This window comes from Miscanthus floridulus, chromosome 19 (genome assembly GCF_019320115.1).
Source record: "Miscanthus floridulus cultivar M001 chromosome 19, ASM1932011v1, whole genome shotgun sequence".
Classification (NCBI taxonomy): Eukaryota; Viridiplantae; Streptophyta; class Magnoliopsida; order Poales; family Poaceae; genus Miscanthus; species Miscanthus floridulus.
In genome coordinates, this window is record NC_089598.1 from 39615133 (window position 1) to 39687221 (window position 72089).

General features: G+C 43.7%; 1 protein-coding gene and 1 pseudogene across 1 annotated transcript; one reads left to right on the top strand and one right to left on the bottom strand.

Annotated features, from left to right (window-relative positions):
* Positions 1–39799: 39799 nt before the first annotated feature.
* On the bottom strand, positions 39800–44744 carry LOC136529196 (pentatricopeptide repeat-containing protein At3g61520, mitochondrial-like; annotated as a pseudogene).
* Positions 44745–46562: 1818 nt separating this feature from the next.
* On the top strand, positions 46563–47857 carry LOC136528303 (tuliposide A-converting enzyme b3, amyloplastic-like). The gene has a single exon (XM_066521248.1). It carries the CDS (start codon positions 46652–46654, stop codon positions 47627–47629), a length of 978 nt encoding a protein of 325 aa, XP_066377345.1. The 5' UTR covers positions 46563–46651; the 3' UTR covers positions 47630–47857.
* Positions 47858–72089: the final 24232 nt, after the last annotated feature.

The following is a 72089-nucleotide window of genomic DNA, read 5'->3' on the forward strand; positions in this document are numbered from 1 at the left end:
CTCCAGGCGACACTCAGTCAACTTACGTCTCAGAATTACCCTTTCTTGATTTACTCGATATAACTCCATGGTGGTGTTGCGTAACTCATCTCTAATCTCCTTGGCCTTGGTGATCCATCCTGAAAATTATTTTTGTTGGTCTTCATAGATAGTGTCAAGTGCATGCACGTATCTGACATTGAATACTTCCGTATACTCTAGTGTCTAGGGGCTAATTTTTCCCAAATCCTAAACCTTCTCACGCCACGTGGGAGTGGTCTAGTTCGGCATAAGAAAGAATCTAGCCGGAGTGTGCTCAATATCTTCTTGAAATATCTGACAAACTCTGCAAGAGCCTAGTGTGCTGCTTCCTAGGCTGTGTCATAATATTCTCTTCCATACACTATGATATACCGATTCTAGAATGTGGGGCATGATGGATGCTTTGGAATATGCAGGTGTACTTCACACTTGAGTACACCCTCCTCGTCGTACTCACGACAGTAGTACATGGGAGGCTCAGTGTAACCCAAGCACTGGAGTGTCTCCCATAGGAGTGGGGGAAATCCTCCAATGGTCAAGCAGTCCGAACATTCCCATTCGTCATCCATTGCTGCAAAACTTTCACCACATGGGTTAGAAACATTTTGCAACACAAATGAGAAGCGACAATAGGAAAAGTTCATTCATCATATTATTATTAAGCATGGCGTTAGTATTCCTACTATAACTACCATTATTTTATGTGTTCCAACCTAGGGCTTCATCCTATGGTCAAGCTCGGCTCTGATACCATTTTGTCGGCCCCTCATTTCTGAGATTCCTAGGAGCATTTGTACTTGCGCCAGGATCACGCACAAGTATGCACAAAATCAACAGAAATGGCACACAAGTATAAATAAAAGGTTCCGAGCTTTATTAATATCCAAAATAGGGTTCTACAATAGTGGCCCAAAGGGCATGGTCATAGGCTTCCATAACTAGCGAAATACTACTGTCATGGGGTGGCATTTATTTATGGTGGTCTCTAGTAGATGGTATTAAACAGCGTAGCAATAACCTATTCCACGGGCAAGCTTGAGCGTGGTCGAAACCCTAACTTCGATGTCATCTTCCTATGATTGGACTCTTCGCATAACACCTACTCTTCATGGTGCGCTTCCTTGTCGTATCCTTCGTCTTCCTTGGTGCCGATGTCTGTGAGTCAACAACGGGTGAGTACTTATGTACCCAGCAAGTGTGCTTCCTTGTCGTAGCCTTGGTCTTCCTCAGTGCCGAAGTCTGTGAGTCAACAACGGGTGAGTACTTACATACTCAGCAAGCCTAACCATAGGGTGAAAAATAGAGGTGTGGTGGTGATTATAATTAAGGGTTGGGTCCTAGAGGAGCATTACCATTCCAACTAGTCTCTGGGTTAGTATCCAGTTACGTTACCAGTTTCATTACACATAAAAGTAAGGCTAATCATAGTATCACATCCTAGCATCTGCCCACTCCAAGGACGTGGCTATTCAAACTGGTTTAAGTGACTCTGCAGAGGTGTACAAATTTCTCGACATGATAGGTACAATCCCTTCCATGATTAGTGGTCAAAATAGGCCTAACGAGACCCCGTACCCGCTTGGGTGCTACCCAAGACTTCCATATAAAACACACTAAACTCGGGAGGATACCTAATCGTCCCATATCATAATCTCGGATGATACCCATCATCCATCCATATAATCTCGAATGATACCACATCATCCCAACATAACAGTGCCAATCATACCAAATCATCAAAATAAACAATAATAATATGGGCTCGAACGCGGCTAAGGTCAAGGGGCTTAACGTAGAGGATCACATAGCAACCACGCCAACCGGACCACGGAAGATACACATCCGTGTTAGTTCTTGATAGTCTGCTGCCAATACCGGCCTCCTAGTAGAAATTATACTTCTATCTAACGAGGTGTGACATCAAGTCTACCCATATAGACATGTGGTTGTACGTAACATCGCACTAGTCGAGAGGGACTAGGAACCGGTCCTTAAGTGACCGAGGCAAGCATCTCCCCCATGAACCCTATCCACGTGTCCCTGCCAAGATAACTTATCCCACATAAGTTATCCCCACTCGCCCCTTGTCGGGGTTTAGTTTCAGGTTTACCAATTTTAAGTTCCATTAATTATTATCCCTAAGTTCATCTATATTGTGGAGCTCATAAAATAACAAGATAACCATTTATCTTAATTCAACAATAATCATTTCATAATAACCGAGCTCATTTTCTAGGATAATAATCAATCTAGTTATTCATTTTGTGACAATTAAAGCAAGGTGGTAGAGGGGGGAGCTAGGACTTGCCTTCGCTATTGCCTACTTCCAGCACGTTCTTGTGGTCGGGGTCTTCGCTCTCCTGGTAGTCACCATCGTATGTTGATGGAGCTATCGAATAAGACTACTTGTTGGTAGTTTTTAACGCACATAGAATAATTCGCAAGCGCATGGATACCGATGTAGCACTTCATCGGAAAGTGTTCCAAAATATCAAACTCAAGGAAACATGTGTGAGAATAACTAAGTCTAACTTAACCCAGAGTTGCAACAAGACTCAAGATAATAGGAGTATAAAGGAGATCGCTAAGGTCTTCTAGTTCTAACTTCGGCAAGCTATGTCTTCTATTGTTCAATCTAGGGATATTACTAAGGAAAACACCAATAGAGTGTGTTTCTTATAGTAAATAGGTCCATCTCAGCCTACAAACGGGAGGTGGACTACAAATGATTCAACAACGCTATAAGAGTCACTCTCGCAAGCTACCACCAATCTAGAATATAGGGTACATCCATGAGTAATCGAGTCTAGGCACCACGCTTATACTATGAATACTACTTTAACCCAGGAGCTACTAGGATTAAAGTACTCAAAAGAGTCGCAAACCTGAAGAACAATATAAACAAGATTGCTTACTTGAATTAGAAGTTGATTACCAGAGAAATCTCAGAAGCAAGCTCAAGAAGAACTTGATTTCGCCAGGGTACAAGCCGTAGAGTGAGCATCGATAGGCCAGCACTTCCTCCAAACTCTTCCTTCACACTCTCTCACTCTATTTCTAATACAAGACAAGATCCTAACTTTGAGGACTAATCTTCTCTTGATTGCTAACTCTAATCCTAGTGAAGTTATGAATTAGGGTTTCTGGCTCTCAGAACTTAGGACCATTGCCTTAGGAGGGGGATGCAGGCAGGTATTGTAACACCTCTGGTGTTACGAGCTCGTTTAGCACCAAGATTTAGGCCTAAGAAAATTTCTAAAACGATTTTCTTAGATTTTAAAATTTAACTTATATTTAAAAGTGTCACTTTTGGTGAAGTATAATGAACAACGGGTTAATTAGTTCCTAGATGTTTTATTTCTACAAGTTAGTATGACGTATGACTAGTGGATAAAAATGTCTGATAGCAAATAAAAGGGTGAATGGCTTATTTATTTGATTAAGCATGAAAAATAAATTTTATAAACAAAAATACGATGCGACTGGTATATAGTACTTAAGTAAAATTCGGAACATGATTTTTGGGTGCATTTAAAATACCGAGTAGCCGTTTTTCCGTTACCGCCGTCTGCACGTAGACAAAGCCGAGTATCATCAATACGCAAGGCTGTTGTGACATCGTCGTTGGTGATCGTGGCGTCTTTCGGTATTTTAATTCACCTACTGGCCGCCTAGCCTTGGGCTCTACGATGATGGCGACTTTTCCCTGCCACGTCGAATCCATTCATGTCCCTGTGCATGCGTAGGTGTGCCCTGCTGGCCACACTGTGCCACGTGCGCCCTACACCATGCCCTGTCCTCGATGTCGCCGTGGCCCGCTACCGCTGCTGCCTCGCACGCCCGTGTCCTCTCTTCCTCTCCCTTTATTTTTTCTGCCACCGAGAGGAGGCGCCTCTGCTCCATGCACTCGAGCCGCCTCGCCAGCCTCCGCACCCTCGCTACCTCTGCACGCGCAGCGCGCCCAGGCCCCCGCCGTGGCTCCTCCTATTTCTCGGTGCGCTGTGGCCGTCCGTCGTCGCACCACGCCACTGCCCCATCCATCGTGCGCCCCACGGACCGCGTTGGACCTGCTGTTCCATGGCCATCACTGCCGTTGCCTGAGCCCACATCACCGGTTCGTCCGCGCCCCACCGTGGCCGACCATCTCTTCCGTTCGGGTCCGGCACGCTGCTCCCTGCTCCCTGCTTCCTGCTACCTCACGCGAGCATCCGCCTGACTGCACCGTAGTCACCCAACCACTGCATGCGAGCGCACGTGCCCATTGGTCCCGTGCTGCGTCCGCTGCTCCTCCCTAGAGCAACCGCCGTGGTAGCGCCCACGTCACCTTGTCCTGCTCCTCGCGCCCCGTCCACGCCGGTGCTGGCCCTCCCTTGTGCGAGCCCCCATGGTCCACGCCGGTGCTGGCCCTCCCCTGCGCGAGCCCCCGTGTGCCCACCCGGGCTGCCTCACCGTTGGACCTTCGCCGGTCCTGCCTTTTCCCCCACGCCGCCGCTCGCCTCCCGTTCACCGAAGACGCGCATGGCTCCGCTTCATCTGCTCCTTCCCCGGTCTCGCTGCACCCCGTAGCGCCGTTGTCGTCGCCCGCCTGGCCGGCGTCGCTGCATCCGTCGTGCCCACCACCGCAGCTCATGTAGGCGGGCTACTAGGGCTGGCTCGGGTCTTGCCACGGCTAGCCTGAGGCCACGTGGGTTCTGGTGCAACTCGCCGGTAGCCTTTCCGCTGTCGTCGCGCCTCCCCCGGTCAGGATTGGTCGCCGGCCGATGCTTCTCTGCCCTGTGCTCTGTTTTTGGAGAGGAAGAGAAAGGTGAGAAATGAGAATAGAATAAATACAGGGTTCTGATTGCTAAATACGTGACTCATATGAATAGTACAAGCTGGATTGATGGTTAGCTTCGAGAAAGCGTAGGGTCCTTTTTGCATATTCGCCAGGTCTATTGAGCAGGCCACGCTGGTCCGGTCGGCTGCCGTCGCGTTAGGCTGTGCTCGCCATCCGCGTGGGCCGCCGGCCACCTCTGTGACCGCGCGCGTGCCCCGCCCGCGCCTGGGCCGTTCGCCCTGCGTTGGGTCGCCGCCTGCCCCGTTGGGCTGGCCGGTTGCCACCCGCGCCTGGGCCGCTCGCACCTGCGCTCGCTCCCGCCCACCTAGGCTGCCTCGCCGCTAGACCAGGCCGAACGGACCGCTAGGCCGGTTGATGGCCGTTGGCCTTTAGTTTCTAAAACATCTAGCTAATTTAGTTTTAGCAATAAACTTGTAAAATCAATGTAAATTTGTGTAGTTGTCCAAAAATTATGAAACTAATTTTGTTAGGTTCCTAAAATCATGATCTATCCATTAGCATAATTTGTTCATCTAGTTTTAAAATATTTCTCTAATTATTTTAAAATGATAATATTGTTAAAATGGGAACTTGTGGGAATTTTTGTGAGAAAATGGTGATAGTATTGGCTCTAAAAATTTTACAGTAAATTTCTAATATTATTAGCTACTCACTGTAATTTTTGTAGCTCTAGAATAATTAGTTTGCTAGATAGATAATGACGCCATATTTCGAATAAAGATTAAATCGATAGAATAGAATAAAGTAACAACTTGGGTTTGTATAACTAAAACAATTGTTGGAAAATAATGTCTTATTCGACAACATGGATATGTAGCCTAAGTACGGTCGTCGTTAGAACTAGCTCGTTGGCTTGAGTGGCGTCAATCGTATTTTACAAGTCACGGTTGCAATTGATTAATCACGTCTTTGCATTGCATCGCATGGCATATCATAATAGGGACGTCGATGGATCGCGGAGTCATCGGGAGTTGCTGGAGAAATGGTGTCCTTGGAGATCGTGTCGCCATGATGGAAAGCTAACTTTTGATTAAATCTTACCCAGGCAAGCCCCGGTGCATAACCCACAAGCCAGATAGCCTTGCATATCCTTGGAGTCTTTTCTTTCCTCCTACCGGGTAAGTCTTGTTGAGTACAATTGAGTACTCAGGGTTTTATTTCCCCCTGTTGCAGGTGATAGGTGGATGCTAGAGCTGACTCTTGTGTGTAGATTCCTTCTGGTGGGTTTAGAGAGGATTTTCTTTACACTGCGATCATAGTCTCTATTTATAACTCTTATGAAATGTTTTATAAATGAAAGTTCTATAATCTGTTGACATAGTTTATATATTAATGCTTTATCATGTCATGAATAGATATTTATTTCTGCTGTAATTCTGATCATATGTTTATGTTACGTTGTTAAATTAAATTGTTTATAACTCTGATAATATGATTACATTCCACTATTATAACAATAAATATTATACTCTGATGTTGTATTAAAAGTGATGTAAGAAATAGTTAAGAATGATGTAATCTTTATTCTCTCATTTGTGATCCTGATGAAAAAATGTGGATTTTCGGGTTCTCCCCTAGGGTGTGCCCGACGGGACCGCGTAATTTAGTGTGCTCCTTCGAGTGCTTAGTGTATAAGGGAAGACGAGCACTCCTGGGAGGCATTAGGTTAGGCGGTTCTGCCATAGGTATATATAGGGGGGGTACATCAATCTTGGACCCTCAGGTCAAACCGACTTAAAAGAATAGTGTAGATGTGATCTTTGAGGCGGTGGAGAACCAACATAGCAAGGAGAGGCGGACTGTTGACATTCCTTACTGTTGCTACTAAGAACAGAGTTGAATCTAGTCCCCGGCAACGGCGCCAGAAATGAATGTTGGTATTTATTAACTTGTCACTTGTTTTAAGTAGCCGCCTATTGCTTACCTATATCTCCTAACATTACTTTACTAGGTTGCCATCCCTAGTGATGATGCCAGAGATGCTTATTGGTAATACCTAGCATTACTACTAGAATAATACTAAGCAGTTCTTTATTAATTTATATGACTAGGAAGAATAGATATGAATATATATATATATATGTGAAAGGAATCTACAAGCGTACAGATAATTATACCATCATAGCACTTCACCTGGGAGTATTCCAGGTATCGTTATTTATATTTTTACCACAGGGAAGGTCTAGCACAGACATGTATTGATAACTTATAGTGTTGATGGATAAATAAACCATAACCAATGTTCTACTCATAATAGGGGTAAGTAATAGGATAAGCTATATGATAACTATTGACTAATAATAATGATAAATCACGCATAGTACTCCTTTCTATGGAATTAGCATGGTCAGGTAGAATATTAGAGGAATAATTCCTAAGTTATTCTTAATTACAAGTCAAAGCATACATTGATTAGTGCAATTATACCTAGTAGTCATTGCTAAGATCATCTTCATATCTACACATAAGGGATATTACTAAGGAAGATTAAGAACAGAGCTTGTTCTTCCTTCGTAATCGGACCCTATGTGCACCTATATTCGGGGAGTGGACTACAAAGGACTCAACGGGAGTGTCACATCCGCGATCTACCACATGAGCTAGAATATAGTGTGCATCCGTAGGTAAACAACGTATAAGCACCATGCTTACACAATGCCAACCACTCACCCATGGTACCTTAGAGTGAGTGCTATACGAACTTATGCATGAACAAGATTATCTAACTATACTAAGCATATAATCAAGGTAGACGATGACTATTATAATGAAGAACATGAATAAGATGAATACTAATATTGTCATAACAATTGTATCTAGCATATAAAAATAATGGAGGTACAAAAGAGAGGGGGTACAAAGATTATACCAAACCATGCTCTTGACAAGATCAGGAATCCAAGTGAAGCCTGCTTGCCTCCTTCTAGACCTAGCCTAACTAGCTATGCCCTAGAATATGGTGGAGCTCTGAGGATGATTAGAGTTTCTGTCTTCTCAAATGACTTGATGACTGGAGTTATGCCTGGGGGTGGCAGGGGCTGATATATATAGGCCAGAGCGTCCAACGTGAGCCCTTGGATCAAATCGACTTAAAGGACGTCGTAGATGCAACATAGGAGGCAGTGGAGAACCAACATTCGAAGGAGGGACTGACATGTCGGCCTAGGGGGGCCAGTAGCCTATAGGTGGGGCCAACTGGCCCCACCTGGCAGTCTTTGCCTTAGCGCGGAGACATCTCGAGTCTTCCAAAGTCTTTTGGTGTCCGTTTCACTGTGGATAAGCGTGATTAAATTTGACAAGTAGGTCCACCTTGATGGTTTTCTGGATAAACCCTACAGAAAATATAGATTCACCAAAACTCATAGAATTTATTAGTTTAAACCCCTAAACCTTTGTTGGTGATTATATTTATGCCCTCATACATGTTATATTGATGGTTCATAATGGTAGTTAACTACCATCAACACTGACATGTGGGGCCCACTAGCCGGTAATCCTACAGGTGTGGCCGACTGGCCCCACATGTCAGTGACATGTGGCCTGCTATTGTGGAGTACCCTCTGGAGTCTTCTAGCTTCTTCCCGTGTTAGTACCATCACTGATTAACATGATTTCCTTTGACGAATAGGTCCTCCTTGATGGTTTTCTAATTAAATCCTGTTGAAAACACAGATTCACCAAAACTCGTGGAATTTGATAGTTTAAACCCCTAAGTCTATGTTGGTGATACATTTTAGTCATTTATGCAAGGTTTATTGATGGTTTATGATTGACATTAACTACCGTCAATAAACTCCCCCACACTTAGGCTTTTACTCATCCTCGATAAAAGGATGGATTACTTAAGACATAACCTTGGGACAAGACATCAACATAAAACTATTTCCAATCATGCATGTACCGTGGGATTCAAAGTGTCTACCATGAAATTTTGGGCGGTTGGAGAATAGAACGGCTTGAAACAGATCACCATCTTCCTTCAGTCAAGTCAATTGAAGAAACATTTTAAGATTTTTAAAAACAAAACATAGCCTACCATCTCCTTTTTGTGGCACTCTCAAATCACTCGGTACATGTAGTATTTGTGGATCCTCACCAAGGCATAGACAACTTTGCCTCCTGTTTACCTACTTCTAAAAAGCTTATGTGGAGCTCAGGTAGGGATAAATATGAAAACATACTTGCATTGCATATATTGTAAAGTGAAAATAAGGATCCCAGAAGAAAAATGTCATACTCTTAGATCACGATGTGCATGTGCATGGATATGTATATATGGTGGCTAACATAATTCTATTATGCTCCTTGAAACATATCTCTCTTCCTGAAATTTGAAAAAACTTTTTACAAAAGAGCAGGGGCTATCTTTCTTCTTCTTTTCGTGGCGGGCATCTAAGTACCCATTGTTTTCAATATCTTGGACACTTGTCCATTTTTTTCAATACTTTTCTTTTCCTTTTTGCATAGCCTATGCCTCTTTTCTGCAATTGGAAACTTTCAAGAGAGATATTTATAAGAAATTGGAGCATTTATTTGGTGAAATCCTATCAAGCATCTTTTTGTGTCTATTTCCAGTGTAGGAGTAGAACATTTTTGGGTGGATGGAAAACATGTTTTTGCATACTCCCAGTGTAGGAGCAGCAGATATATGTGGAGTATACGTGATCTTGATCTTGAAAGCATGATCAGTTTATCAATAAGGGTCACAAGGTTTGACCAAACTCAATACTATGACAAGTAGTATATGTAGAAGGTTTTCCTAGTCTATCATATTTGGCTTTGGTAGGACATTGCTTTACCACAAAGGAGAGGTGTACCTATTTATTATTTTTTTAGAGTTTTGAAATAAAATTCGCCAATGGCAAGACATCAAGAATCAGGTTCTCATTATTCTACTATATCTCATTCCACAACAGCTTAAGTAACATGGGGTCCCTAATAAAACGTTCCCAACAATAGCAAGACTTCCAAGAAAAGTATCATGTGAATCTATCCTTTAGTTATGACTGAAATAATCTTTTCTTATATTTTAAAGTTGTTTTATCAAAGGATTTTTAATTTGGTTTGAAACAAAAAGATAAACATGTGAAAATATATCATATGGGACGCAAACCTAACCATGGACAAAGCATGAGGTGAGGTGGTGATGGGCTGGGCTAGCCGGCCCATAGGGTTGACCGGGCGGCCTGCCACGGAGCCCATTTTAGTCTAACTTTGATGTGCGTGGTTCTTGTTTCGATGCTTTCTGAATTTTGTGATATTCGTGATCGGAACTTGTTTTGTTGTCGTAGTGTGCTTCCCCCACACTTGTTTCCTATTTACCTTTATGCACAACATATGGAGACAAACACATATACCAAAAAAATAGAGAGCAGATAATAACAATAAGATTTCATTGATATCAAAAGGCACTTTTATTACAATCCAACCTAGACAAACTAGCTATCACAAACTTTAACAAACCAAACAATTGAGCTAAGCAAACGACCTAAATAATCGACCTAAACGTGCCTTATTGATCAATGACCTAACTCTCAATCTTGGTACTTTTCCTTATTGACAACATAGCGATGGAGGATAGCGAGCTCGTATTCTTGATCTAAGCGATGGATGTGCTCTTTATCTATCATATGCTGCAACACATGGGTAAACTCAGTAAGGTTCTTGATCTTGTCATGCAACAATGCAATGGTCATTCAATGGCACTTCTCATCATTCTCTAGAGCGAAAGGTGGCACCCTCTTCTTCTCCTTCGACGGCACAACCTCAACTTGCTTCGGTGCAGCACAAACACCATCTATGGTCACACGAGGCATGACCGACTTGTATTTAACATAAGTGACATCCCTAAACTTGTTGGTCTTCATCCTTGTTAGCATTTCATTTGGCTTGGGCAGAAGGAGGTTGATCTCCTTAGGCACCTTGATCAGCTTCGGCGCCTCCAACTAGCATGGCTTGTCTTGAAGAAGTAGACACGACGGTGGCGGAGAGATCACCGGACGACGGATGGCTTGGGCGAAGTAGGATTGGTTATAGGAGACGGGAGCTATTTCTCATGGAAGAATTATGCTCAGTGTTAGAGCGTCAGGCTTGTTGTTAAGGTCAACTCCATAGGGGACGATCTCTCTATCAGCCATTGGAACTTGAGAGGAGGAAAGCTTGGTTGCTACTAGAGATGGAAGGCTTGTTGGAATGGCTATGGAGGCAGGCAAGAGCTTGTTTATATAGGGGGGAGAATCAGGCAGTAGGGGTCAAGATCTATCCATTAGGGGACTCGTAATGAGGAAAAACCGAATGGCTTGGAAAACGGGAGATTTCTGCAAGAAAACTCTGGAAGGTTCGTGAGCCAATTGAGCGGAGATAGGGCGGCTGACATGTGGGCCGGCCGGCCTATAGGTGGGGTTGGCCAGTGCCACCTCACGGGGTTCTTTCGCATGATGGTTTCTAATGCCTAACTAATCCCAAAGAATATGCTACCGCGTTACGAATCGTCATCAGGAGGGCAGAGATAAATATCTATGGCAAAACAATAAAATCTACCTCATCCAAATCCTTAGGTGGTTTTTCAGGTTCTCGAATGATCTTGAGACGATGACCATTTACCTTGAATAACGTACCTTCATCATTTTGAAGTGTTACCGCTCCATGTGACGAGGTGCTTATAACCTTGAATGGTCCTTCCCATTTGCTCTGAAGTTTTCCGTGCCCGAATAATTTCACCCGAATTAAAAAGTAATACCTTATCTCCCAGGGCAAACTCCTTCTTCTTGATCCTCTTATCATGCCATCTCTTGGTTCTCTCCTTGTATATCTTAGCATTGTGATATGCTTTTTCACGCCATTCATCAAGCTCAGAGAGTTGCATCTTCCTCCTGGTTTCCTGTAGCTTCCAAGTCCATGTTCTATCGTTTGATGGCCTAGTGAGCCTTGAATTCTAGCTCAACAGGTAGATGACAGGTCTTCTTGTAGATGAGTTGATAGGGTGACATTCCAAGTGGTGTTTTATAGGCCATTCTATAAGCCCATAACGCATCGAGTAGTTGTTCTTTCCATGCAGTCCCCATCTCATTGACTGTCTTCTGCAGAATATTCTTGATTTGTTTGTTCGATGTTTCTTCTTGGCCATATGTTTGAGGGTGATATGGAGTAGCGACGTTGTGATGGATCCCATGTTTCAACAAGTACTGTGAAAGTTTTTATCAATGAAGTGAGTGCCTCCATCACCAATCACCATTCTCGGAACTCAGAAATGTGGAAATATTATTTCTTCAAACATCTTCTTGGAGTTCTTTGCATCAACAGCTCTACATGGCATGGCTTCAACCCACTTGAAGACATAGTCAACTGCCACCAAGATGTACTCATAGTTCTTTGATTTTGGAAATGGTCCCATGTAGTCGATACCCCCGACATCAAAGAGCTCAATCTAGAGGTTATTGGAGAGTGGCATGGCATCTCTTGAATTGATATTCCCATGTGTTGGTGTATTTAAACGCACATAGAATAATCTGCAAGCACACAGATACCGATGTAGCACTTTATCAGAAAGTATTCTAGAATATCAAACTCAAGGAAATGTGTGTGAGAATAACTAAGTTTAACTTAACACGGAGTAGCAACAAGACTTGAGATAACAGGAGTATAAAGGAGATCGCTAAGGTCTTCTAGTTCTAACTTCGGTAAGCTATGTCTTCTATTGTTCAATTCTGGGGATATTACTAAGGAAAACACAGGCAAAGTGTGTTTCCTATAGTAACAAGGTCCTACTCGACCTACAAACGGGAGGTGGACTACAAAGGATTCAACGAGGCTATAAGAGTCACCCTCGTGAGCTACCATCGATCCAGAATATAGGGTACATCCATGAGTAACCGAGTCTAAGCACCATGCTTACACTATGAATATTACTCTAATCCAAGAGCGACAGGGATTAAAGTACTCAAAAAGAGTTACAAACTTAAAGAACAATATAAACACGTTACTTACTTGAATTAGAAGTTGATTACCAGAGAAATCTTAGAAGCAAGCTCAAGAAGAACTTGATTCTACCAGGGTACAAGCCGTAGAGAGAGCACCGATAGGCTGGCACTTCCTCCAAACTCTTCCCTCATAGTCTATCTCTCTGTTTCTAATATAGGACTAGATCCTAACTCGGAGGACTAATCTTCTCTTGATTGCTAGCTCTAATCCTAATGGAGAGGATATGAATTGTAGCTTCTAGTTTCTAGGGTTTTAGGATATGCCTGGAGGACGGGGTACAGGTAGGTATATATAGGGGTCTTCAATCATCCTGGACCCTCGGATCAAACTGACTTAAAAGAACAGCGTAGATGTGATCCTTGAGGCAGTGGAGAACTAACGTAACGAGGAGAGCATGATAGGGAGGGTTCATAGGCTGGCCGGCCTATAGGTGGGGCTGGCTAGCCCCACATGTCAGAGGCATAGGCTCTGCTTCAGTGGAGTACCCTCTGGAGTCTTCTAAAGTCTTCCCATGTCAGTACCGTCATGGATTAATGTGATTTCATTTGACGAATAGGTCCTCCTTAATGGTTTTCTGATTAAATCCTGCTGAAAACATAGATTCACCAAAACTCATGGAAATTGTTAGTTTAAACCCCTAAGTCTATGTTGGTGATCCAGTTTAGTCATTTATGCAAGGTATATTGACGGTTTATGATTGGCATTTAACTACTATCAACACCGTGCCTTTGACATGATCCACACCTCTGGATGAAGTCCCTCGTGTCTTCATACATGGTTGGCCAAAAGAATCCACTTTGCTAGATCTTTGTGTGAGTGTGGAATGCACCATAATGCCCTCCATATGGTGATGAGTGGCATCGTTCGATGATTTTGATGCCTTCTTCTGCTGGTACACACCTCCTGAGTAGGCCATCAGAACAGACTCTAAAGAGGTACGGCTCATCCCATATGTTGAGACAACTTTCGTAGATGAGCTTCCTTTTGTTCTCCCCTGGTGGTACATAACTTGCATCCATAAAATTGATAATATTTGTGTACCAAGGGTAGGATTTTGTGATCTTAAAGAGCATGTCATCCCAAATTGAATCGGCATTCTGGACAAGTGATCGGCAATAGAATTTTTTACTCTCTTTTTATCTTTTATTTCTAAGTCAATTCTTGGAGTAACAAAATCCATCTTATAAGTCTAGGTTTAGCATATTTCTTAGTGAGCAGGTATTTCAAAGCAGCATGTAAGTATAAACAACTACCTTAGCTCCTACTAAGTAAGATCTAAACTTGTCAATAGCAAAAACAACAGCCAGGAGTTCTTTTTCAGTTGTGGCATAATTAAATTGAGGTCATGTCAGAGTTTTTCTAGCATAAGCAATTGCATGATGCTTCTTATCTTTTGTTTGACCTAAAACTACCCTCACAGTGTAATCACTAGCATCACACATGATTTCAAAAGGTAAAGACCAATCAGGAGGTTGAATGATTGGTGCAAAGATGAGTGCTTTCTTAAGAATTTCAAAAGATTTCAAGCATGCATCATCAAATTCAAGGGGAACATCCTTAGCCAAAACATTTGTAAGTGGTCTAGCAATATGTGAAAAATCTTTTATAAAGCGACGGTAAAACCCTGCATGGCCAAGAAAACTGTCAATCCCTCTGATATTTATAGGAGTATGTAACTGTTCAATTATTTTAATTTTAGCTCTATCTACCTCAATCCCACGTTCGGACACTAAGTGTCCAAGCACTATGCCTTCTCTAACCATAAAATGACATTTTTCCCAATTAAGGATCAAGTGCTTTTCTTCACATCATTGCAAAACCTTATCTAAGTTTTCAAGACAATCATCAAAAGTTTTTCCATAAACAAAAAAATCATCCATAAAAACTTCCATGATTTCTTCAATCATATCAGAAAATATAGACATCATGCATCTTTGAAAATAAGCTGAAGCATTACATAGTCCAAAAGACATTCTACGATAAGCATAAGTTCCATATGGATATGTAAAAGTGGTTTTGCTTTGGTCATCTAGATGGATCGGTATCTGGTGATAACCTGAATACCCACCAAGGAAACAAAAGAAAGAGTGATTTACCAGTCGCTCCAACATTTCATCAATGAGGTGCAATGGAAAATGATCTTTCCTTGTTGCCTTGTTAAGTTTTCGATAGTCAATACACATCCACCATCCAGTGATGGTTCTTTAAGGGATTAGTTTATTCTTTTTATTTTTTAACAACAGTCATGCCTCCCTTTTTACACACAACTTGGACAGGGCTTACCCACTCACTATATGGGACGGGATAGATGATCCTAGCATGCAAGAGTTTTAAAACCTCTTTCTTAACAACCTCTCTCATTGCATTATTAAGCCTATGTTGAGGCTCCCTTGAAGGTATAGAGTCAGGATCTGTAGGTATGCAATGGGTGCAAAGAGCAGGGCTTATTCCTTTAAGGTCTTGGAGTGAGTAGCCAATAGCAGAGCAATGCTTTTCTAAGATAGTTAGCAAGCGGAGGGATTCTTCCTGAGAGAGTTTATCACTTATAATCATAGGAGAATCCTAATCATTATTGAGAAAAGCATATCTAAGACCAGAAGGCAGGGGGTTAAGCTCAATGGCGGGCATAGGTGGTTCTAGCAATTCTTCTAGGGGTTTAGGCTCTATGGAATTTTCGTCCTCTTCGATGAAGAACTAGGCATCATCTTCAAGGTTGGATTCGATCAAGTCATCAAGAGATGCAACCTTAACCTCTTCCATTGGGTCTTCCTCGAGAATTGGCTTAGTCTCAGCATTTAGAGAATGAGTAATGGGTATAGAAAGTTTAAAGTTTTTCACAAGGCTTATTTTCAACTTCCATGTTTGTCCTTCTTGAATAAGTCTTTCAATTGGTTGTCCTACCAACAGGTCGAACTCCATGATATCAAAGATATAGAAGCTCAAATGCACCATGGTTCCTTTTACCTGGATAGGGAGAACATAAAGTATCCCCAAACTTGGGTGAATGTGTCATGAAATACCTTTCAACAACTTCATTGTTGGGGTTAATGGCATGTGTTTCAATAATATCATGAGCAAAAGATGCAGACATGATATTAACACCCACAACTGGATTATAAAGAGCATTAAAAGAAGCTTTATTAATTTGTCAACAAATAGAAATAGAAGGTGAATCTAGATGAATCACATTAGAGAAAAGCTTTGATTCTTCTAACCATTCATTGCTTATAATAGACACTAGCTCTTTTGTAGTCTTTTTAAAAAAAGCTTCCTTAGAAGGGTCTAAGATTTCTTCATGGGATGATGATTTCATAGGCTTCTGTGGTCTCCTCATACTATGATAATTCGAGGTGTTTCCGTATTCCAGCATAAAATCCAAAATTGGAGTTTCCTCCTTTTCTAGTGGTTCGGGATTTGGGATAGGTGAAGTTTATGGCGGGTTTGGCAAAAGTTCTAGTTCAGCTATCTAGGATTCCTCCTCTAGCGGATTCTCTTCTACTTCTTCAAGGGTGTTCTCTAAAACTTTAGTAAGAATGCTTCTCCTAGAATTGGCGAACACATGCAAGAATGAACCTCCTGAAGCTGTATCAAGATACTTCAAGGTTTCCCTATCAAGAACCATATAAAAGTGTTGAAGAAGAATGGGGTCTTGAATGGAAAGGTCAGGGCCAGTATTAATGAGAGCATTAAAGCGCTCCCATGACATGCCTAGAGATTCTTTTTCTTTTTGTTTAAAAGATAGAACCTCTGAACGAAAGCTAACTACTCTAGAGATGGGAAAGAAATTCAAGCAAAAACTAGAGCATAAGGCTTCCCAATCTCATTGCCTACTCCCTATGGTTAGCTTGTACCAACATTTAGCTCTTCCTTTCAAAGAGAAAGGAAAAACCTTCCATCATAAGGTTTCATCTGACATGCTTGCAATGCGTAGGCATGCTCAGGTTTGCTCAAACTCATTTAGGTGGAAGTATGGATTTTCATCATCTTCACTCGAAAAAGATTTATCCTAGACCATGTTGATTAAACATGGGCGTAGCTCATAGCCAGGTGTTAGGATAGGCTTTGAAGATTTTGGTGGCACTAGGCATGCGCTCGTAGGTGCAGCGTATTGATGGATAGGAGTGGATTCCCAATCCATAGTGAAAAGAAAAGAAAAGTAAAAGATAAAAGAATAATGATACAAGGTTAAGCTAGGTTCAAAGTTAACACAACAACCATTTCCCTAGCAACGGCGCCAGAAATGCTTGTTGGTATATTTAAACGCACACAGAATAAATCGCAAGTGCACGAATATCGATGTAGCACTTCACCGAAAAGTATTCTAGAATAACGAACTCAAGGAAACATGTGTGAGAATAACTAAGTCTAACTTAACCTGAAGTAGCAACAAGACTTAAGATAATAGAAGTATAAAGGAGATCACTAAGGTCTTCTAGTTCTAACTTCAGTAAGCTATGTCTTCTATTGTTCAAACTAGGGATATTACTAAGGAAAACATAGGCAGAGTGTGTTTCCTATAGTAAACAGGTCCTGCTCAGCCTACAAACGGGAGGTGGACTATAAAAGATTCAACGAGGCTATAAGACTCACCCTCGTGAGCTACCACCGATCTAGAATATACGGTACATCCACGAGTAACCGAGTCTAAGGACCACGCTTACACTATGAATACTACTTTAACCCAGGAGCTACAAGGATTAAAGTACTCAAAAGAGTCACAAACCTGAAGAATAATATAAACAAGATTGCTTACTTGAATTAGAAGTTGATTACCAGAGAAATCTCAGAAGCAAGCTCAAGAAGAACTTGATTCCACCAGGGTACAAGGCGTAGAGTGAGCACCGATAGGCCGGCACTTCCTCCAAACTCTTCCCTCACATTCTATCTCTCTATTTCTAATACAAGACTAGATCCTAACTTTGAGGACTAATCTTCTCTTGATTGCTAACTCTGATCCTAGTGAAGATATGAATTAGGGTTTTTGGCTCTCAGAACTCAGGACCATTGCCTCCGAAGAGGATGCAGGCAAGTATATATAGGGGGGTACATCAATCCTGGACCCTTAGATCAACCCGACTTAAAAAAACAGCGTAGATGTGATCATTGAGGCGGTGGAGAACCAACGTAGCAAGGAGGGGCTGACATGTGGGGCCCACTGACCGGCCAGCCCCATAGGTTAGTGACACATGGCCTGCTTCGAGGAGTACCCTCTAGAGTCTTCTAGATTCTTCCCATGTCAGTACCGTCGTGGATTAACATGATTTCCTTTGACAAATAGGTCCTCCTTGATGGTTTTCTAATTAAATCATGTTGAAAACACAGATTCACCAAAACTCATAGAATTTGTCAGTTTAAACCCCTAAGTCTATGTTGGTGATTCATTTTAGTCATTTATGCAAGGTTTATTGACGGTTTATGATTGACATTAACTACCGTCAATACTACCGCCGAACACAAAATAAAAGAGGAAAAGCAAACATAGAACAATATGGCGGTACCAGGATGAATACATAGAGCTAGATTTTAGATAAATTTTAGAAGTGGTTTCACGTAAAAAGGAGCTTGGATGCGAAAGTTGTGTATTTTAGAAGTTTATTCTATAGCTAATTATCTAGATGGAATTTTACATGTATTTTCTGGTGCATGAAAATGGGTGCAAGCTATATGATTAAATTCCCTAATGCATCTAGTTTATTTACCATTTTTTTGAGAATTTTTCTAAGCTAGAAAAATAGGTTTATAGCCTTCTGTGTACACTGACAGGGTATACCTAGCGTTTTCCTATGTGCACCCAATGCTTTGTGTAGCATGTGTGTGTGTGACAGGTGGGGCCAGCCAGCCACATCAGCAGGGGGACGACGGCAGCGGCGTTAGGGCCACGGGGCCACGTGACAGAGAGAGGGGAGAGGGAAGGGAGGTGATGGACAGGGACGCCCATTCGAGGGAACAGCGTTACCGCCCGGTCCCACATGACAGTGGGAGAAAAAAAGGGAGGAGGGGAATGACGATGGATGGGACGGCCACGCTAGTGATGGAACAGGGGAGGAAGGTGCCAAGCTCGCCGGATAGGGGTTCGCTAGCGATGTCAGGCCTCGAGGATGATAGATGAGTGCTGGACGATGCTCGGGAGACCACGTCATAGTCGGTGGTGTCATCGTCGATGACAGCGGGTTCCTGAGGTGGCGGTGGTGGCTCACCGAAACTTTCGCGGTGGCGGCGTGCAGTGGACTCGGCCTTAGGGGCCATTACCAAAACAACTATCTATGTGTATGTGGGTGTGGGTGTGTGGCGAGTGTAATGGTGGTGATGTAGTGCCCAGCCGAGCCATGGACGATGACGACCGTCGACCACGGTGGCTCGACAGACGTGGTGCACGATGGCAGCGCTACACAGGGCTATAGATGAACAACTAGCTACAGCAGAAGATAGAGGAGGAGTTCAAGGACTCACCTACCAACCCAATCGACCAATGGCACAGCAGTGGAGGAGGAAGAGGGAGACGGCTCCAATGGCACCGACGACCCCCAATTTGGGGGAAGTCAGAGTATAGCAAGGATGGAGAGGAGGGAGAAGTGGAGGGGGGAGATGGGGTGTTCCCGCCCATGTTGGAGCTAGTGGTGGAGAGGGCGAGGCTAGAGCGGCACTGGCCAGGCCTATTTATAGGCCAGCCATGTCAGTTCCAGCGGCGAGATATTTCTCACCTACCGAGCTCACCCGTGGCGCACGCATGTGCCTATTCCGCTAGGTCGGTTCGCCATAGTGTAGGCTTGCACACGCGTGTGGCCGAGAGAGCTCGGGCTCATCCATGGTGGTACGGTGGGTGTGTTCGCCGCCGCATGTCAAGGGAGTTGCAGTGAGGGAGAGAAAGGAGAGGAGAGAGGTGGAGTGGGGCGAAGGTAGGGTTAGAAAAGATCGTGAGAGTGTCCTGGTGCTCTTTACTTCGCTGGGGCGAGGCGGTGGCGGTGGGGCTAGGCAGCTTAGGCAGCGATGCGGTATTTGCGTCGTTGGCCCGAGGTAGATGACGGGCCTAACGGCTAGGTCCCACACGCCAGTGAGAAAGAGGGAGAAGGGAGAGGAGGCGGGTGCAGGTTTGTGCCGAGGTGTGGCAGCAGGCTGGCCCAGCGTGGGAGAGGGAGGGAGAGGGGAAGAGGAGGAGAGGAGATGGGTTGTTGCTGCTGTTGTGGGCTGAGAGGAGGGGAAATGAGCCTAGTGCTCATTTCTCATTTCTATTTCCTTTTTCTTTTTCCATATTTCCTATACTAGGTTTGAATGCATTTTAAATTCAAATTTGAATATGAATGCATGCAGATATGTTCAACAAGCAAGCAAACCCTCAAGCACACAATTCTACACATGTAATTTTATTTCTATGTTGGCCTATCTATATTACTACCTAGGTTAATTAATCATATATGTTGGTTCCTAAGCAAAGTTTTAAAAAGTTCAAATTTTTAGTGTTTTTTAAACTAGGTCAAAATTTAGGGTGTTACAGCTTAGCTGCTTGCTAAGGTGGGTGTGGGCTAGGAGGAAACCGAACTCGTTAGTGAGGTAGCTATAGGAGGAGAAAACGAGAGGGAGAATATGGGAGGGGATGGCATTGGGACAGATATGGTGAATGAGCTCAATGCCATCGATGAATGTCAAGAGGTTGAGTAGGAGACAAGAGATAACGGGTTGCTCGCGGGAGGGGGTAGACTAGAAAGAGAGATGGGAGAGGGAGACTGAGGAGAGAGGATGCAGGGTAAAAGGAAACCAAAAAATGAATGTATACCCAGTTACAAATGGGCCTATGTGAAGCATGGGTAACCAGACCAATATGGTGGGGTATGATGATAAAATAGCGCTATAAATTATTTGTGGTGGTCATTGGAAAGGTATTAGATATTGTAAGGGGTATAATACTAGGTTTTATAGTTCAATGGATTGTGTAGTCAACCCTGGATATTTTAGAGGGTTGTGTAGACTTTTTCTCCTATTGTTTGATGACTTATAACCATGTTATCATTCACGTAATATACCACGTCAGCAAGACTACCTTCAAAACCACCCTACATAATTTTAATACTTTAAGGGGTAAAAATATATGGTTTTCTAATTAAGTGTGAGGGTAAAGTAGGCGAACACCAATAGTTGAGGAGATTAAATAGACATTTTCCTAACTAATACGATGCTAATATAAGAGCAAATGCATTCCTGGAATACCCAAATGGATGATGAAATCCATTACCTTGTGCCCTGAGCCCTCAGGCCTTGGCATTGCGCCGTCTGGCTACGATCTCCTCCCCTTTCGGCCATCGTGCCCCTCCCTTAGGCTATTGGCAGGCTATCCGGCCTAGCCTGACACGATTAAATCCTACCTTGTGCCTTGTTGGGCCAGGAGCTAAGCCCATGGGTTGGCACAACATTGCCCGATTCATTTCCCATGCCATGCTAGGCCCATCATAATTGGGCCGTGCCTAAGCAGACCCAGGCCAGATCGTCTGTTTTTCCATCTATACATTTAAGTACTTGCAAGTGTTCAACGATGACCCAAAAAATATTTTAATAGATAGTCTTTGGCAAAGTTACACATAGAAGTTAAATAAGTAAGCCTTGGCAAAATTATACTAGCAAACCGCAAATATGCCCATATGTTACACAATTGCTTGTTATGCCTTAATCTACATGATTTGCGGCTTAGATGACGTGTCATCTATTCTAACATATTTGGGAATTAGACTCTATATCGTTGCTAGAGTTGCTATGTTATAACTCGTATACAAGTTTAAAATGATTAAAATATTCAAATTTGTAGTTGACAGCTTTTTCATTTGAATTCATCTATGGATGGAAAATTACGTTTGAATTTCTTACATTAGAAATTCAAATTTTTCAAATGACCTCGAATGGAGGAAATAACCAAAACAAAAATTATAGATCTTAAAAATTTATGCAAATTTGTAGTTGACAACTTTTTCATTTAAATTCAGTTATGCATGGAAAATTACGTTTGAATTTCTTACATTTGAAACTCAAATTTTTCAAACAACCTCGGATGAAGAAACAACCAAAACCAAAGTTATAGATCTCGAAAAGTTATAAAACTTTATAGTTGACAACTTTTTTATTTAAATTCATTTAGAGTCAAATAGTGTTAAAATTCCACCAGAGCAAATAGTGTTTTAAAACCAGAGGACATAGCGACCGTTGGTCTACACTAGCCGCCTCCACTGCTCAATAAATTTCAGTTATTATATCAAAGAATTATATGCATAGCATAACTTTTTACAAAATAGAGTGTTTACAATAATACTTTCAATATTTATGACATACTATTTTGGTCATATAAATTAATATTTACCTAAATTATTGTTATGGGCATTAATATACTTTGAAATGGATTGCCTATATATTAGTTATTAAAGGAATAACTTTTTATCACTAAAACATATAAATATATTATTTTATTTATACTCATGTATGCATGTATACTTGATCTGGATGATGTTATAACATATATGTTTACTTTAATTTAGTTTTTTATATATTAAATAGTGGTAAGAGTGGCTACTTTAGAAACATATACAGGCATAATTAGTTGCTATTTATATTTTCTTTCATAGGTGATGTTGGTAATTTAAATGTACACTTGAGGGTATTTGTTACTTCATTTTTAATAATGGCATAAATATGCAATTTAAATTCAAATTAAAGGGTTATTTAGATTATCTATCATAATGGTAAGGCAGGTAATTAATTTAGATCCAAATCTAGATTATGTTTTATAATGGATGAGGTGGATAATTTAGATGTAGATTTAGGGGTTAGTTTATGTTCAATGGCATAATGGGTAATTTTTTGAAAAATAGAATTGGTGCAATGGATATTGTTATGATCGGTGATTAGAGTCTATTGAACTAGAAGCATACCCACGCGTTGCTACGGGAATTGCGGATTAGGGATTACATGGTATGATAACGTGTTCAACAAAATGCTTACGTGTCTTGCTAACGTGGACATTACAGTTGCATGTCCTAGTGAATTTTAATTGTATGTGATAGTGCATTGCCTAGTTGGATAGCTTGCATGTTGAGATAAATAGCTAGTGGGGTTTTGCTTAATGGATTTTAATAGTATGTGATAGTGTATTGCCTAGTTGGACAGCTTGCATGTTGAGATAAATAGCTAGTAGAATTTTGCTTTATAAGAGTATAAGATAAGATAAGATTGATAATTTCAGATCTTTCTGATTTTCTTGAATAACAATATTCTTCTTTTTTCGTGCATCTTTTGGAGATTAATGTTGAGGGTTCATTGAAAGCCTATATTGATAGTAAGATATTTGTGTAACAAAGTGGTTTACCATGTAAGATGTTTACTAAGAAAGAGAGCCATCAAAGAAACATTCCTAACTGCACGAGATATTTGCAGGTAGAAGGATACAGCTTGTACATTGACCTGATAAAAAAAAGGCTTGTATGTTGATGGTTTATAACCTTTCTCTGATATTAAGGGCATGTAAAATTGTGTTCCCTCCATAGTTTCAAGAAAGTATGTTTTTGCTATGTTTTATGCATGTATCTTCATGTCCAAATTGCTAACCCTCACTAGCAGATTTCTCTATGGCCACATCACGTAGGGCCAGCTTCGATCTCTGCCCCCTTCGTCAATGCAATAATGCCTCTCTGCCTCTTTTCCTTCCCAATGGTGTAACTACATCTGCCGATTCTCCTCCCTATCATGTCAAATTTCCTCTACTTCTACGGCCCACAATCTTGCTACAAATCCATCTAAAGACACACACTAAGGCAAACTGCTTGAGCCGTTGCCACCATCACATTTTAATCAAGCAAATAAACATACATTCACAAACTTCTACACAAGTGTTGCATGATTGCATCATGAAACCATCGAGGATCCGAGCAAGGATCTCTTTTAGAATTTTCATTGTTACTAAGGAGGACTATTATATTGAATTGGTGTTTCTCCAATGCAAGATTGAAATTTTGTGGTTATGTTTGACACCCATATATGTGTGTTAGATTTACATTTATGTTGTCAAGATGACTTAATAATTCTTGTAGTACATTTTTAATCCCTTCTACCCTTATTGTGGCTCTCTCTGTCTCACACACACACTCTCTCTCTCTCTCACACACACACTCACGCGCACACACACTCACTATTGCGTAAAAGAAGTTTTATGGTTAAAAACATTTTTTATGGGTAGTTCTTGAAACTGATACTATGCAACTGATTGTGAAGATGCAGACTTTGTAGAGACCGAGCTGCAACCGCACCTAGAAATGCAAAGCTAATTACCCCCTCCAAATGAATTTATAAGGGCGGCTTGTTTATATGAACCGTCTTCAGAGATATTTAAATTTCCTCTGCGTCGTATTTGTATTTTCCATTCTCGTGCCAATTTTTACGTATATATTTACCATATGTGCATATCGTGATCCACTATTTTACCATTTTGAATTCACTATACAGTATACGCAATGGTTATAAAAGTGCGACATGCATTACTAATTGAAGTATTTTACCATTTTACATCGTGCCCGTCGACAGCGAGGCGCCTGTACACTACGTCAAAAAGCATTTGTAGGGGCGGTTGTAGACCATTTGTAGGGGCGGTTTGCCCAGCCGCCCCTATGCAAGGGTCTCTACAAATCATGCATTTGTAGGGGCGATTCTCAGGCCGCCCCTACAAATCGATTTGTAGAGGCGGCTAGTGTTTCCAGCCGCCCCTATAAATATATTTGTAGGGGCGGCTCTTATTACCAGCCGCCCCTACAAATAGATTTGTAGGGGCGGCTGTAGTACCAGCCGGGCGGTTCAATCTAGAACCGCCCCTACAGTACATTTTCCCGCAAAAAAAAATCAAATTTTCAATTCAAAATCACTTTGCCGAACGTCCCACAACAACATTCCGAATAGCGTTCGCGTTGCCGAACGCCCCGCGACCAACGTTCCGAACCGCGTTCGCGTTGCCGAACGCCCCGTGACCAACGTTCGCGTTGCCGAACACCCCACGACCGCGACTACAAGCATAAGAGTATTCTATAAACTACAATTACAAGTCCAATTCACATGAATATATACAATCCATCATTAAATATACAAATTCCATACACATTGTTATCAACGTCCTAGAGCTAGCCTTTCAATCTCACGAAGGTGTTGGTACTGAGGATTTGTACCTAAGTCAGACTCTCGGTCATGGTAGGCGCCTCTGACGTGTACAATCTGGTCCAATGTGAAGTTGCAAAGGTCGCCGACGAGCTCTAAGAGTTGGTCATCCTTGTATGGGTCTCGTTTCATTCCTTTCTCTTCTCTCCACTACAAGAAAACAAGTTTCAATTTAGTATTTCATACCATTTACGAAGTTTTTATACTACGGGTGAAGAGGTTCAAACTTACCCTTAAGGGGTGTCTCCTGTAGGCACCGGTGTTACCCATCATAGAACATATATAGTATCCACAATGTACACTCCCAGGCTTCTGCTTGGGGCACTGTGTGTTTTGCATATGAAAATGTTAAGTAATGCTTTTGACAGCCATGTAACGGAGTACTGAAGAAGTAAGTTACACTTACCGCACATAGTGTTTTTATAGCCAGCTTTTCCTTCCTTGCTGGATCATGCCTTCCATGATGATTAGTGACATAGAACCTAAATGCCCTGTTCGAATTATTTTAGCAAATACAACTTGTTAGTATCCAAAAGTGAACGTTACAAGTATGTATACAAACATATAAGCTAATGAGGATTGTCGATATGTATACGTCTTGAGAATCGATATGAAGTCTTTGTATGTCACCGTGTCCTTATCTAATGAATCAAAGACCCATGCCATGCTCCTCCCGATCGCATTACGGAATCGTCCTCTTAATTCCTTCGGCTCAAGGATCTCCCCTGCTGGCCCAACCTCCGTTATCACATAGCAAGCCTTATCTGGATATAGATTTCCTTTTCTATCCCCTCGTTTCCTCTTAGGCTTGGTAGTCGTGGTTGTGTCTTGAGTTTGTAGAGCAGAGGCATCGTGATCCATCTCTGTGGTTGTTGCCTCTGCTCTCCTTTCCTCTACTCCGTCTTGTCCAGCGAGATGTCGCGGACGTCGACGTCGTCTTTTCTGAGTTTCAGGAGGGACCTGTATATAGGATAGGTCAAAGTGTTAGCAGAGGTAACACAGCCAAAGCTTTAGCAAAATTTACAAGCTAAGGCTTCTTCCCTACCTCCTCGTTCGGGTCAAAATCCTTATCCAAATCTTCCTTCGTTGGCCTCCTTCTTGCTTCAGGTGGGAAAGGATCCTCGGGACTTTCATATCCCTCTTCTGACTCATCATCCTCTTCTTCTTCGCCTTCAGCAGCCTCTCCTTCGGGGCCTTCCTCCTCGTCACACTCCTCCTGAGTAAGCATCACTTCTAGATCCTTTTCTACCTCATTATCGAACTGTTCCTGAGTAAGCTGGTCCTCTAGTGCTTGCTCCTCAAGGGTTGGCTGCTCATCATGCTCGAGGCATCGAGCTGCACGGTCTGTTGTCCGCGACATTATTTCGCACTTTGTTCTAAAAGATGCAAGAAAGTGTGCTTTAGGTACGCGAGAAGGTATAAGAAATCAAAAAGGTCTATAAACCAAAGTAGTCCTATAAAACAACAATATAAAAAAAACGAGAAGTAGCAGTGGTAGAGGCCTCAGAAACATGTCAATCATCATCTGATCTTGAACTTGGAGCATCAAGGCATCATAACAGAGAAGAGAGGAGAAGGTAATGTAGGGGCGGCTGCTAATGATGCCAAGTTCCTCACAAGTTCTTGATCATCAGCTCATATTCCATATAATGTATGGACTTAGACAATTTCATCATCGGCAAAACAAAGGAGAGGAGAGGGGAGATTTGGCAAAAAAAAAGCAACAGCTGCTTAACAAACATAGAGAGGAAAAGGTGTAAAAACAAGCAGCTGCTGCTTCCCAAACATAGAGGATAGGAAAATTAGCTAAAAAATAGTTGACTGCTGCCACATGGTTGGAAGACCCCTGTAGATCAAAATCTGGTAATTTAGATGTGGTAAATAATGGATTAGAGTAGATGAGGAGTAATAGTAGATAGAGTAATAGTAGAGGAGTAGAGTAGAGGAGTAGAGAAGTGTAGCAGCCAGTAGTTAAGAGAAACAGCCACTTAGATACAGTAGTAGTCGTAGATAGAGTAGTAGAAGTGAGCCACTTAGTAGCAGCCACTTAGTAGTATAGGGAAGTGAGTAGAGTAGCAGCCAGCAGCTAGGGAAGAGAGTAGAGTAGCAGCCAACTAGTAGTAGTAGGAGTAGCTAGCAGTAGAAGTAGAGTAGTAGTAGTAGAGGAGTAGTAGGATAGTAGTATAGCAAGAGCCACTTAGTAGTATAGAAGTAGCAGCCAGCAGTTGAGCCAAGTTGAGCCAGCAGCTAGAGAGGACTTTGTCTATCAACCAGATTTTCACATTTCAGTTACCAGCTTAAGAATCAAGGAAGCACAACCATGGTCTCATGGCATAACAAACAAATGGAACAAATAAATCAATAAAATAGCCATGTTCTGAAAAACTGAAATAACAGAACAAACAAGACCCTATCCAAGCAGGTCCTTCAACGAAATCAAATGGAGACAGAGGTACAAGATTGCCCTACTGTTAGCACAGTCAACACACACAGCCACATCAAAAATGGAAATGAATGAAACTGAATAAAAAAAGACTACTAAAACTAAACCACTAATAACTATAAGCTAATGGAAACATTTCAATAAAATCTACAAGACCAACTTAAGAGATAACACAAAGACTACATTAAAAAAATAGTGGCATGACCACACACACAGCAACAAATATCATAAGCGGAACATGTTTCTAACCAATGAATGTAAATTGAGCAAGTAGACAGTTGTACAAGATTGCCCTACTGTTAGTAGTTAACTAGAGGGTTCACATCAACATATGAAATATTTATGAGCAGAAATCGAAGACAACAGTGGCGGATCCAGAAACGAGGTAAGAGAGGGGCTGGATAAACGAAAGCTAAAAATATTACTAGCCCTAAACTAAACTAAATGGTATGACACAATTAAAAGACAATGAACACACAAATAATAGTACCAATTCAAAATGCTAAAGAAACATCTAAAACAAGTTTGCGAGTAAAAAGATACCAGAAGAAAAGATATGGCTAAAAGATCATATTACATCTGCATAATTTAAAGAGTCTCACGCCCAAATTGAGATTAAAAATTTTAAGTGTTATAGTAATTCACACAAACAAGATTCAAATAAAATTTTCCATCCTAGACTCCTGTGACATGCAATGCAATTGGGATTATAATTTAGAAAGCAACAATTGGCAATTTTCCATCCTAGTCAGTTACTGGCTTGTTGCCATCTGCAGCCATGGAGGGAGGGAAGGTAGAGGCCGTGATGGCCGAGGGCCGAGGAGCACTGACGTACTCTACATATTCTCGTGCTATGGTGCGGTACAACGGATTGCCCTTGGCCCTTGCCCCAGTGGCTCAACCCTGGTCGCTCGATGCTAGCCTTACAAGGAGAGAAAGGAAGCAGAGGAAGTTTAGCAGGAAACTGGGAGAAAAAACAGGGCAAGAACAGATAAATCAGTTGGAGGTTTGTTTCTCATTTCAGGCATGAATCCTTCAAACCAAATACAACGGCTCGTAAATGTTGTCACCGGCTCATAAATCTACAGTTGTAAATTTAGTGTGGTAGCAAGTTTGCCCTTCAGTTTTACTACTCCATCTGAGAAGAGCAGTCTTGTCTTAATTTATGTGTGTGTGCATGCCAGAATGGTAGTATTTGGTAGAGTTATGGACACTGACAGCTAGCTTTAGGAGGTCCAATATAAATATGTATTGCAAGTGCCGATGCATATAGGTCCAATCTGTATTTTAAGTGCCGATGCATATACATGCAAATCAACAACCTGCTACATGCCTATCCATCTTACCCATTGTTAGTTTAAAACGGATTAAATGGTCACATATGGTTTACTGTAACTATTATTTAGACTATAAATGGTTATTTAAACGGACTAAACAGAATAAATGGCTGATTAAACGGATATGGTAAGCTACATTGTAGCATCTACACTGCGTATAAACAGGCTAAATGGCTGTTTAGTCGAACAATGATCTTAGCAAACATGCAAGTTCAACATGCACGATTTGTGAAATAGATTTAAACAGGCTAAATGGTTGTGTAGTTGAACAATGATCTAGCTGATGTGTTGGTCATTCCAAAAGAAACGCTTCTTGCTATCAGTATTGTTTTGCATTGCACTGAGAGCAGTAGACTAATTTTATTTGGTCCTATAACACTTAGCAAGGGGGGACTCACCTCGGGGAGCCACCGGTCGTCCTCGGCGTCAGTGAGCACGAAGCTGGCGGAACCACTGGCACCGTCCTCGAGCTCGCGCACGAGGCCCTGTAGCGAGGCGCACAGGCGGCAGCGCGGGGAGTAGAACTCCAGCACGGGGGCGGGCCGGCGTCGGGGGCCGGGCGCGGGACGCCGGGGGTCGGCCGGCACGCGGGGGAGGGCACCGGGGGCCGAGCGCGGGACGCCGGGGGTCGGCGCGTGGGGGCGGGCGCCGGGGGCCGGGTGCGGGACGTCGAGCGCCGGGCGCCGGGGGCGGGCACGGGCGCGGGACCGGGGGCGGGCGAGGGCACGGGGGTGGGCACGGGACTAGCGGCGGAAACCCTAGGCGCGCGGGCAGCCTGACGGCGTCGGTGGAAGAAGACAGCGCCCAGACTGACTCCCGTGCATCGGTTCTCCTATTTATACTCCCTCCTATTTGTAGGGGCGATTCCTGATCTAGCCGCCCCTACAAATCCATTTGTAGGGGCGGTTCCTGATCTAGCCGCCCCTACAAATGCATTTTGAATAACAAGTTTGACTCTAGTATTATGAACTCTAAATGACTTCAAATTGAAAAGTTTTGAATACCAAGTTTGTTAAACGAATCAATATCTACAATTGTTGTTTTGGTCAACTTTCCATTTGAGAAAGTTTGGACGGTTCAAATTTGTGATTTTTAAATTTCAACGCCTACAAACTAGTTTTCGGAACCCTAGGTTATCTCAAATTGAAAAGTTTTGAATACCAAGTTTGTTCAGCTCATCAAGATCTACAATACTTATATAGTCCATTTTTTCATTTGAGAAAGTTTGAACAAAATGTAGTTCAAATTTCACAAGTGTGTGACATAGTTTCAGAAAGTCTATATGAGATTCAAGAATTTGTGACTAGTGTTTGATAAAACTTTCTCAAATGCGAAAATGAGCTATGTAACAATTGTAGATCTTGCTGAGATGATCAAACTTGGTATTCAGAGTTTTTTCATCTGAGGTCATGTAGTGTCTCATTTGAGCAAGTTTGACCAAGTCAAATTTGGTCAAATGAAAAAACAACACTTTGACTCTAGTATTATGAACTCTAAATGACTTCAAATTGAAAAGTTTTAAATACCAAGTTTGTTAAACGAATCAATATCTACAATTGTTGTTTTGGTCAACTTTCCATTTGAGAAAGTTTGGATGGTTCAAATTTGTGATTTTTAAATTTTAACGTCTACAAACTAGTTTTCGGAACCCTAGGTTATCTTAAATTGAAAAGTTTTTAATACCAAGTTTGTTCAGCTCATCAAGATCTACAATACTTATATAGTCCATTTTTTTATTTGAGAAAGTTTGAACAAAATGTAGTTCAAATTTCACAAGTGTGTGACATAGTTTCAGAAAGTCTATATGAGATTCAAGAATTTGTGACTACTGTTTGATAAAACTTTCTCAAATGCGAAAATGAGCTATGTAACAATTGTAGATCTTGCTGAGATGATCAAACTTGGTATTCAGAGTTTTTTCATCTGAGGTCATGTAGTGTCTCATTTGAGCAAGTTTGACCAAGTCAAATTTGGTCAAATGAAAAAACAACACTTTGACTATAGTATTATGAACTCTAAATGACTTCAAATTGAAAAGTTTTGAATACCAAGTTTGTTAAACGAATCAATATCTACAATTGTTGTTTTGGTCAACTTTCCATTTGAGAAAGTTTGGATGGTTCAAATTTGTGATTTTTAAATTTCAACGCCTACAAACTAGTTTTCGGAACCCTAGGTTATCTCAAATTGAAAAGTTTTGAATACCAAGTTTGTTCAGCTCATCAAGATCTACAATACTTATATAGTCCATTTTTTCATTTGAGAAAGTTTGAACAAAATGTAGTTCAAATTTCACAAGTGTGTGACATAGTTTCAAAAAGTCTATATGAGATTCAAGAATTTGTGAGTAGTGTTTGATAAAACTTTCTCAAATGTGAAAATGAGCTATGTAATAATTGTAGATCTTGCTGAGATGATCAAACTTGGTATTCAGAGTTTTTTCATCTGAGGTCATGTAGTGTCTCATTTGAGCAAGTTTGACCAAGTCAAATTTGGTCAAATGAAAAAACAACACTTTGACTCTAGTATTATGAACTCTAAATGACTTCTGGATGTTGCAATAGAGTGGATGTTCAAATAGAGTCATCTGGATATTGCAAAGGGTAGTCTCACACACATGCATAAAATGTAGTCTCACATATATAAAAAAATATGTAGTCTTACACACGTACATAAATATATAGTCTCACACGCATGCATAAATGAAGCCTTACAAACACACACTTACACAAACACTCCATGTTCAACAACTAGCTAGCCCGCTGTAACGACTTTCCCCTTGACACCTTTTCGTTCCCATGGTATTATATCTTTGGGGATGTTCTTTTTCACAACACTGATCTTCTTAGGAAAGTCTGTGAATAGCGGCATCTCATCATAGTTATTGTAAGCTTCAACATCGTCCACGCCATCAACTCCAATAATGTGTTGTTTCCCAGAGGCAACCACGTGCTTTGTCTTCTTCTTCGGGGTGAGGTTACTTTGTGGGTCAGACATATAGAAAACTTGTGCGACACGTGAAGCGAGCACCCAAGGGTCATCTTGGTAGCCTAGATTCTCGAGGTCCAGGACTCTCAATCCGATCTCGTTCAGTTGGTGTTGTTTGATCCAGTGGCATTGAAACAGGGCCACCGTTATATCCCTTCCATAGTCAAGTTCCCATATCTCTTCAATGATGCCAAAGTATTGGATCTTTTGCCCTAATCCATCGAGAGCCTCTATTCGAACGCCGCTGTTTTAGTTCACATATTTACTATCCTTTGCGTGGGTATAGTATGTGTACCCATTGATGTCATAAGCATTCCAAGATGTCACTTGTCTCGATGGCCCCTCCGCCAACCTACTGATGGTAATAGAGTCTATGGTTTCTTCAGGCGGTATGTTTTGGTCCTTCAACCATATAGTTAGTCGTTGCTTGTGCTATTTCATGACCCAATCATCCGAACGGCCATTTCTCTCCGCCATAATGATAGCCAAGTGTTCATCAATATACGGTTACATCAGTTGTGTACTCTGCAAGACACTGTAATGCGCCCGACTCACCTCTTTGTAATCATGGTTGATGAACACTTTTCTACCACTGGTGCCCTTCCCAGCCAGCCTACCCTTGTGACGAGAATTGGGTTTACCAATCCCTTTCTGTACTTTTAGGTACTCTTGACAGCACTCGACGACTTCTTCAGTACTGTAACCCTCTATCATGGAGCCCTCTGGGTATGCTCGATTATGCACGTATCGACTTAAAACCGACATGAACCGCTCATAGGACCACATTTCATGCAAGTAGCAAGGGCCAAGCGCCTGTATCTGATGAACCATGTGAATCATGAGATGTGGCATTATATCAAAAAAAGCAGGAGGTAAACACATCTCCAGTTGGTTTTGTGTCTCCACCACAAATTCATGTAGGTCACTCAGCTCTTCCTTGCCAATCGTCTTCTGTGAGATCTTCGAAAAGAAGTAGCACATGCGGGTGATGGCCATTTTCAAGAACTCTGGCTTTATAGCCCTGATTGCAATAGGTAGAAACACTGTTAGCATCACATGGCAATCGTGAGCCTTGCAGTGTGTTATTGACAAGTCCTTCATCGACACTAGCTTCTTCACATTTGCTGAAAACCCAGTCGGGACTTTGATCCCCCTCAGGAAAGTGCATATAGCTCTCTTCTCGTTTGGTGTTAGGTTGAAGCACGCCGCGGGCAGAGTGTATTTTCCATTAGCCTCAGGTACCGGGTGAAGCTGTGGCATCATGTTTAGCTGCACCATGTCTTTCCATGCTTTCAGACCATCCTTTGACTTGCCTGTGTCCATCAAGGTAGCAGTGAGACTCTCAAAGACATTCTTCTGCACGTGCATAGCATCAATGGCATGGGGGACCTCCAAGTCTGGCCAATAAGGCAGATATTGAAAGAAGATCGATTGTTTCTTGAAAGGTACGCCTTCGATAGGAGGTGTGCTTCTATCTCTGTTTGTCCCATCCGAATTCTTCTTTCCATAGACGACGCGTATGTTTTTCACCATTCTGTACACATGTTCTCCGTTATGACGTCTCTCCGGAGGGGGTTCAATCTCCGGGGCGTTGTCATAAAATCTAAAGAACAATTTGCTGCGGTACTTGTGACTTGTCTTTAAGAAACGTCGGTTCCTTAGGTAAACTATCTTCTTAGATGCATCCAGGTAAACCCATGTAGTACCATCCAAGCAAACCAAGCATCCCGTCTTCCCTTTGATCTGTCCAGACAAAGCAAACAGCGCGGGGTAATCATTGGTAGTAACAAATATTATTGCTCTACATATGAAATCCTCCTTTCGGAACACATCGTACATCTGCTCCCCATGCCTCCATAGTCTCTCCATTTCTTGCATCAAGGGCTCGAGGAACACATCTATATCAATGCCTGGTTGTTTAGGGGCAGAAATAAGAATAGCGAGGAGAAGGTACTTTCTCTTCTGACACAACCATGTTGGGATGTTGTACATGGTCAAGATCACTGGCCATGTGTTATGGTTGCTCATCCTCTCATTGAAGGGATTCATTCCATCGGTGCTCAGGCTAAACCGTACATTCCTTGGGTCATCGCTGAATTCTTTGTGCTTCTCATCAAACCTTTGCCACTGACTACAATCAGCCGGGTGTGTAATCTTATCATCATCCACCTTGCGCTCATCATCCCACCATGTCATGAGTGCGGCTTCTTTAGGGTTTAGGAACATACATCTCAAGCGGTCGGTCACTGGCAGGTACCACATTACCAGGGCAGGAGTTCTTCTCTGCTTTGCATCGTTGCCTAATGGAGTGTCCTCTGGGGGTTGAGATTCTTGTACCACCTTTTTTATACCCTTCTTATTCCTCTTTTTCCCCGTGGATGGTTCGTCCCTACCGTAAAGGTCATTGTTCTTGTACCGGCTGGCCCCACACCGGGGATATTTATCCAATGACTTGAACGTTTCACCACGAAAAAGTATACAGTGGTTGGGGCATGCATGTATTTTTTCAACCCCATTGTCAATGGACTTATGATCTTCTTCGCTTGGTATGTGTTGGCGGGAACTGAGTTTGGTTGTGGCAGCACCCATGACAGGAGATGCAATAGATCATTGAAACTACAGTCTGACCAGCCGTACTTAGCCTTCAGGATGAGCAGCTCAAGCACGAAATGTAGCAATGTCCAATGTGTCGGACAACCCTTTTCAACACCATACACAGTCTCCTTCGATGCTTTTGTCACTCTTTCTAAATTTTCTAAACCTTTCGGGCTATTTAGTAAAATCTCTGGTCTAAGGGTTCGAATCATGTCATCTAAATCATCTTCAACTCCGACACGTGTTCCACCATCATTATTGGCACCACCTTTGTCGTTACCATCCCAACCACCAGCATCACCACCTTGTCCATTGCCAAACTCGAAATCTATTTGTGCATCAAGCTCGGCTGAATATTGGGACAGAGATTCTATGGTTTCATCGTCGTATTCCTCCACATCCTCGTCGTTAACAATAACCGTTTCACCATGATGAATCCACACTGTGTAGTCCTCAACAAATCCTCATATAATCAAATGTGATCTGATGATAGTCACATCTGTCCATGCCATACGGTTCTTGCAATCTTTACAGGGGCAAATAATTGTATCCTTATTCTCTTTCAATGCCGTTGCATGCTTCGTTGCGGCTTCAATAAATTTATCCACCTCTTCACGGAAACCTGCCTTGAACCTTAACGAACCATACATCCAAGAGTTTCTGTACTCCATCTTTTACAACAACAAAACAAACATTAAAGGACTACTTATTCAGATATATATAAAAATTAATCAAAGTAATAATTATTTGAGAATAATTGTATATACCTCAGATATATATGAATATAAATCTAATATAATTACATGAAGCATACAAACACCATGGTAGAGGAAAATTAATTAATGGCCTATTTATCCATAAATAATTAAAATATATATTTATTGATTACAATAAACAATTTCAAAGACAACAATTAGCAATAATTATACTTTACCCAATATCTTTCGTACAAACCCTAGTCCAATTTTATCAAACATAAATTTACAAAAACGAAATTAATAAAAAAAACCAAACCCTAAATCTAGATCACATGCACATGAAACATCCATAAAACTAACTAATGGTTCACTAAAATCAAGAAACATAGACCAAATAAGGGTATGGTCTTGTTTCCCTCCCTAATTTACCCTAGTACATTTAAAAGTCGGGTCTAATTTGCTCATAAATAGCTCAAGCACCATAGAAGAGAGAGAAAAACAAAACTCTAACTATTCACTAATCAACCATTAAAACTTCAAAAAAAGTGTGTAATAGCATTTTCTTACCTTCTACAACCTCTCCACCAAAGGATTTGAGACCAAAACCTTCCACCCTTAGTAGAGTAATTTTTGGGAGGTGCCCAAGGCCTCCCCACCTTTCTTTCATGGGTTGGAGTGAGTGACCCGAGGAAGAAGAAGGTGCTGCCTCAATTTTATATAGGGGCCATTTGTAGGGGCGGCTGGTGATTGAGCCGCCCCTACAAATAGGAGCTATAAATACGGGGCCATTTTTAGGGGCGGCTCAATCACCAGCCGCCCCTACAAATAGAATTTCCAGGGGCGCCCGGTGATTGAGCCGCCCCTACAAATCAGACCCTATTTGTAGGGGCGGCTCGTAACACCAGCCGCCCCTGCTATTCCATTTGTAGGGGCGGCTGGTGTCTGGGCACCCGAACACGCCACTGTAGGGGCGGCTCCATAACCAGCCGCCCCTACAAAAAAATCGATCCGTTGCTAAAAATCGTTTTCTACGTAGTGGTAGTAACTTCGTCAATCTAGATTTGCCGGTCCAACTCAGTTTTTCGGATATGCTCATAGGTATAGGGTGTACGTGCGTGCGTTCGTATATGTAAGCGTCTACGTCTTGCAACAAGAGGTGGCGAAAAGTTTTGCTAAATTTAATCCGTTTATCCAGTAAAATATTTCCATGCATGTTATTCATCCACAAAAGAATTTGCACACTTATTTCCTATAATAGTATTCAAACTATCTTATACAATGTTGCTGTACAAATTGCCACGCACCGTGCGCACACACCATGCGTACGTGGTCAAATCAAAAGTTACAAAGAAAAACCAATCAATCAACAAATTAAATCCAACCATCGATCATCAGCAACGACGACGGGAAAACGCCTTGATGTCTGGACCAACATCGAGCGAGCGCAAACCGCATGCATGAACCAGAGCGAGGGCGCTCTTTGGCCGTGGATCTCTGGACGACGTGACCCTCCACGCACCGCGCTCGGCACAAGACCAGAGTACGCGCCGTCGTCGTCGGTCAATCACCAGGTCACCAGTCACCACCCACCATAAATCCTATGGCGGCGGGCAGCCGTTGTTGGGGCTGTTGGTCTCGCACGACGGCCCCGCTCCCAGCTGCTGCAGGTACAGCCGCCGGAGCGTCTCGACGATGAAGACGCCGCCGTTCGGCAGCGGCCCGTCCCCGGTGGCCGCCCAGCCGCCGTCGCCGCTCAAGGACCGCGCCTCCGCCCCGAGCACGGCCAAGAACAGCAGCACCGCCATGATCACCACCGGTAGAACGAGTCCTCCCCTCCTCCTCATGACCATTGCCATGGCCGAACTATTTGTTCCTTCTCTCCCCACTGATGATCTTCCGGCTGGCTCCTTCTTGTTTGCGAGCAAGTACTAAAGCCCCGGTCGTATCAGAAAGAACTTGCGTAGTGCAAGCAAAGTAGGTAGCCACGGAACGGGTCCCGGCGTATATATAAGGGAGGGTGATGCAGAGCTGGGCGAAGAGGCATTGCGATCTCGAGCGGGCGGAAGTTGCATGGCGGTTCCGTGCGGTGACTTGGTTGCCAGCGCAGCGCGTTCATCAGAAAAGTCGCCGCGCGCGTGCGCGCGCCACGGACGGCGCCGATCGTTTCATTTGCACCGGCGCCACGCCATGCATTTGTCCCGTGCCTGCCCGCCCTGTATGTTAGAAAGTAGAAGCGGAATTAATGGCGGCAATTCCTCGTCGCTGTCAGTGGGGCCGGCCGCACGTACGGCGGCGACGAAATGAGCCGCTCGCCGGCGAGGAGGTCAAACGTCGGAGCCTGCCGTGTTGACCCATGCGTGCAGGTGACAGGGCAATGACTTTGGAGCATGCGGATGGCAGCACCTGGCGCCGGCTTGATAAGTCAAGCGGAGCGATTAGTTGGACCAACACCGTCCTGGCAGCAAGGCTACCTCTACTTGGGCCACCATTGTTCTTGTTCAATAGGGAGAAGCTAGTGGTATTTTTGTTTAGGCAGGAGGGAGGAAGTGGTTAGAGTTTGACCGGGTGATGGCCTTGTGAGACAAGGCAAAGGCAGGTTCGGCCGTTTGGAGGGGGTCTAGTTTGACTCGACCGAGAATTAACGGACGTCCTTGGTCAGCGGATCGGTTTTGTCATGGATCATGTGCGCGCGGCAGCGGGCACTTCCGTACAAATTTGGTCCTCTTCGTCGTTCGCACATCACACGGTCGTCGGGGGCTGCATTGCATGGCGATCGAGCATTCGAGCATGCACGCTCGTCCTTGGTCTGGTCAGAGTTTTCACCTTGGGGTCATGGGATGATTCTCCAATCCAAGTCAAATTTCAGTATCGCCATTTCCAAGAAAGCCCGCTAGAGGTTGGCCAGAAGATGCTACCAGCTTCGTCTTGTCGTTAACACTTTAACATGGTTCGGTCAGCGGCTGGCTTGTTTCAGATAAACTTGCCTTGTTAATCTGCCATCATCGCAAAGTTGTCAGAGTTTCAGTGCTGCACGGTATCTATCTGACTATCAGAACTGCTAGATCACATCCGGCAGGCACCCTGCTTATATATACCGAATTTTTTATTTTTCAACCTTTTTAAAAAAATATTCACAAATAGACCTCCGGTGGTTTGATTACCCTGACATCGGCGCCATGGCTTTTGGCGCTGAGGAAACACGTCTCAGCGCCATGACCAATGGCGCCGAGGTCTTGGCGAGGCGTCGGGCGTGGCGGTGACCTGGCACCGACGTGGACAAGGGCTCGACGCCATAGATCTTGGCGCCGAGCTGTTAGCCTATAGATATTGACGTTTGAAATAAAACAAGTATACAGCCTGTTCGTTTGGCTGTGGCTTGTCGTAAACGATCGTAAATTTCCAGCCGGAACAGTATTTTTCTCTCACACAAACCAGCCAGCAGTACTTCTTCACGAACCAGCAACGATACGAACCAGCCAACCGAACAGGCTGATAATTGTTCCGAAAAATATGCAACAATGCTATTGCGGTTCAGGTGGTTAGGACGCGCGCGACTTAACTCAAAGGCTTGGGTTCAAACCCCAACGCTCAATCTTTTTTTGCTATATTTTTATAAACAATAGAACTAAAAAAATTATTTCGAGGAACATGCAATGATCGCATTGTGGTCCAGTTGATTTGGACGCACGAGTCTCGACCCATAGACCTAGGCTCGAACCCAAGCAACAAATATTTTTTGTTAAATTTTTATTTTTATAAGCAATTACAACAAGAAATATTATTCCTTTATTATTAGCGTCCTAGGTTTTACCGCACACTGTATATTATTATTCTATTGTTCCACCGTACACTGTATATTTAATTTATTTTTTATTTGATTTTGAAACATTACGTGCCTTGATCAAGTTGAGTGGCGTGTTTATATATATCTTGTTGAGCCAAAGGGCGCCTAGCTCAATCGGTTAGGTGGCCCAGCGGCACTCCTCATGTCCTGAGTTCGACTTCCCGTGTGAGCGAATTTTAGGCTGAGGTTAAAAAAAATCCCCCTCGTCCGTCCCTATAACCAAAGCACTGGGAGGCACCGGCCCAATTCTCACTTGAACGACGAAAAGCCACCGTGTAAGGGTGGGGGCGGAGGTTCGGGGGGTTTTCTCGGCCGGGTAAGAAGGTCCTTCTTCTTATTTGTAATGCTGCGGGGTAGTCTTAACCCCCGGTCGAGTTTTTTTATATATCTTGTTGCTTGGTCGTCCTTTTACTTACATGCATATGGCTTTTATCATCGTATATAAGGTGAAGACTTTCGAGACAAAGAGTAAATAAATAAAAGAATTTATTTTACATTAAGTAAGTATAATTTTCTTTGCCTCCCTATTTCAGTGTTGACCTCTTTAATTTGCATAGCTCCCTATTTTACATGAAATTCTCGCCTCGTTGATTGCATTGCATGGCGATCGAGCATGCACGCTCGTCCTTGGTCTGACTTTTCACCTTGGGATGTTTCTCCAATCCAAGTCAAATTTCAGTATCGCCATTTCCAAGAAAGCGCTCTAGAGGTTGGCCAGAAGATGCTACCAGCTTCGTCTTGTCGTTAACACTTTAACATGGTTCGATCAGCGGCTGGCTTGTTTCAAATAAACTTGCCTTGTTAATCTGCCATCATCGCAAAGTTGTCAGAGTTTCAGTGCTGCACGGTATCTATCTGACTATCAGAAACTGCTAGATCACATCCGGCAGGCACCCTGCTTATATATACAAGTAAAAGAGTAGAACATGGTATTGGCAAATCATGTAACGTTTTGCCACGAGATTTGGCTAATCAAGCAACAAGAGACGGGGGAGATCCTGACGACTTGCACAACTCTCGGTCCTACTGCCTACGTGCTGTGCCGTGAATTTCGTCGTCCCGTGCGGCACGGCTTTGGCCCGGCGACGGAGACGTGAAGCTCTTGGTCGCAGCAAGGCAGGCAGGCAGGCCGGCGGGCGAAATTCTACGATCCCGGCCTCATGTGGCAGTGACTTGTACGGCTCTCCGTCTTGCTCCTTCACCCGTGACCGTGATGCGGTATGGGTTCCTTTCATCAGAACTATACCAAACTGGTCCCAAGCACATCGTTCCGAGAAAATGCCCAGGTAGACCGTAGAAATCTGGGGATTCTGGCTTCAGAAAAAATTACAGCTGACGGGACTCAGTTCTGGTTCCAACAAAACGGTGGTTTGATTGTCAACTTGCCACCTCCCTGCACGACAGGCAACACACAAAAGTAAGCAAAACCTCGTCACCCTCTTAAAATCTAAACCCAGCGGTTGAATACACCGTCACCACATTTGACACGGTGCTTCAGGGTATGTTCATGAGCTGAACTACAGTTGACGAGGTCTATGAAACTGAGAGTAATGAATGCACTTGGCGTTTTGTCTTTAATTTGTTGTCCTCTCCTACCTTGTCTTGTCTTTCTTAGCTAAGGCATCTCTGCCTGGCAGCACCATCCACCAATATCGATAACCACTACAGGAGCCAGGAGGCAGCCAGGCAGGAGGCGGTGAAACGAGATTTCTTTCACTGACCACAACAGCAGATCACAGAAGTTGCAAGGGACATGACACGGAAATCCTGCCGAACCATGGGTTTCGTCTGACCTTTATGCTTATGCAGAAGTGTAGCTCGAGAATTTCCAGCAGGAGAAACAACTGGCAGGAACAAGTCCACATACATGGTTGTCATCAACTGACAAAATGTGTACCGCCTACAGCCTTGCCATGGGTTCAATCTGCATTCAATCTCTGCTCCAGTTTTCAATTGTTATTGGTGGTGCTAGAGTTTTCCTTTTTGCAGGTCCTGTAGAAGATGAGTTCACATGTTAATCCTGGGATTTGCAACATTTGAACATAATTACAGATTTTACTCACATATATAGGGAGAGCTGTGTACTACTGCATGAAGGTATGACATATGAGTTGTCACTTTTTAGGTGTGATTTGTTGTCAGAAGTGCACTCAAACTAACAGCAAGGCTATTCGGTTTGTTGACATTTGCAAGGCTAAGACTCTTTTGTGTAATTATGATGTCCACATGAGAATTTTCTTACGGTACTTCACATGTGCAGCAATTGGAAAGTAGGCAAACAAGAGAAGAAAATTGCTTATTTCAGTTTCTTAAGTGACTTTTTCGAATTTCTTGAATTAGGCCTAACACCAGTTGGAGCTTAAATTGTAACTGCTCAGAAGTTCTGAGTTCTGCTTGGAAGTCTGCACATAAGGTTTGCTAATATAGGCTAATTCAAAGATGCAGCACTATGTGATGACAAGTTTAATCCTTGTTCTATATTTGTCCATGTAATCTCAAAACTAACAAGCAGAAGGTGAATTCATATTTACTAATTTACCTTTCTGTGATAGGGCACAGGCGCAGGCGCGCGCAGCACATCTCTAGGACTGCAATTGTGGAGCAACAAGTACCTCCGTTATGCCATTCTCTTCAATATGGTCACTGAAGTTTGCTGCTCAAACTGACAACAGAAATTGGCAAGCAAGGACGATGAGGCGGTTAAAAAGAACCTCATTTCTCCAAATCGACAATTACATTCCTAGATCTACCTAGCAATGGTTAGGCCCCTTTTTATCTTTCATGGCAATAGAGAACATTGTCAGGATATTTTGACTGACAATCAAAATCAGCAATACGTACAAAGCAAATGGTTTGGCATATGGAGAAGATGCCAGAAGCAATCCCAATGATGCTATTGCTAGACATAGTTAACAATCAAAATATATAAGTCAGTACATATCTCAAGCTAAGAATACTCAAATCCACATTTCAAAAGCTTTCTTGCATAATCAAATATCAGTTAAGAGAGTTGTATATGAAAGATTGTTCAAACATCAGTTCTTCTGTAAGATAACATTCACACTTTATTCTTTCAGATATGGTGAATATGCCTTTCTGAGTAACTTCAAATGAAATATGCATTTACATTCTACTAATAGATTCATCCATGCATCCTTTAAGTACAGATTTTTACAATTGTCAAGGGAGCTGTATATGAGGGATTCTATAATTGAAAAATTAAACTCAATCATACTGCATTCATATAAGAAGTTTTAGGGTGCAAAAGACTTCAAAGCATATAAACTAAAAAAATGGAATATAGCTTTGCAAGAGGACCTTTGTTCTAACCAAGGTTCATGCCAGAGGGTTCCAAACATTGACTACATATGGCTGTGCCCTTAACATTTTCTTTTCTAACAAAAAATATTCAACATTATCTGTTGAAGAACAAGGACTTCATTTGATATAGAGTGGTATCAAGAATGACTTGGTACATTGGTATCTGTTTAACTGTCATCTAATAGGGGATTGAGTTAATACTTAATAGGCTGAATTGCAAATCCATTTTTCTACAGTCTACAACAACTATAAATCTACAAAACCAGACAAAGGAAATGAAATAGTACCTAACTTGCAAAGACCTGATTGGCAACAATAGAATAGCCTTAGATTTGCCACAATATGTGCCAAATAACCTGCTCTGAATCAATTATGCCTTACGGCCCCTAAAACTGAACGAACACTTCTACAATACAGGCTACAGTTGCTGCCAATTCTGACCAAGGAATCCATCTCATAGGGCTAGCTAGGATTTAGAAAATGGTTTCCAAATTCTTGCCTCTAAGCCAAGTCAAATTGATCTTCCAGTTATGAATTAAACACAGACATTGCAACTTTAGTTAATATGAATTCATTTCATGGTCAAACACGTAAGGCATGATTATCCTTTTGATCCCTTTGCTGCATGAAACATTTTAATCTCTCTGTTTCACCAATTTCAGGCAGCCATTCCATGAGAACATCCATAGTCACATAATCAGGAGTGCACCTCTCTTCTCTCATCCGGTCCATAAGTTCAAAAGCCGTCTCTGGCATGTTCTTATCTTGAAGACCTTTCAACAATGCATTGTAGGTTGTCACATTTGCAGGCACATTGTTTTCCCTCATTTCATCAAACAACTTGATAGCTGCATCAACTTCTCTGCTCTTGCAGAGGAAGTCAATTAGAGTATTGTATATTACAGTGTTGGGTTGAATCCTGGCCTCATCCATGGACCTGAAAACTCTTAATGCCTCATCTGTTTTCCCAGCTTTGCAATATCCATGTACCAGTGTACCGAAAGTGACCACAGTAGGCTGACAGCCATCATCAATCATATTCCCCAATAATTCATCCACAGCAGAGAAATCTCCTGCTTTGCACAAACAAGATAACAGGGTATTGTAGGTGTACACATCTGGCTGAAGACCAGCTCCTTTCATCTCCTCAAGCAACTCATAGGCCTCATGCAACCTTTTCTTCCGGCAAAATCCACCAATCAGAATGTTGTATGCCTTTGCATCCAACTTAAATCCTGCCTTCTTCATCGATGCCGCAATGGTGCAAGCATCCACCAACCTCCCTGCTTGTGTCAATCCAGATATCATGGTGAAATACATGACTGCATCTGGTGGATGCCCTTGGTCCTGCATCTCATGGAACAACTCCATGGCCATGCCCACATTGTTGCAATGGAGGAAAGCACTAACCAAAGTGCTATAGGTCACAGCATTGCCCCTGGCCTCCGGCCAAGCTGTCCTCTTCTCACGGAAGAAATCCAGTGCAGCACCAACCCTACCAACTCGGCATAAGCCACCAACAATTGTGTTCATCGTGATAACATTCGGTGCCACACCCTCTTTCACCATTCTCTCCACAATTTGGCAAGCCATGCCAATATCCCCCACTCGGCAACACGCATCAGCCAAGCAGTTATATGTAACTGTGTTGGGCGCACACCCATGGACGTGCCTCATCCGCTCATCCACGAACACAATGGCATCCGGCAGCCTCCCAATCTTGCACAGCCCATCCACCACGGTGTTCAAGATGACAATATCCGCACAGACGTCCGAGCCTGGGCTGGACATTCGGTCGAGCACCTTGAGCGCGTCCCCGACGCGGCCTGACTTGCAGAGCCCGTTGAGAAGTATCCATAGGTGACGATATCGGGCTTGACGGAGGCCTCTCGCATGGAGGTGAACAGCTCCGTCATGCCGCGCAGGTTGCCAGCGCGGCCGAGCGCGGAAAGGAGGGAGTTGAAGGTGGAAACGTCCGGCGCCGGCGCGCCCGCTGCGAGGGAGTCGCGGAGGAAGCTTGCGGCGTCGGCTGGGGAGGAGAAGCGTGCGAGGAGCTTGGAAAGGAGCGACGCGGAGGGAGGCGGGATGCGGTGGCGGGCCGCGAGGGAGTGGAGAGTAGCGAGGGAGGCAGGCGTGAAAGCGTAGGCCGGCTCGGCGATGAGGGCGTATAGCTCGGAGGCGAGGCCGGGCGACGCGCGGAGGAGGGACAGCGTGGCGGTGGACGGGGTGTGCCCGTGGAGGAGGTTGGCGAGGATGGCGGCGGCATTTGGGGTGTTGGGGGTGGGAGAGGAGGTGGAGGAGAGGCGGCGGCGGGATCGGAGCTTGTGGACAGCTGGCGGCACGAGCCGCCGGGTCGACGACATGGTGTACGGCAGCGGCTCAGGAAGTGACTAGGCAGCTCATCGATACGGCCGGCCGTGGAGACTGGAGAGGGGTCCAGAGAAGGTCTCAGCACTGTGCTCGGCGCCTCGGCGGCTGCGACCGGCGACGCGGCGAGCAAGGTGGGGGTTTACTCTCTTTTTTTCTTTTGTTTATAACAAATGGTTTATTAATTAAATTAAATCTACGTCATTATAAATATTCTCCATATGTCTCTAAATGTTTGTCGTCACGATTTACGATTCGATTTATAGAAAATACATGTAACACTTGTATCTCTAAATAAATTTATTAAAAAACCATATTTAAATATATATCAATGATACTAATTATATGTCATAAACATTAATACTTTTTAATACATATTTAATCAAAGTTATTTCTCGAGCAACCAAAGCCATAGATATTTAGAGTCGATGGGAGTATATAATTTAATCCGCTGCTACTATTGGTCATCCTATAGGAATGATGCCATTATAATTTATAATGTTTGTTTGAACTGTGCTACTTTATATGTCTCCAACAATTTTGGATCCACCTATTGGCTTATGTATCCGATAGACTTATGGACTTATGGTTCAACAAATATCCCTCCATCAGCCGGCAGATGTGTCATTCCGTTTCTCTCTCTCTAATCCATGTCCAATCGTTGCTCTCTTCTTACAAAGACAATTCCATAAATACCATCATAAAATATCTCAATTTTATATGAACCTCTAAAAAATTATTGTGATCTTTATGCTTTGGTTTCTATTTCTCTTCTCTTTAGTCTTTACTATCACCGGCGTCACATGTGTTACTTAGGGTTTAGATCAAAAGGCTAATTGCTAGCTAACTAAAAATTAGTGCTAATGTATTTAAGGGCCTGTTTAAATTCATTAGCACTAAAATTAGTAGCTAAAATTAGAATAAGTGGGTCTAAACAGACCTGCTAATTATTAGTTGAAGGGTTGCTAACTATTAGTTCCAGCAGGTTTAGAGTTGTTAATATGTGCTAATAGTTAATATACACCTTTAACTCATTATCCAACCACCTATTAGTCGATGGATCAAAACAGCCTCCTGCTAAAAATTAATAGCTATTAGAGTATCTTCAAGAGTTTCCAAAACAATATCTCAATCCATGATTTTACAACTCCAACAACTCCCAACCCCACTTCTCAATCTTTTAGCACTTGAAAAAATCGACCCGTTGCACGGATAAATATGCGTGCATATCATTGGGCCAATCTAAGGTAGAAGGACGTGGGAAAAATAATAAGTAGGCCAGAGTTGCTGATACAAATATATAGAAGAGAAAGAAAGTATAAAAATAGTTGAGGTGATTTAGAAATATGTTTTGGGATTTCTTATATAAATTACCTTCTATTTTTAGAAGCGAGATTTTAGAAAGAAAGCTAACAAATACGCTCTCAACTTTTTTAGTCACTTGAAAAACTCATCACTTTACCAAATAGAGTTATGTTATCTTATATGTAGGCGTGCACTTATTTTGAAAAAAAATTAAACTCTAGAAGTGCAATTACTATGGGACGGACGTATTAGTTTATAGGAAGATATAAAGGGAACCTCTTTCCTCTTTTTTTTTCTTCATCCTTCCGTGGCAGAATACCTCACGGGCCAACGAAGGGATGGAATTATGGGCTTTTCCTCTATCAGAGTACAAGAGTCGAAGTAGGCTGAAACATTATAAAAGAGGTCCATCGATGTCTGCACAGTATTAGGTCTGCACGGGCCCAATGGGTTGAAAGTGCTTACCTGCTACGGCACGGTAGTATACATTTGCCAATTGCCATTGTGTCCGTCAGCCTCTTGCCTTCCTCGCGGAAATTTCCTTGTCAGCAATTTCCACACGGCAATTTCTGCGCTTCCGCGGCGATGGACATGGACATCTCCACAGACCCTTTTAATATCGACTGCAACTGGCTTTGGTTGGCTCGGGGTCGCTAAGACTTCGGAGCTTTGTGCCATCCGATCTCCAGCTATCTGCCTTGTTGTTACTACTCCCCACCGCACCCGCTGCACCCTTTCGCCATGGATCCGAGCTCCGACATCATCCTCGACACTCGGTTCTTCCGCATCTACAGCGACCGGCGCATCGACCGCTTGATGGGCACCGAGACCGTGCCGGCCGGCTTTGATCCGGCCACCGGCGTCACCTCCAAAGACGTCGTTATAGACAGCGACGCCGGCCTCTACGTCCGCCTCTACCTCCCGGACATGGCAACCGGTACCGGGTCACCGCCCAACGACAACAACAAGAAGCTCCCGGTGCTAGTCTACTTCCACGGCGGCGGCTTCGTCACCCAGTCGGCAGCGTCCCCGGTCTACCAGCGCTTCCTCACCGCCCTGGCCGCGAAGGCCGGCCTGCTCATCGTCTCCGTGAACTACCGCCTCGCGCCAGAGCACCCGCTGCCGGCAGGCTACGAGGACTCCTTCCGCGCGCTCGAGTGGGCGGCCTCTGCTGGCAGCGCCGGGGACCCGGACCCTTGGCTGTCACGCCACGGCGACCTGCGCCGCATCTTCCTGGCCGGCGACAGCGCCGGCGGGAACATTGTCCACAACGTCTCTATGATGGCGGTCGCCGCGTCGTCGTCGGAGGCGCGAGCGCGGATCGAGGGCGCGGTCCTCCTGCACGCCGGGTTCGGGGGCAGGGAGCCCGTCGACGGCGAGGCGCCGGCGTCTATGGCGACGATGGAGAAGCTGTGGGCGGTCGTGTGCCTCGAGGCGACGGACGGCGTGGACGACCCGCGGGTCAATCCCCTGGCCGCCGCGGCGCCGAGCCTGCGGGACCTGCCGTGCGAGAGGGTGCTCGTGTGCGCGGCGGAGCTGGACTCCCTGCTGCCGAGGGACAGGGCATACTACGAGGCCATCAAGGCAAGCGGGTGGGGCGGCACGGTGGAGTGGTTCGAGTCCGAGGGCCAGGACCACGTCTTCTTCCTCTTCAAGCCCGTCTGCGATGAGGCCGTGGCGCTCATGGATCGACTGGCTGCGTTCTTTGCTGGGAAATGAAATTCGTCATGTGTGGATGTGACTGAGACGAATGGAACAAAAGATGATGCAGCTCATTGCTGAATCGAACAATTGAGCTCGGTCCTCGAGAGAAAAAAAAATCAAAAGAGGAAATAATGATTGAGCTCGGATCTAAGCCTTGCACTGATCAGTTTGTGCTATCGCTTTAGTTCTTTTGTTTTTTTTCATCTATAAATCTATGTCCATATCTATATATACGTTACCTAATACTTCATTCTGTTTTTTCATTCTTTTTAGTACTATATGTATATAAAAATAGTGTATATCAAAGTGCATAATTACATATTAGAAAAGCTAAAATATATTATAATTTAGAATGGAAGTTGATCCTTCTCACTCCCACCTCTTGGATGGTCGTCTCTAATACTCTCTTCGTTGTTGTTATTTGGTCACACTACTAATAAGATTTTGAATGACATGCTAGTTTTATTAATCGAGACGGTCACAAATTTATATGCCTTCTAAAATACCTTATGATTTTCGGAGGCAGACTTAAAAAAACCCCAAAGTTGCCCATCTCTCAAAATCAATTTACGGAAGTGGTCGTTTTATTTACGGAGACACCAAAAAAATTGTACATCTCTCAAAATCGATTTATGAAGAAGAGGTCTGTCTTTGATAATATAGCTTATTTTCAGACCACGGTCACGCCTCCTTTCCAGTTCGCGCTATGGGCTCCTTGCAGCGTAGTTGCGAAAGGGGCTCCCTGATGAGAACATCACTCCTTCGGATGTACCCGCTGATCCTCCAACCGTCATGCAAGGTCCAATGACCCGGACTCGAATGCGTCAACTCAATTTAGAGGTGAGCTCGTTCTTAAGCGATCCTTTTTTATACTTATGAGAATAGACTACTACCTAATGATGTTATCTTGCTTAGGAACATTGGAGAGGGTCATGAAGGACTTAGAGGACGTTGTGGAGGCGAAGATGACCAGCAAGGACATCCAACAGGAACCGGAGGCCCGGTCCAACACGATTTCGAGTCTGCCTTGGCCTCCAGGACCAGTCTGCCTTAAACTGGTCACCCAGGACGCATCCGGATTTCGTTTTCGACGATCCACATATGGATGGAAAGCTAATTTAATAAGGAAGCCAATCCAAGTGGTCTCACGTCAAAAGCTCTTCGGAATCAACGGGAATCGTCGAAACAAGTCAGCGTCTAGAATCTGCCAGGGTGCTGCGACACCGTCTTTTGGTCCGTTGGACCGTGTACCGTGTTTGGGCCCATTAGGGGCGCGTCCAGGGGTCTTGCACGACCCTAGAGTCTTCATAAACAGCCGTCACCCCTCCATTAGGGTTTGGGTTTTGCTTAGATTATTCTGTCAAGAACAGTTTCGCCATTCATCGGTTTGTGAGACCATAACTTTGAGAGATTAATCATTCATCTGTAATTTGGTTGTGTTCTTTCTTGTTCTTGCTTGTGTTCTTCGTTGCGCAGGCAGGGATTAGCCTTCTTGGCGAGGTCAACCTGGTCCGAGACTCGGTTGATAACCAGAGGAGCTGTGGTGCTAAGATTGCAGGGTTCGATCTTTCGATCTGAAACCGGATCGGTGTGTCATTCTCCGCCACAACGATAGTTACCACCACCTGACGGAAGATCGGGATCCCCGTTCCCATTAAGTGGTAATTAGAGCTAAGGTATACTGTCAGGTTCACATTTATTCCCTAGTTTGAGTGTTTCGCATTCGTCCCATAGTCCAGTGTCATACTCGTTTTTTCCTGTCCTAGAACCTTCCGTGCCATAGCCTTTGTATATTTCAGTTTCAGAGTCCGTCGTGTTGAGTTTGTGTCCTAGTCAAGGTCTTGTTGCTGGTTAGGTCGTGTTAGAGTCCAGTTCGTGTGTTTTCCCCCTATTGTTTCCATCAAATCTTTACTGTTGTGACCAGTTTTGCCCACATTGTTCCCGTTTTATCCTCTAATTCGGAGCCAATTCTTAAAACTGGTCTAGTTTTCGCATACGAACTCCGATTTCGACGTTCCATATATCAAAATCGATCAGAAAAAAATTTCGGATCCGTCCATCCCTGGCGTCGCCAGGGTTCAAAAAATTTAAATTGGTTAAAAAGTGGTCACAAGATCCTCTTTTCGTGATCATAAGGTTTTTGTCGATTTTGAGCAAGTTTTCTGAAAATTCCACAGGCCACGCCTTACACTTGTTTGAGCTCATATTTTCTGTGGTTACTTCTTTTGTGCTCCTAAGTAAAGAAAAAATATCAAAAAAATAAAATAAAAAAGTCAAAATTTCCCCAAAAAACAACGACAGCCCCAAAAAATAGAAAAAAGAGAGGGGCAAAAGATGAACAATATCTAGAGGAGCATATAGAGAAGACCAAAGTGAGCTATGTTAGCGTGTGCTGTCTGGTTCCTTGTTTGTGTTGCTGTTTCCATCCACCATACTTGTTTTTCACACACCTGTCTCCTTGCTATCCACCATACTTGCTTGTTTGTTACACACCTGATACTTGGAGCATTTTAGACCAGCAACAAGAACAAGTACTTTGGACTATAATTCAGCATTACTTTCTGTTACTGACTTGTGTGCCAGATATACATATTACTCTTTGTTTGCCTTCCAAGCTCCACAAATTCTTCAGATCAGTATAGAAAAAGGACTTTGCAATCTCGGTACCACTGCCTCACAGGTATCACGAATAAGCCGCCGGTTGTACTGCCCACTGCTTGCGTTGGTAAGAACTTTGTAAGAGCTTGGTAAGACGCTTCCACTTGCTGTGAAAAGTGACATCACTACAACCACGTAGTCATTTGGTAGGGATAACTTTCACCGTTTGTTCCTGTTTTTGTGTTTACAATGGCAGGAGGTGATCAGACTGGAGATAACAATCCTATGGGTTTCAACGAGTGTGTCAGCCAAGAGCAACTACAAACTATTGTAGAGGATGCTCAAAAAAGGATGAATGAGGCCGTTAGGAAGGCCGTCACTAACGCACTCATTGAACTCAATATTGGCAACAACATGGAGAGATTGGACAAACAAATTTCCACGCTAACCAACAAGGTTACTGAGTTGGAAACCTTGGTGGCGGTCAACAACAATGACATCTCTAGCAGCAACACCAATGGTCTCTTGTCAGAAGACACGGTGCATGATGCCGCTGGAAACATAGATCGAGCAGCCTTCTGACAAGCAAGATTACGACAACGTCTTCGCCGCAACACAAGTATGGGTGGTGTCCACCACCATCAAGGTAATAATCACCGTGTACCCGATGATCCTTATGCTAAGATTAAGTTCACAATACCATCTTTTTTGGGTCATTATGATGCTGAGGGATATCTTGATTAGGAGATGACGGTAGAACAAAAGTTTAGTGCCCACCTTGTGCCTGAGCATCATAGAGTTTGACAAGCTACTAGTGAGTTTAAGGATTTTGCCATTATTTGGTGGAATAGGTTAGCTACACAGGATGCTTTACCTGGTATATGGGAAGAACTTAAGGTAGCTATGCGTGATCGCTTTGTTCCTCCTTCTTATCATAGAGACTTGCGTAAGAAATTGATGCGTTTAGAACAAAGAGATAAATCTGTATAGGATTACTATGGTGAGCTCCAAAAGGGATTGATGCGCTGTAGTGTTGTAGAGGGAAACGAAGATGCCATTTATCATTTTTATTCGGGTTTGAGGCATGAGATTCAGGACATTGTTGATTATAAAGAATTTAACACTGTCAACCAGTTGTTTCAGTTTGCTATGCTTGCATAAAAGGAATTGCAGGGGCGTGAACAGCAGAGCAAGAGCAAGGTCAGCACCACCACATACACGCCACGCTCGGCACCATCTTCGGGGCTGACCAAGCCAACCACTTTTCAGGCGCCTCTACCAGTGAGCAAGCGACCAACAGCCTCTGGAGTTTCCGCTACACCTAAGGCACCTCCCACACGACCTTCAGATTTAGGTAAAAATTCTTTGCAGGTGCCTACCAAGAGTTCCTCATCCGTTGCATCGATGGGACGCACTTCGGGCATTCAGTGCCATCGCTGCCATGGCATTGGCTATGTGCAGAAGGACTGCCCAAGTCAGCGGGCATATATTGCTATAGAAGATGGTTATATCAGCACCTCTGACATTGAGGATGAAGAAGACCAAGTTGCAGATGAGGAGGATGGCGAAGTCCTTGGTGACGAGGCCACGGCGGCCTATAGGAGCATCATTGTACAGCGGGTGCTCAGCTCACAAGTCCAGCAACCTGAGAAGCTACAACGCCATAACTTGTTCTAGATTTTCTTTGTCATCAGCGACCGTCGCGCACGTGTCATTATTGATGGAGGTAGCTGCAACAATTTGGTGAGTTCTGATTTGGTCAAGAAGCTTGGCTTGACCACATGCCCACACCCACGTCCATACCATATTCAGTGGCTAAATGATTCAGGTAAAGCAAAGGTAATACAAACTTGCAGAGTATCATTTTCTATTGGTTCTTATGCTGATTCTGTTGATTGTGATGTGGTACCTATGCAAGCTTGTTCACTCTTATTAGGTCATCCTTGGGAACATGATAATGATGCTACACACAATGGTAGAAGTAATAAATACACTTTTGTGCAAAAAGGAAAGAAAATTACTTTGGTACCTTTGACCCCTACTTAAATTGTACAAGCTGATAGAGAACACGCTGCTAGTTTGAATAATGTCCTATCTGAAAATCAGCAAGTTGCTAATTCTATTTTCCCACCTAAAAAGGATAAGTCTACATCTATTTCTAAGGCTGAGGGGATTAAATTGAAGGGTGGTGTTATGCTTGCAACAAAATGTGACTTTGCTGAAATTTCTGATGATGATATTTGCTATGTAAACGAGCTATGTTTTCGCTTGATGATATTGTTAGCTCGGTGCCTCCTGCTGTCACTAACCTTTTGCAGGAGTATGAAGACATTTTTCCAGCTGAGATACCCCTGGGGCTGCCACCTATGAGAGGAATAGAGCATCAAATTGATTTGATTTCGGGAGCAACCTAGCCCAACCGTGCTGCCTATCGAACCAATCCTGAGGAGACTAAGAAATTCAGCGGCATATCCAAAACCTTTTGGACCGCGGGTATGTACATGAAAGTCTTAGTCCTTGTGCCGTTCCTGTACTTTTGGTTCCTAAGAAAGATGGAACTTGGCGTATGTGTGTTGATTGTAGAGCCATCAATAATATTACTATTCGGTATCGTCATCCTATTCCTTGGCTAGACGACATGCTTGATGAGTTGTGTGGTTCTATAATTTTTACTAAGATTGACTTGCGAAGTGGCTACCATCAGATTAGAATGAAACTTGGAGATGAATGGAAAACTACGTTTAAAACTAAATTCGGGTTGTATGAGTGGTTAGTTATGCCTTTTGGTTTGACAAATGCACCTAGCACTTTCATGCGCTTAATGAATGAGGTTTTAAGAGCTTTTATTGGTCATTTTGTGGTAGTTTACTTTGATGATATATTGATTTATAGCAAGTCTTTTGATGAACATATGGATCACTTACGTGCTGTTTTTAATGCTTTACGTGATGCACGTTTATTTACCTACCACTGAGAGAATACATAGTGATGCTAGAGAGCGTGTTGATTTTATTCGTAAGTTGCACGAAACAACTAAAATAAATATTGAAAGCATGAATGAAAAGTATAGAATTGCTGGTAGTAAAGGTAAAAAAGAGATTAAACTTGAACCGGGTGATTTGATTTGGTTACATTTGAGAAAAGATAGATTTCCTAAGCTGCGTAAGTCTAAATTAATGCCAAGAGCAACTGGTCCTTATAAGATAATTGAGAAAATAAATGATAATGTCTACAAACTTGAGTTGCCATCCGAGTTCGGGGTTAGTCCCACCTTTAACATTGCAGATTTGAAACCTTATTTGGGAGAAGAAGATAAGCTTGAGTCGAGGACGACTCCATTTCAAGAGGGGGAGGATGATGAGGACATCACTCCTTCGGATGTACCCGCTGATCCTCCAACCGTCATGCAAGGTCCAATGACCCGGGCTCGAATGCGTCAACTCAATTTAGAGGTGGGCTCGTTCTTAAGATAATTGAGAAAATAAATGATAATGCCTACAAACTTGAGTTGCCATCCGAGTTCGGGGTTAGTCCCACCTTTAACATTGCAGATTTGAAACCTTATTTGGGAGAAGAAGATAAGCTTGAGTCGAGGACGACTCCATTTCAAGAGGGGGAGGATGATGAGGACATCACTCCTTCGGATGTACCCGCTGATCCTCCAACCGTCATGCAAGGTCCAATGACCCGGGCTCGAATGCGTCAACTCAATTTAGAGGTGGACTCGTTCTTAAGCGATCCTTTTTATACTTATGAGAATAGACTACTACCTAATGATATTATCTTGCTTAGGAACATTGGAGATGGTCATGAAGGACTTAGAGGACGTGGTGGAGGTGAAGATGACCAGCAAGGACGTCCAACAGGAACCGGAGGCCTGGTCCAACACGATTTCGAGTCTGCCTTGGCCTCCAGGACCAGTCTGCCTTAAACTGGTCACCTACGACGCATCCGGACTCCGTTTTCGATGATCCACATATGGATAGAAAGCTAATTTGATAAGGAAGCCAATCCAAGTGGTCTCACGTCAAAAGCTATTCGGAATCAATAGGAATCGTCGAAAGAAGTCAGCGTCTAGAATCTGCCAGGGTGCTGCGACACCGTCTTTTGGTCCGTTGGACCGTGTATCGTGTTTGGGCCCATTAGGGACGCGTCCAGGGGTCTTGCACGACCCTAAAGTCTTCATAAACAGCCGCCGCCCCTCCATTAGGGTTTGGGTTTTACTTAGATTATTCTGTCAAGAACAGTTTCGCCGTTCATCGGTTTGTGAGACCCCCAACTTTGAGAGATTAATCATTCATCTGTAATTTGGTTGTGTTCTTTCTTGTTCTTGCTTGTGTTCTTCGTTGCGCAGGCAGGGATTAGCCTTCTTGGCGAGGTCAACCTGGTTCGAGACTCGGTTGATAACCAGAGGAGCTGTGGTGCTAAGATTGTAGGGTTCGATCTTTCGATCTGAAGCCGGATCGTTGTGTCATTCTCTGCCACAACGATAGTTACCACCACCTGACGGAAGATCGGGATCTCCGTTCCCATTACTCCCGGTGGCGCGGACTATGGCGACAACCTCCATATTGGAGGAGGAAGCACTAGATGGCAGCGGTGTGGGCGAGTGGACGGTGGTGCCTCGTCGATGAGCTTGGTGGGCCCATCGATGGGCTCAGCGAGCCTGGCGATAGGCTTTTGTTTTTTGTTTTTAAATCTATCTTTGGAGGAGGGCACTTGATCGCCTCTGGAAATACTGATTTATAGTGATGGAAACCAAAGACGGACTCCCCGCCCTCCTCTGAAACCTGATTCGATCGTCTGAAAATCGTTTGAGTAGTAGTGGGTCCGGCGTTTTTCATTCCAAATTGTAACTCTGTCCGGCTTTTTTATACATAGCTTTACAATAAAGGAAAAAGTCTAAATAACCCGCTAACATTTGGCTACTCGTCTACTTAACCCCTCAACTATAAAACCATATATTTAACACCTTAAACTATTGATGAAAACAAGGCATATAACCCCCTCAAGTGATTTTTAGACTGGTTTTGCTGAGTTGGCTTGCCATTGTAGATCTATGGCCAACTTTTCAGTTTTTTTAATCATTCATCCATCCCTTTCTCTCTCTAGTCTCTGCTACCCCATTATTAGAATCGGCGGCCGGCTCACAACTTGGCTAATGTCCGCAAGGACCGTGCCTCGTCGCCGCCCTCCCCGGCTGCTCGTTGCCATGCTGCGCCAAACGGTGGTGCCAACTCCATAACGGCGTGCACTGCTCAACCTGCGCTAAGTGGCCGCGCCCCCGCATGGGACTGCGCACCATGTCCGCCGCCGGTAACGAACAAAAACACCGCTGCATGATGCTCCTCTTGGTGTTCGGCGTGGGCCTCGCGTCGTGGCTCCGCGCCATGGGCCACTTCTGCCTCCTGTCCGCGACGGCCTTTGCGTCCACCCTCTATGCCTTCTCCGCCGCAGCTCGCCGTGCGCACCACCGCTCTCGCTGCAGATGGAGGCCCCCTCGTGCCAGGCTGCTTCCTCTGGTCCAGTCCCAGCTCGCCATCTCCCCAGATCAGTCCTAGACTACTATGCCTGAGTCACCACTGCTGCAATTGTCGATTACACAACCTGTTACACCAGGTTAGGAGTATATTTGGCAGTACCATTTTCAACTCAGTCCGGCTGCACATCGATCCTGATTCTTGGCACGCCGCTGGCAGCATATATTTTTATTTTATTCTCGTACACAGCTGCGATCGATACACACGTCCTGCGTCAACTGCCAGCTCCACGCCGGCGCCGTGCGCCGGCCTCGCGTGCATCTCTCTCCCTCATGTAGTGCTCGCCGGTCGGATGTACGCTCTCTCTCTCTTCCTAATGTCTGCCCCATGCTTGTATCGTACGACGGCCGATACGACTGTGCAAAACACCAGCTCTGTGCTCGCCAGCCCGCTAGCCCTGTGCCCCCGTGCGCTCGTGTCGCCCGCTGGCCTCGCGTGCTCATCACACAACACTCCGACCCCGCCATCTCTCTCCCTCATGCTGGGCGCGCCGTCGTCATCGAAGCTCCCAGTGTTGGTCTACTTCATGGTGGCGGCTTCATCATCCGCGCAGCTTCGCCATGCCCGACTTCGAGGCCTCCTGCCTCCGCCTGTCCGCCGAGCTCCCCGTCACTGTGCTCTGGTATCGACTACGCTCTCTTCTAGCTCCGCAACCAGGCTGCGAACTTTGCTCGCGTGTTTGTGTCCGGTAACTCGGCCGATGCCAGGTGCCTCGTCGGGTGCCTCACCGTGGGCCCCAGGTGCCTCGTCGGGTGTGTGCTAGGGCCATATATGCTTGGTGCGCCCGAGCCAGCCCAGGCCGGCGCCACTGCTCGCAAGCGACAGCTAGCCGCGGTCCCATGGACCCATGCCAGCGCCACCGCCCTCGTTGCGACAGCCGCGTTCGCGCTCTACTTCAAGCCCTTTCTGAGATGGTGGAAGAGGGGGGTTCTAGCCTCCAGGCGCTGGGCGTTGTTGAGCTCGGCAAGCACGGCTCGCTAAGCGCGGGAGGCACGGGACCGGCGTCGAAGAGAGAAAGGAGGTGAGCCGTGAGCGAATGAATAAAAGAACTAACAGATGGGTCTCATGTCCATGGTGGCACCCCTGACCTGCGTGGCATGACTCAGTAATACCGGCCTACAAAACCACTCTAGGGGGTTATATGTCTGGTTTTCAATAGTTTAAGGGGTTCAATACATGATTTTATAGATGAAGGTGTTAAGTAGACAAGTAGTCAAACATTAGGGGGTTATTTAGGCTTTTTCCTTACAATAAAAGTTATGTAACTACAAAAGTCATTCATAATGAAAAAGTCTCTCCTACCGTCCTCTCTACCTCTCACTTCTCTTATGTTTTTTTTTGTCATTCCCCCTTGAAGGGACCATGGCGCCTAAGGTGGTGTGTGAATTAGGCAACTTAAAAAACTATTTCTAAACTATGACCTTTATACAATAAATAAACTATCTACATGGCGCAGGGAATGATAGCATGTTTAGTTTGTTGCCTCTTCAGCATGAGAGATTGGACTCTCGCTCGTCTCCCCTAGGGCGCAGCAGAGGCCGCCGCCCCCACCGCCATAGGCCCCCGCCTCCACCACCGTTGGTCCCCCTTCGGCAACTTGTCGGCAGCTAGAGAGAGTGGGGATCCATCTCTCTAATAAGTTTTCCAGTAGATTGAATCATGTTAGGGTTAGGGTCTCTCTATGGCAATTTTCTTGGTATTGGGGATTTGTCTCGTCCTTTTTCCAGCGAGGGCGAAGAGCTAGGGTACTAGGGGGATTTGGTTTTTCCTTGATGAAAGGTCCTAATGGCTAGAGGGGGGTGAATAGCCTATAAAAATTTCTACAACAACATTTATTAAATCAGTTAGACAAATATAAGACGAAGCGAGTGTTGCACTAGTCTACTAAAAATGCAAGCCACCTACCACAATTCTAGTTTATATAGTCTTTATCCACACAATGGCTATGTCACTATACTAAGTTCGTGTGCTCTCAAAGACTAACTAAAGAGTCACACTAACCAAACTAACAAGCTCTCATGACTAGCTACACTAAAGAGCTTGGCAACTAGTTTGCGGTAATGTAGAGAGAGAGCAAGATGGTTATACCGCCAAGTCGAGGAGTGGACCAATCAATCACAAGAATGAATACCAATGAAGACCAATCACCTCGAAATCAAATGATGACACAATGATTTTTTACCGAGGTTCACTTGCTTGCCGGCAAGCTAGTCCTTGTTGTGGCCATTCACTCACTTGGAGGTTCACGCACTAATTGGCATCACACGCCAAACCCTCAATAGGGTGCCGCACAACCAACACAAGATGAGGATCACACAAGCCACAAGCAATTTACTGGAGTACCTTTCGGCTCTCCGCCGGAAAAAGGTCAAGAACCCCTCATAATCACCACGATCGGAGCCAGAGACAATCACCAACATCCGCTCGACGATCCTCGCTGCTCCAAGCCATCTAGGTGGCGGCAACCACCAAGAGTAACAAGTGAATCCCACAGCGAAACACGAACACCAAGTGCCTCTAGATGCAAACACTCAAGCAATGCACTTGAATTCTCTCCCAATCTCACAAAGATGTTGAATCAATGATGGAGATGAGTTGGAGGGCTTTGACTAAGCTCACAAGGTTGCTATGTTAATGCAAATGGCTAAGAAGGTGAGCTTGAGCGGGTTATGGGGCTTAAATAGAAGCCCCTACGAAATAGAGCCGTTGTACCCCTTCACTGGGCACTGCTCGGGGTGACCGGACGCTCCGGTCATATCGACCGGATGCACCCTGCCAGCGTCTGGTCAACGAATGGTTGCCACGTCATCCCTCTCTTGAAATACTGAGCGTCCGATCTCAACGGTCAAGTGATGACCGGACGCAGGACCCCAGCGTCCGATCACTTCCAGTAAGGTTTCAGCTGCGACCGGACGCGTCAGTTTGATCATGACCGGATGTAGGACCCCAGCGTCCGGTCATTTCCAGTAAGCCTCCACTCGCGACCGGCCGCATCCGGTCATGCCCGACAGGACTCACCCAGTGTCCGGTCACTCACTGTCTCCTCTATGCGCTACCACGTCAGCAGGACCAGACGCACCCACTCAGTGTTCGGTCACGAAGTAACCCAGCATCCGGTCGAAGACTGACGCCATCGTCTTCACTGCTTCTACTAACTGGACGCGCTGGTACAGTTGAGGCCAGCGTCCGGTCCACTCTGTGAAACCCTGTCTTTTCTGTACAGGGCGCTAGTGGCACTATCGGACTGTCCGTACTCTACGGTTGGACACTCCGCCGGTGAAGTTTCTTACCCTTGATCCCAAGTGTTAAACACAATGTGTATCTCCTTTGTGCATGTGTGTTAACATATTTTCACAAACATTTTCAAGGGTGTTAGCACTCCACTAGATCATAAATGCATATGCAATGAGTTAGAGCATCTAGTGGCACTTTGATAACCGCATTTCGATACGAGTTTCACCCCTCTTAATAGTATGACTATCGATCCTAGATGTGATCACACTCTCTAAGTGTCTCGATCACTAAAACAAAATGGCTCCTACCACTTATACCTTTGCCTTGAGCCTTTTGTTTTTCTCTTTCTTCTTTTTCAAGTCCAAGCACTTGATCATTACCATGGCATCACCATCATCATGTCAAGATCTTCATTTGCTTCACCACTTGGAATGTTCTACCTATCTCATGATCACTTTGATAAACTAGGTTAGCACTTAGGGTTTCATCAATTTACCAAAACCAAACTAGAGCTTTCACTTGACGACTCTAATGAAGATGTGGGCGATAACTACGACATCAACAACTTCCTTAGCATGATGACATGGAGAATTAGGTTTGCGGACGGCAACATCAAGGCAGAGATGATGTTGCCACCATGGAATAATTTTCTTCGGTATCTTCTCTGTTTTGTTATGGTTAGATCTGACCATGATGAAAGACAACGAGAATAATTAAGCCTGTCCCTCAAGCCAATTAATGTATTGAGTTGAGAAGATTCAAATCGGTTTTCCTCATTCTTCGGCGGCGTAAGGAAGAAGGAAGACCCAAGAAAGCAATTTATGTTCAATTCCGCCTACAGGAGTGTTGACCGCCATTCGTTGGGGATTTGGCGAGTATTTGCTTATGCAGTTATCCTATGAATCATCGTACAGGTTTGTGATTGAAATTTGGAGCTATATGAAGCGTGAGTACAGTGTAGATGAAGAACAGTTTCTCAGTATACGTATTGTATTCTAGAGTACTTGTAAAATGATGATGTACTCAGCTATAATTTAATATAATTCTTTTTTTCTAAAAAAAGGTTGTCACTTCTTCACATTGCATTTTCATTTCACATGTAACATTATTGCCAATTTGTAGTTCTGTATGTACAGTGTCCAACACGGATGATGATGGGCTTGATTCCATTTTCTTCTACTGCACACGTATTTATTTACTCTAGTAAATTGTGTTAGCTCCTCAACCAGAAACCCATGCCACGTCGCCTGAAATTGTTCTCTCCGTCCGATCCTCACAACTGAGTGGCTAGGATTGGTTCCGCCGGATTCTGCTAGAATTAGATTCTCCTCGATTCTCCTTCTTCTCCATAGCTTCCTTCTCTCTGCTTCCTCCGGCTTCGCGTCAGAATCCAGTGAACCAAATATATACCCAGCTTCAGCTTCTCCTTTCCGATTCTTCTCAAAGTATCTCGTCTCCTTCTCTCCCGAGCTCGACGTTTCTCCTCCCGCAGAAACGCCGCCACCGCCGCCTCCGCCCCCGCCCTACCTTCCTCTTCCTCTCCCTCTCCCTCTCCCTATCTCTCTAGATGTGGTGTGGTGTGGCCAGGGCCTAGCGCCGCCGCTACACCGCGCAAGGCACTGGCGGCGCGACGGCGCCCCCCAGGCTGCGCCGTAGCGCCGCGTGTCGGCCCTGGCGGCGGACGTCCCCAGTCACGGCGCGGCGAGAGCGGGCCTCACCGTTTGCCACCATCCCGGATGCCTCCCGGCGCGGCCTCCTCCGACTGTTCCGCATCTCCTCCTCTCCAGCTAGATTTAAATTGACATTTTCGGATTTGTACCGGAGGTGGATAAGGGATTAGAGCAGGAGCAGATGTAGTGTACCCCTATTTTTTTTGTACAAATACTAAGTATGCATACCTATATAACACACGTGCAGTGTAGCGGCGCTAGGCCCCGGTCACGGCGCGGCGAGAGCGGGCCTCACCGTTTGCCGCCGTCCTGGATGCCTCCCGGCGCGGCCTCCTCCGACCGTTCCGCATCTCCTCCTCTCCAGCTAGATTTAAATTGACTTCTTCGGATTTGTTACCGGAGGTGGATAAGGGATTAGAGCAGGAGCAGATGTAGTGTACCCCTAAATTTTTTTGTACAAATACTAAGTATGCATACCTATAACACACTATATATTTAGAACACCTTATCAAATAGCAATCTCTTAAGAAAGTGCTCATCCGAGATTAGCATGCTTCCTTCTAAAGTATAGGAGACCACAACAAATCAGTACACAAGTACAATATAAAAAAATGAGTTAGGAAAAGTAAAAATGTAAATTGACTCTTTTTTCTCTTCTAAACAATCATTGGTTTCAAATTTATGAAGTTTGAGTCTTGAATTTTTAAATAATCTTCATTAAGAATACCAAAGAAGCAAGAAACTATATACTATTAAGACTTTGGCGCGACTACTTTTGTGTACTCCGAATGAATATCGGCAAATTGTATCCTTAGATCCGTACACTAACCATTTTATCGTCGTTCTAGCCATTGTACTATATATTGTTAGAGAATTATATTAATTAGGTCCGTACCCCCATAATTGAAATCCTGGATCCACCACTGGATTAGAGCCAAGTGTTTAGTTTGCTTCCTTTCTTGGCTTCATTTACACGCACATGGATTCTGGTTGTACAGGAATGCCAGCACAAGGACTTGCCTCCCACCTAGCAGTAACGTGGATGCCATGCTCTTTTGGGTGTACAAAGCTTGCATACCACTTCTACATTTCAAGATGGTAAAGTGTTTTTATCATATCTCCTATCCATACTTTTCACTGGCCAAATGTAGAGCATAATAAACACTGCAAACTAATGCTGCTTATTTCCTTATCATTAAGGCTGCCGCGTACCTCAAGGGCACATTCAATTGTTTGCTGGACGGTTGGTGTATAAGGGCACTCCCAACCCAGACTCTACGATAGAGTCCATCCTTATTTATTATGGTGCCACGTCAGTATTTTGATGACGTGGAAGGCAATTTAATGAAGAAAGAGAAGGAAACCGAGTTTTATTTGGACGCTGGGTCTTCGATACTCCCGAGGCCGCAAGAAATCACCATGACTCGTGTTGTGGAGGGCAGCGTAGAGTCGATGGATCCCGTACGCCATCCATGCGCCGCCGCCGCAACTCCTCCCTCTCCTGCGCTCCTCCTTCTGCGCGCGCGCTCGCCTGAGCCCGCCATCGATCTCCCGCGCGCGCTCTCGCCTTGGCCGCCATCTCCCGTGCGCTGCCACACACTAGGCAAGATGCCGCCGCCGCCGCCGCCAAATTTCTCCAGCTACGCGCGCTTCTTCCGCACCCGCACCCACCCCCTCCCGTCCTCCTCCCGCCAAATCTTCCTTCCTCTCCCGCGCACCGCCCCGACCTCTCCCGTGCGAGAGCCTGAAACGCGCCCGCAGCTCCGTGTCCTCACGTGCCGGCTGCAGATAAGGATCCCTAGGTCCAAATCATAGTACGCCCCCAAGTCGACCTAGCCTCCCCAACTGAGCTCCTCCCCCAACAGTAACCCAAATCTCTGAATCAGGGATGAATCGATTAACAAAGTCTAGTTCGCGGCGAGGCAGTGGTGTCCCTAGAACCCTCTCTCGTGGTCCTGTGGCCTCTGCTCCGACCGCCGGTGCTTCTGCATCTCGGATTCTTCCCGCTGGTGCCTCTGTTCCTGTCAGTCATGCTTCTTCAATCAATGCTTCTCCCGTTGGTGGATGGTGGCCAACGTCATCTCCTAGCGAAGGGTAAGTCGTCGGAGCTGTGGTTCTATGGATTACAGATTGTTCATCTGTAGCTTCTTTGTTAATTAATTTCTTGGTTAATTAGGCTGACATATGTAGTGCAAAGTGCCTTGTAGATGGAATTTGCTTGTACTGCTAGTGTTCCCGTATATGACAGTAGTATATGGAAATTGATTAACTAAGGTATCATGGTTGTGTGCTTGTAGATGGAAATTTGTGTCAGCTTGTACCGCTATTGTTAGTGTTTGTAGATGGAATTTGCTTGTACTGCTAGTGTTCCCGTATATGACAGTAGTATATGGAAATTGATTAACTAAGGTATCATGAAATTTGTTGTGTGCTTGTAGATGGAATTTGCTTGTACCGCTAGTGTTCCCGTATATGACAGTAGTATATGGAAATTGATTAACTAAGGTATCATGAAATTTGTTGTTTGCAGGTTATACCCACCAGGAGGGTTCTCAAATTTTCTGCAGTCAAACCCATTTGCTAACCATCCAAATGGAAATGAAAATTTTCACTTTGTTGGTGCTGGATTGAGTCAATCTTCAGTTTCACCAATTGACATGGGTGCTACAAGAACTCCATCTCTAGCACAGTAAACTGTTGACATAGTGGATGATATAGAACCTGCCTCTTTGCCATTGGGCAAATGAAATTTCTTGGATGCCCAGCAAAAGCTCTTTTGTTTCATTATCTTTTCGTTAGAGTAGGTGATCTATGTAAGATGTTTCTTTACTGTAATGGTTAATGATATACTTTGTGTCCTCAGGTTATATGACCACGACAGCTAATTCCAATTTAGTTAGAACTATAAAATATAGCTGGCAGAGATGAAGCTTGCTTAGATATGTCAGTCTCTTTTATTTTTCCATCTATTTTCACCTTCTGCTTGCTAAAATCAGTGCTGCAACATATCACACAGCTGGAAATGATCTAGGTTTGTTCTCTGCATCTAAACCCACTTTTCCTAACAGATGGACTGCCTTAACCAGGCAACTGCCTCCTTTCTCGATTATTATAGCAAGGCCTTTCTTAAGTTTATTTTTTTACTTTTACATATTTCAAGCTCAAGTTATTTTGTGCAGGTTCTAACTCTTATACTATATCATTTTTTTGGTAATTTTGTTCAGTTCTTTCCTTTGTACTGTGTTCTGTTTCTGAGGCTCAATGCAGTGCTCCCCCTGCCAGGCTTACATTATTACGATTGTTTATGTGCCCATCCAGTACTACAAGCTTGCGTTGCTTTTTTAGCTATTGTGATGCCTGATCCTTCCATCTTGGTCCACCAGGCAAACTAAAGCGAACTGACATATTTCACTTCTACATTATAGGTTCCTTTCAGGATTCGGATTCACTCTTTCGTTTAAGAAGAAGTGCATTGAATTACATTGTGTCATCGGTTAAGGACTGGGATTCAATAGGAGCCACTTTTTTTAGGGGACTGCAAGAAGTGCCTATTGTTCTTTTCATCTACCAATACATGCATTTTACTTTCTTAGTAATCTGACCTATATGCTTGTTCCAATTCAAGTTTCCTGATTTGTTAATCTGTTTTTCTCCTTCCCTCTTGCAGGGTCCTTTTGGATTCTCAGACAGGACAAGTGTTGCATCGTTGTAGCCTTTTTTACACAACTCAGGTTGGTGTTCATTTTTTAGATTGGACTTTCCTGCCTTTCAACTGTTATTCTGACCTCTCTCTTATCTGTGCACTCCATAATCATAGCAGGCCACTTTTCCTTTTTCCTTCTTGCAGGACCTCAACAACCATGCAAGATCAGTTTCAGCATAATGAGCTGAAGGCATTCTCAGGTGAAGACATTCTCAGCATGTGGCTTAATGCATCATATATACATAGTGCATAATTCCATTTGTCGATTTTTTTTGGTATCTCCTGGCGTCTACCTGCAAGCTTCTTCTCACAGTGATCAGCTTCAATCCGTGACATCACTTAAGCTTTTCTTTGGATGAAATTTTATGTTGCAATAAGACCATTTATATCGACCCTCACTATTTCTTATTCGTGTTGTACCATACCTAGGCTTCTATGCTGAATGGATTTTTTTCCCTCTTCAAACTAATGGTGGATATTATTCTATGCACCTGAATAATGATATTGTCAATGTTCTCAATACCTCCATTGCTGCCATATTGCCTGCTCTAACGCAGCAGCTACTCATGAGGTGGACATCTTAATTTTTCCTTTTGCCTTGCCTCTGCCTCCACTGCTCAAATTTTATTCTTGTAGTAGTTGCTATATTTTACCCATCTGAATGTAATTATAGATTCACATTTGGGCTATCCTAGATTTCTCTAGGTTGCAGCCATTGTTATGGCTACCGTGAGAATACAGTTGTTGCCCATCTTTCCTTCAAGTACCTTGAGGAGTGTTCTAATTGTGCTGTCGACTTAGTGTAAAAGGCAGTTGTCAATTAGAGTCTGTTTGATATAGCTCTTAGAGCTATTTCTAGGCTTAATTTACAATCTCGTCCAAGCATCTTTTTAATTAAGAAATGATTCTATGCTCCACTTTTACATGATATGGCCTACTTAGATATGCTATTTGCTTCCTGCCAGATTATCGTGCTCTGAGAACTTATATATTCTCTGCAGGAAATTTAAAGTCATCTTTGATGTTGATCATTTTATAAGTTATTTGAGGGACGATGTACAAATCATCTGGGATATCATTGACTGATTCAGAAGAATGAGCTCTTTGCTAGTATAAAGTAGGTGTTTTTTTTACTCTGTTTTGGTTACCTGAAGCTTTCATAAAATGCTACTTTCTATTACCAGAAATAGTTCTTTTGTGATTCTGCTGCTATTATCTCAATAGGGTGGGAAAATTCAAAGAACCTTCATGCCGCTACAGATAACATAAATCTCACCTGCTCATGCATTCTTAGCTATATTGTAGTCTACAGCAGATTGAACAAGGCATCGAACAGGTTCCATACTGACCAATTTTTTTTCCAAATTAATGAACCATTTCCATTTAGATTACTCAAGATGCCATTGCTGCCTTTTTTCAGCCCTCAATCACTTTGCATCGGTGGTTGCAGGCACGATGCTAACCCATACACATGCTTTATAAAACAATACAGTGGGATACGTCGACATCCTTACCGTCCTCACTCTTGGAGTTTGATTTGGTTATTATATTCCAAAGGGCGCCTAGCTCAAACGGTTAGGTGACCCAGCGGCACTCCTCAGGTCCTGGGTTCGACTCCCCGTGGGAGCGGATTTCAGGTTGAGGTTAAAAAAATCCTCTCGTCTGTCCCCATGTGCCAAAGCACAGTGGAAGGCTCCAGCCCGGTTCTCACAGGGTTACGGCACCTCCTGCGTCAGGATGGGGGCGGGGGTTCGGAGGTTTTCTCGATCTGTGTGAGAAGATCATTCTTCTTAACGGAAAACCCGGAGGCCGTCATAACCCCCCTCAGGCCGAGTTTTATACTAATTAGTTATTCTCACTAATGTGGATTGGCAGTGTGCAGACGAGTGGACGAGAAGTTCAACATGGCTGTCATCGATGCAAGTCTAATGCAATGGCTAAAGATCAGCATAGCTGTCATCAGCCAAACTGATGCTGCGGTCGCTGGTTGCATCTGGTCTGGATGCTTCGAGGCCAAACTACACCACCTCTAGTAATTGTGATTTGCACTCGCTCTCAGACAGCCTGTGAAGTTTTTTCCCACACAAAAATGATTTCAGGTTATATAACAATCTGTGTGCTTTAGTTGTATTTGTACATCCAAAACAATCCAATTTCAGGGGAATGAAATGAAATTTGGGGGTGTGTCTTGGAGCTGGGGTCCTCTGTTTTTTTAGTTATAGGCTTATTTGCATATAGCAATAATTTATCTCTTTCTCATATCTATTTTCTCAGTTTAGGATGATAAGAGCTGATGTATGCATCAGAGCTGAAGCATAAATTTACACAATGATTGGTCTTTTATATATCGGTTTGTTCATTGATGGTTTGATTTTTAGATATGAAGCCACAATAGCTATGTACAAAATTTTCACTTTAATTCACCTCTGTACTGCCTTGAACCTATAAGAAACCTTTATTTTCGGCTTGCAAATTTGAATATCTTATTTTGTCACTTTATACATACCACCTTCAAAATGTCCCAGCGGCCCTTCTCTGGCAGTGGTCCACCTAGATAGAAATCATATGATGTTTACCATGTTTCAATCATGCAGATGGATCCATTTCTTGATTTATTTGTATTCTTTATCCATGCCTTCACGTTTGCCTTCCAAGCTAGCGGTTAAAAAGAAAAGGTGTCTTACCTCAAGTATTTTCCAATGCTTCTCATTGTAACATTGCAATGCATTTCGCTCAAGGAAGACATAGCTCCATCTGTAACCTGTTCATATATCACTATGTAACTCATTTATCCAACACAGGTGCCTGCCATACCATATTTCCTATTTTTATGCTTTTGGGTTCTTACTTTGTTTCCCTCCTAACTTTGTACAATGGATGGTGTAGCGTCAATGAAACGCTAGATCATCATTCTACCAAATGTTATCATTTCTTAATCTATATTGCTCTTTTTTATTTTTGAGTGACATTGCTAACTTATCTGTACAAAGAGAAACAGATTGATGTCTTGTTTGTATTTATGTTTCTCTGTCCACCTTTACATCTATGCTATAATCCGATTTGGTATTTGGATTCAATTGGTTTGCTTTTTGTATTCTTGATTCTCTTGCTCTAACCATTGGAGTTTTTTTTCCACATGTAGGTCTTACATGATTCAGCTTCGAATTAGATACATTTACAGAAATAAATATTCTAATTACTGCATCATAGAAGATTGAATAGATTCACCTTTCCATGTAGGCCATAATCCGATTTGCTATTTGGATTCAATTGGTTTACTTTTTATTTTCTTAATTCTCTTGCTCCAACCATTGGTGTTATTTTTTTCTCACGTGTAGGCCTTACATGATTTAGTTTCAAATTAGACACAATTACGGATATAATTACTGTATCATAGATGATTGAATAGGTTTATCTGAATCCATTGGGTTTCCTTTGTAGCTATCTTTCTTCATAATTATTGGTCTGCTGCTGTCGTCACTCAGCCTGAATGAAGGAAAGGAGTCCTTTATCAAGATGAACATGATCGTTACCACCAACGAGGATCCAGACAAGGTGAGAATTTGAACTCTCTTCAGTTTTGAGTCTTCGTGCCAGCCCATTCAGGCCACGTTGACAAAATTTATGTCTAGCACTGCACAACTATAGTTGTGACCACTTCTTTCATATATGAAAACCCTCTTCATGAAGCCTCAGATGTCCTACTTTGCTGATAAATTTAGCACCTACATTCTATGCTCCGTATGATACTAACCACCCTTGTAATCCTATAGGTAGAAAACAACAAAACAGCTTCATCGTTTTGTAACATGGACAACGCTAATTCGGAAGGGATGCAAAGTTTGCTGCTAGCAGCGGTTCTTGAAGACAACCCCTTTGTATATCACGTGGTTGATGAACATGTTCTGTTGTTTTACAATCTATATATTGTCCCTTTCATGTACCTGCCAATGCGGGCGATGGCGCGCCCCTGCACTATATATATACTCCCAGTGAGTTGTTACTTTCATGTTTATATCTCTAGATTTAGGGCATATATGGTCCGACGAAGTGTACGTAGATGGAGTATATCATCATACTAGACCATCTAGGATACTATGTATGACAAGTATGTATGTATACGTAGAGTATATGGTTATACTTATTTTATATGTTACTATCATAGTATTATATAATATATTAAAAATGTGCTATTTTGAATTTTTTTCACATAGTAAAGATCTAAAGTATCTTAATATTAGTATGACAACATACTTAAACTGATAAATGAGTATGTACACATACGCAATGTGATTTATTGATTATGGGAGTAACTACTTCCGGGAGTATATAAAATGACCCTGTAGGGAAATCAGGAGTAGTTACTTCCTCCCTATTTTGTACTACAGCTGTGCCAACACCGCTGACCATTAGCATGTTTGGTTGGCTGGTTCGTATCGTTGCTGGTTCATGAAGAAGTACTGCTGGCTGGTTTGTGTGAGAGAAAAATATTGTTCCAGCTAGAAATTTACGATCGTTTACGAAAGCCACAGTCAAACGAACAGGCTGCATAACGGCTCCGCATGTGTTCAATCGGATCCAATTAAGCATGTGCCTAACCGGTAGAGGTAATTAAGGAATCAAATAAAATAATATTAGACCAGTATCAGAGGAGGTTTTGTGGCTTAGTTTCCAATGTACTCATATTTTGAAAACAGTGTAGAAGAGTTTTATCTCCTGAAACTATCGAACTTCCATAAAACTTTCGTTCTCTCTCTTTATCAATACACTGTCATGTCAACATATTTAATGCCTATAAAACTCTACGAAATTCCCGTTAAGATTAGTCTTATCTACTACTTTGTTGCCGTGATTCTCGGTTTGGTACTGCGTCTCAGTCGCTAGAGTATGTACGCATACTCAAACGTGTTTTAAGTATATGCGTGTGGACAAGAGTATATACACATACATATTCATACTTTTTGAAGGAGTATATAAGCGTACTTTTTTTTTCTTGAAAGGCGTATTTATTCATACTTTTTTAAATGGAGTATGTACTTATACTTTTTTAGATGGATTACATTTTAAAACAAAGTTAGTATATTTACATACTTACACGTACGAGTATGGCCATATACCTAAATGTAATAGTATGCGTGTACACAATTCAGGTTTGAGTATCATTATATACCAAGTTTCACATGCTAGTATGACCAGATACAAGATTCAGATTTGAGTATGATTGTATACCAAAGTTTTATACGTGAGTATGACCATATGCACGATTTAGATTTGAGTATCATTGTATACCAAGTTGTGGATGAAGTACAACCGTATACTTTTCTTCCATTTTTAGACAATCCAAATAGACATACGAGAGAAAAAAAAATACAAACTTTCAATAACCAAATCTGAGCATACTTTTGTGACAAGGGAGTATGTATGTGTATGTACTTTTTCGTGAAAATTACACCAATGTAATACTCACATGCCAAAATCAAATCATCAGTAATAAAATCCAAAGATAATTGAATCAGATCCAAATCAGAAGCACAGTAATTTAGCAAATGAAACATAGAAAAACAATTTATGGAGTCATCAGACCAATCAGAGCAGGAGCATGTCGACGGCCCCTAGCCGGGAGCCCGGGATGAGGGGGCTCGGCCTCCTCCCTGCTGCCGGACCGGCCTCCTTGGAGGGTAGAGATGGCATCACCGCTCCACACAAGATCCATGGCCGGTGGAGATGGCAACGCCGCCGTTGGGGAAACGGGCCGCCGGGGGAGGAAGGTGCCACCGCCGCCTTCAACGAGGCCCTTACCTCTTCGGGAGAAGTGGATGCCATCGGAGTGGCCGCCGCCGCCACCGCCATGGCCGTGCGGGCTGGAACACAGCACCGCCCATGGATCTTTGGAGGATGTGGTGTCGTTAGTGGTGGTGACGCCGCCGTCGGTGGTGGTGACGCCACCTATGTATATCAGAGAGCCGGGAGTGCCGAGGGCACCGTCGTTGTAGATGGGAGGGGCGCGGGAGGCGTTGCGGTTGCAGCCAGCCACGAGGAGCCCGCCGTGGTGGAACAGGAAAGAGGCCACCGTGGCTGGGCCCCTCGGTCATGCGAGGCCAATGACGAGTCGAGGAAGAGGCCGGGAGGTGCCTGATGGTGGGGTGGGAAGAGGGAGAAGAGAGCGCCGCCGCTAGGTGAAGTCGGGGTCGGGACTAAAGATGCAACGGGGCCCCGATACCCAATACCCGACGGGTATTTGATCCATTAGGGGATGGGGATGGGATCATATCTTTACCCGTGGACATCTAAATGGGCAAGAATCCATCCCCGACGGGTATAACGGGTACGGGAACATTCCCTGTTTACCCATCCCTGTTACCCGTTGGGGAACCCGACTATTTGAGCTGTCATGCGAGTATTAGGCCCAAAGAAGCTCAACATAGGTATTTTGGCTCAAATATGAACAATCATATATATAGTTTGTGTGTTCTAGGAACCCTAGTTCAATTTTTCCTCACCATCTCCGCCAACAGCACAAGCACGCCGACCTCACGAGCATTCGTGCCCCTCGCTTCCTCAGTTCGGTCTCTCTGCCACCTTTGTTCGTCCTCCTCGCAACCTCGCTCCTTCTCCTCGGCATCTCCGAGACTCCGACACTTATACTCGGGTGAAGAAGAAACGTCTCCAATTGCAAAGCTGCGACCCCAAGTGTCCTTGTTCATCGGGTATGCAGTACCCGTTGGGTATCTGTTACTTGACCGATGCCCGACGGATACGAGGATGGGCAAGAATCTATACCTAAGACAATTAACGGGGACGGGGACGGGATGAATTCTCCGTAGCGGGGAAGAGAACGTTCCGGCGATACCCGACGGGTACATCCCCGTTGCCATCCTTAGTCGGGACAAATTGCCATCTCTAGATGCGGCTGGCCTCTAGAGTCGAAGGCTAATAAGACAGATATCACGGGATACACATGAATTTGAATGGAAGTCATACCTATCTCATCTAGCGTGTCGAGCGGAGGAATAATGATTAAAAAATCATTTATTCGGTGGATGACTGGTATACGAGACGCGATGGATCGTATACATGCTATTGGGTTTACTCGTTCGTGACCCGCAAGGGTAGTGTCGGTGCAGAAAGTAATCAATGAGTAAACATTTGTAGTTTTACCGTACGTTGTGATCGGAGGTGGCCTAGCACTCAATGACACAGGGTTTATACTGGTTCAGGCAACGTGCCCTACGTCCAGTTTGAGTCAGTCGGTGACTTTATTCTTGAGCCCAGGTGCTCGAAGTTTGCAGTGGGGTTACAAACGAGAAGGAGAAAGATGAGGTGCTGAAGGGTCGAGATGGCAGACTAGAGGGGGGGGGGTGAATAGTCTTTTCTAAAATTAATTATGTCGGCTAACCGATACAAATGCGGAATTAAAACTATCGGTCTAACCAAGACTATACCCCACTATATATGTTCACAAGCACCTTGCAAAGATAACAATTATGCAACAAAGGTGATGGGCTAGTTAGAGCTCTCCTTACCAATTCTAGAAGCAAGGTCACACAAACCTATGCCACTAGTACTTTAAGCTATAAGGGAGCTCCTACACATGCTAGTAAGCAAAAGCACAAAGCTAACTAAGCTCACTAGCAATGCTCAATAACAAGGCAACCAATGCCTAATTAGAGAGCGCAAAGACTTAGCTACACAAACTAAGTAATGTGACTAACAAGGTTACACAAACCAAA

Excerpts from the sequence above, each read along its gene's own strand:
- LOC136528303 (XM_066521248.1), top strand. The coding sequence starts at position 46,652 with ATGGATCCGAGCTCCGACATCATCCTCGACACTCGGTTCTTCCGCATC.